The 72089-nt window shown below is 44.5% G+C and overlaps 1 protein-coding gene across 1 annotated transcript; it reads left to right on the top strand.

The window, feature by feature from the left end:
• The first annotated feature begins 47102 nt into the window (after positions 1 to 47102).
• Positions 47103 to 55115, top strand: LOC138677053 (uncharacterized). Its single transcript, XM_069766872.1, has 6 exons — positions 47103 to 47245; positions 47348 to 47554; positions 47651 to 47797; positions 47905 to 48021; positions 48261 to 48650; positions 53329 to 55115. Exons 1-6 carry the CDS (start codon positions 47191 to 47193, stop codon positions 53358 to 53360), a joined length of 948 nt encoding a protein of 315 aa, XP_069622973.1. The 5' UTR covers positions 47103 to 47190; the 3' UTR covers positions 53361 to 55115.
• Positions 55116 to 72089: the final 16974 nt, after the last annotated feature.

Below are 72089 nucleotides of genomic sequence, written 5' to 3'. Positions count from 1 at the left end.
TAAGTTTGTTTGCTCCACCATGAGACTGACGATTGACTCCGAGAAATAGACTTTGAAAAAGTCTATTTCCCTGAGGTTGGCAGTCTCAAATTGGATTCCTGATTGGGGAATGAAATCAGGAATCCGTGGAGCAAAATTTTCAGGGACGGGGGTCCAGGTGGGGGTACTAGTGCTAGGTTGGGCGTGACTAGCACTAGGTTGGGGGTTACTCACACTTGGTTGTGGGTCTTCTCCCCCGGCCTCCGACTCTTCTTCCCTGGGCTCCGGCTCTTCTTCCCTGGGCTGCGGACGATTTCTCGTCCTGCGACTTCGTGGTGGTGGCGAGTCCGTGTCACTGGAGGTGGAAGAGTGGGAGGAATAGAGAAAGGTAGGGTCCTCTCCCTCACTATCAGCTTCGGAGGCAATAAAAGAATATGCCTCCTCTGCCGAGTACAGCCTTTGTGACTGGGACGAGCAGGACATTGTGTGTGCGTGCGTGTAAAAAAACTAAGCTTTATTAGTGTGCGTGTGTGTATGTGTGAGTGTTTAGTGAAACTTTACTGCAGGAGGGGGCTTTCAGGAGTGGGGGGGCTGAGGAGATGCAGGAGCCGGCAGCAGCAGTAAGGGGAGCGATCAGCAGGGCACGGGAGCGATCAGCAGGGCGCGGGAGCGATCACGCGGGAGCGGTAAGTGGGGCGCGGGGGAGCTGTCAGGCGAAGGGGCCTGAGGAGACGCAGGAGCCGGCAGCAGCAGCGCGGGGGGGAGGGGGGGGTGATCAGGGTGATCACTGGGGCGGGTGATCACCGGGGGGGGGGCAGGAGGTGGTTGTCAGGTGCGGAGGAAATGTGGGGGCAGGGGAGATGTAGGAGCCTGCAGCAGGGAAGGGTGATCACTGGGCAGGGGGGTGATTTCCGGGGCGTGGGAGGGAGTGGCGGTCGGGAGGGGGGATCGGACGGCGGGGGGAGCGGGAGGCAGAGAGGGGGAGTACTGGAAGGCGGACAGGCGGCGATCAGCAGACCGGAAGGAGGACAGGCGACGATCAGCGGGGCACGGGGGAGCTGTCAGGCGAAGGGGCCTGAGGGGATGCAGGAGGCGGCAGCAGCAGTGGGGGGGGGTGATCAGAGTGATCACTGGGGCGGGTGATCACGGGGGGGGCAGAAGGTGGATGTCAGGAGCGGGGGGGAAGGAGGGGGCAGGGGAGATGTAGGAGCCTGCAGCAAGGAAGGGTGATCACTGGGCAGGGGGGTGATTTCTGGGGTGTGGGAGGGAGTGGAGGGGTTAACGGATGGCAGGGGGGGGATCGGACGGTTGGGGGAGCGGGAGGCAGAGGGGGGGAGTACCAGAAGGCGGACAGGTGGCGATCAGTGGATGGGAAGGCGGACAGGCGGCGATCAGTGGGGCACGGGGGAGCAGTCAAGCGAAGGGGCCTGAGGTAATGCAGGAGCCAGCAGCAGCAGGGGGTGATCAGGGGGCAGGGGGTGATCAGAGTGATCACTGGGGTGGGTGATCACGGGGGGGGGGTCAGAAGGTGGCTGTCAGGAGCGGGAGGGGGGGAAGGAGGGGGCAGGGGAGATGTAGGAGCCTGGGTGATCACTGGGCAGGGGGCTGATTTCTGGGGCGTGGGAGGGAGTGCAGGGGTTAACGGATGGCGGGGGGGGTATCGGATGGTGGGGGGAGAGGGAGGCAGAGGGGGGAGTACCGGAAGGCGGCAGCAGCGGCGATCAGGCAGCAGGGGGCGATCTAGCAGCGGCGGCGGCGGCGATCTGGCAGCGGGCGGCGGCGATCTGGCAGCGGGCGGCGGCGATCAGGCAGTGGCGGCGGCGGGTGCGGCACACAGGGACCTCACTCTCCAGCTTCCACGGAAGGGATGAAGCTGGAGAGTGATGTGAGACATGTTTCACTCCGCCCCTCCACCGCTGATTGGAGTGAAAGCGTCACATGGACGCTTTCTCCAATCAGAGCTGGAGGGGGGTGAAACAGAGGGCACAGGAGCGATCGTGGCCACGGGGGGGCAAAGCCACCCCCCCTGGGGTCAACTAGAGGTCCTCACGTACCTGCGGGTCGGGTGACATTTCATTGACCCCGGTCACCCGACCCGCAGGAACGCCATCAAACCATGACGCATACGCTGCGTCATGGGTCGGAATGGCACCGACTTTCATGACGCAGCGTATGCGTCAAAGGTCGGGAAGGGGTTAAAAAAGATTCAGAATTAAAATCTTCACGGGTTTGTTTTGTAGTGAAAATAGGGTCTAAAGTATCGCCGGCATCAAACCTTAACTGTACAAAGTCGCCAGGTTCAATGTCCCTGATGATTCTATCCAGTAATGCCTGAATGCCTTCATGAACAATATTCAAGCCCTCTTCAAATGATCGTACACGCTCTAAATTTACAAATCTAAAATGATCTGTATGTATATGACCGTTGAAATTGCGGAGGGCTCTTTCATGATGATGGATGTGTTGCAAAAATACTGTATGATCGGGGCTCCGCACATTACCAGCAGCGTCAGCGTCTGAGGCTTGTGAATTTTGTGTAGATGCATGTGCGGCATCTGCAGAGCTGACTGGGCTATGTGAGTGCTGTTCTGACTCTTGTGACGACGTCTGTGGTGTCTGTAGAGGCCCTGCAGTACACATGTCACCACGACGCCCCCTAGAGCATAGCGCCCGTCTAGCGCTGACCAACAATTTTAGAGCCCTCTTTATAACTCTAGCCCTATTATACCTGGGTAGTGTTAGTTTAGGCGGTTTATGCATGCCGTAGCCGACCATATCTAGTCATAATGGGGTCGCTGTAGTTGTTATCTCGCCATCCAGCAGCAGGCTCCGAAGTGCGTATAGTTCGGACTTATTAGCCTGTGTTGGGCTTTGTGTTGATAATAATTTTTCAAAAGTATCGCAAAAAAACATTATTTTGGGGAGCCAGCATTTGTAGCGTAAGTAGCGGACGAAGTGTTCCTGAAACACAAGCATTTCAACGGGGCCCCAGCTGCGGGATTCATGCGGCAGACAGGCACGCACATCCCGAATTACATTTATGCTACAACGCTGTATGGCCACCCCTCCTGGGAGTTTGAGGGCGATACCTGTACACATGACTTTGTACAGTTCTTTACAAGCGGTAAATTTTCAGATCATACATTTATTGCCCACAATGGTGGAAGATACGACTCATACTTTATTGTTAAGGAACTGATTTCTGAAAAGCTACAAGTACAGTTGATAACCCAAGGTGGCCGTCTCTTGTGTGTGTCGCTACCCGATTTGTCTATAAGGTTCATAGACTCTCTAAATTTTATCCCCATGAAACTCAGTAAATTACCACAGGCCATGGGCTTTTCAGGAGGCAAAGGGCATTTTCCACACTTTTTCAATACCAGAGAAAACCAAAACTATGTAGGCCCCATACCTGATGTAAAATATTATGGGGTGGAGTACATGTCACCTGGTGAGAAGGTAGAGTTCCTGGAGTGGTATGAGACACAGGTAAATACAACTTTTGACTTCAAGGCCGAGCTAAAATCTTATTGCAAACAAGATGTTGAAATTTTGAGACACGCCTGCGAGATCTATAGAGAGCGTATTATGCAGATGACGCAGAAAAATGTTAAAAAATACTGTAAGCGTCAAAAGCAAAGGATTGTAGTGAGCAGATGTGTTGATCCTTTTCAGCTCATCACCCTGGCCTCGGTGTGTATGACAATGTACCGGTTTAAATTTCTTCCAAAAAAGACAATCGCCATTTTACCTGGTGATAATTATCACAAGGCAAAAAAGCGCTACTCGACACCCGCTATACAGTGGCTCATGTATGTAGCCCACTCTGAGAACATCGACATACAGCACGCTTTGAGAGGCGGTGAAAAACAGGTCGGGAAGTATTTTCTAGATGGCTATGCCTATGTTAGCGGCCAGCACATAGCCTTTGAATTTCAGGGGTGTTTTTACCACGGCTGTCCCGTGTGCTATAATGAAAATGACACGAATAAGGTCACGAGTACGTCCTACGGCCAGTTATATTACACCTTTTTAGCTAAAAAGCGTTACTTACAGTGTTGCGGGTACACAGTAAGACTGATGTGGGAACATGAGTGGAATGAAATGGTTGAAAATGATTCTAACCTTCAAACATTTCTTCGTCAGATGGAATTCCCCGTTCCTTTAGACCCCCGTGATGCGCTTTATGGCGGTCGAACTAACGCCATTAAGCTCTATCACCATCTGGAAGAAGGGGAGACTTTACACTACTACGATTTCACCAGTCTGTACCCCTTTGTAAACAAAACTAAAACATACCCTGTAGGCCATCCAGACATCATCTACGACAATTTTGGATTCATTAAAAAATACTTTGGCATTGCTAGAGTCAAGGTCTACCCGCCGAGAGATTTATTTTTTCCAGTTCTACCGGTAAAACTCAACAAAAAATTAATGTTTCCCCTTTTCTACACATGCGCTGCAAATTCCCAGGCAGATATTTGTGCCCACAGTGATGAAGAACGGGCGCTGACAGGCACCTGGTGCACTATAGAGCTCGAGATGGCTATAGAAAAAGGGTATCGGATCGCTCACATCTATGAAATATGGCATTTTCCTAAAACCACTGATGATCTGTTTGCGCCTTACATTAAATTACATCTTAGGGATAAGCAGGAAGCCTCTGGTTATCCTAGCTGGTGCACTGATGACGCCAAGAAACGGCAGTACATTGACTCTTTTCTTGAAAAAGAAGGTGTCCAATTACGGCCTGAAAATATAGCTGTCAATCCTGCTAAGCGACAGATCGCCAAGCTTTTCTTAAATTCTTTATGGGGAAAGTTTGCTCAGAGATCTAATCTATCATGTACCAGCATTGTTAGGGATCCAGATGAGCTTTTTAAGTATTTGTTCCTGCCTTACTATGACATTTCGATGTTACATTTCCTTGATGATGACACCGCAACCATTAACTGGAAATATGCAAAAGGTCATCACACACTCAACAAAAACACAAACATTTTTATAGCGTGTTTTACAACAGCGTATGCTCGGTTAGAGCTCTATTCGCTGCTGGACCGGCTGCAGGAGAGGTGCCCTTATCACGACACAGACTCAGTTATTTTTGTACAGAGAGATGGTGAGTGGCAACCGCCTTTAGGCGATTACCTGGGGGAGCTGACCAGTGAAATACCCGATGGTACACACATCACAGAATTTGTATCCGCGGGCCCCAAAACTTACGGCTACAAACTCAACACCGGTAAAACTGTCTTAAAAGTTAAGGGGATAACACTAAATGTTGGTAAACTCTCAATCTATTAATTTCAACAGTCTGAAAGATCTAGTTCTGGACTACCCGCGCAATTCTGCCGCAGAAACTCAGAAACGTATTGTCGTACAGCAGGCGTCCATTGTGAGAAATAAAAAGTACTGGGATATTGAAACAAGGCCATTACGCAAAACACAAAAGTGCGTTTATACAAAGCGCCGACTATTAGACGATTTCACAACATTACCTTTTGGGTATTAGTCGAGTATTGTGATGGATACGCGTCTGCAACACCCGTTCTCGTGCATTCTAGCAGGACCGTCTAATTCTGGAAAGAGCTATTTTGTAAAACAGCTGCTATATAATATTGAAGCTAATTTTTCTCAGAAACCTGATAATATTGTATGGTTTTATTCGTGTTGGCAAAAACTATATGATGAAATCTCTCTCTCTTTTCCCCACGCCAGATTTGTGGAGGGTCTGCCGAATACATTCGTAGATGACGAATTATTCCCACCGGAGAAGGTGAATTTGGCGATTGTTGATGATCTCATGGAGAGTGCTAGTGAGAATTGTGAGATAGAAAAAGCCGTTACCAAGTATGTGCACCGCAGAAATCTCAGCATTTTCTACCTGGTGCAAAACATATTTTGTCAGGGTAAGAAAAGCCGTACGATAAATTTAAACACAAAGTACATGGTGCTTTTTAATAACCCCCGAGATAAATTACAAATTTTAACTCTAGCTCGTCAGATGTATCCCGGAAAAACACGTTTTTTCCTAGAAGCTTTTGAGGATGCCACGCGGGAGCCTTACGGGTATTTGCTTGTAGATTTGAGAGCTAATACTCCTGAGGATCTGCGTTTAAGGACTGGGTTGTTTCCACCCGCGTTGCCCGCTGTCTATGTTCAGAAGAAAAACACTTCTAAAAAGTGAATTTTACCCGGTATCAGACATTCTACGCTGTGGTCGTTGTGATGTAAAGATGTCTGAGAGGCTCCGGCGTAACTGGGCTCTCTTAAAAACCCTAGTGAAAGCAACCCCCGCTGTCAGAAAGTCTATTTTGCGCGATGCAAGCAATGATTTAATTACAGCCATAGGCGAGATTGCTTTAAATATCTTAAAAGGCAGGATTCCGCTGAAAGAGCGCCAAAAAGGTATATTAAAGAAGTGGCGTAAAGCTATAAGAACACTGAGCGACAGATCTCAGCCCATAAAGAAAAAGAAGCGACTACTAAAACAGACCGGCGGGTTTATCGGCCCTCTTTTAGCTTTTGCAATTCCAATAATAACAAGCCTGTTCGCCGGGAGATAATGGAGCATGCAGCGAAAATGTATCTAGTCCCCAAACAGGAGCTAGACAAACTAAGACCCGGTACTACAGATAATATACGCGACAGTGTTATTCGCCGCCTTGATGGTGAAATTAGCGACATTTTACAGCGTCGTGACATTCCCGATGATGTGAAAATTAAAATGTATAGCTCTGTGCTACAACGCTACTTGGTACATACGCGACACAGCTCAAAAGAAGTAACGGCTTTAAATCTCGTTAGCCCTCCTGATCCTGGTCAGCAGCAATTGCCAAATACCGACTCTGATAAAAATCATGAGATCGCTGAAATTGTCGGACATATAAACCAAAGATATAAAAAGAATGCTGAATTTTTACTAAACAGGCTGCTGCAGAATAAAAATGTCACAGCATGGAATAATAATGCTGAATTTATTTTCAAAGGATCCGTAATACCCGGGTCTAACTTACTGGATTTGGTACGTAGTACAACGCAGAGCCATGCCCTGAACAGTAGAAATTTACCGCCGGGCTGGGATTCATTTATGCAGGCTATGGCAGAGCTAAATGTGCCGTTGTCCAGTAACTCTTCTGTTTGTGTATATAAGGCAGCCACAAGGAGAAAATCTGCTACACTGTGAATAAACACAGCTTACAATGCCCCACAGATAACATCTACAGGTACAAATGTGTTATAAAACAAAGTTCTGCTTCACAAAGATCGCCAAACAGCATGAAGGGATAGCAAATACACCAACAATTGACCTAGGTGTTATAAACCGCTGACCCACAGCAGATTCTCTGTTTGTGAAAATAAACATTTAGTTAATGTTCACCATTTAGTACTAGTGTTCAGTAGAGACACATATAAACAGCTTTAAGTTCTGGACTATATGAATACACTGTGAATAAAACAAAGCTTACAGAATCAAACTCGGGGCTACGTATAAAATCTAATATAAAACAAATGAGAAAGGTGTTATAAACCACGTGTAAAATAAATACACGACTAGGCTATAATTATAAACATGTGTTATTCCACAAAATACGGGAATAATATCAAAACTACAACAAATTAAAGTATATCAAACGATATCAAAAGGGGAAGTCAGACAGCCTCAAGGACATCTGGCTGACAGGAGGAGGGGAGGGGTTACACATTTTGATACACTTTGATAGGGGCGGGGCACCTGTCAGATTGAGTTTGACGAAACCTGGCTATTATACACTACTAAGGTGTTCTCCTGGTTGCATTTCCTGAGCTTCAATCTTCAGGCTCTTGTTAAACAGTTTTTTAATGGAACAACTGCAGTGGGGCTAGTACTTGGGTTGGGGCCTACTAACAGTGTCTGCCGCTCCAAGGTGTTCTCCTGGTTGCCTTTCCTGAGCTTCAATCTTCAGGCTCTCGTTAAATAGTTTTTTAATGGAACAACTGCAGTGGGGCTACTACTTGGGTTGGGGCCTACTAACAGTGTCTGCCGCTCCAAGGTCTTCTCCTGGTTGCCTTTCCTGAGCTTCAATCTTCAGGCTCTTGTTAAATTGTTTTTTAATGGAACAACTGCAGTGGGGCTACTACTTGGGTTGGGGCCTACTAACAGTGTCTGCCACTCCATGGTGTTCTCCTGGTTGCCTTTCCTGAGCTTCAATCTTCAGGCTCTTGTTAAATTGTTTTTTAATGGAACAACTGCAGTGGGGCTAGTACTTTGGTTGGGGCCTACTAACAGTGTCTGCCGCTCCAAGGTGTTCTCCTGGTTGCCTTTCCTGAGCTTCAATCTTCAGGCTCTTGTTAAATTGTTTTTTAATGGAACAACTGCAGTGGGGCTAGTACTTGGTTTGGGGCCTACTACCAGTGTCTGCCGCTCCAAGGTGTTCTCCTGGTTGCCTTTCCTGAGCATCAATCTTCAGGCTCTCGTTAAATAGTTTTTTAATGGAACAATTGCAGTGGGGCTAGTACTTGGGTTGGGGTCTACTGTTGTGAATTCCGTTCTGGAGCTCCCTCCTGTGGTTGCTAATGGTATTTTTGTGAGTTCTGCCCTTGGGCTCCCTCTGGTGGTTTCGAGTGGAACTGCTGCTTCTTTAGGTAGCTGTAGCAGCTGCCTTCACTAATCGCCTTGCCTGGGTTTGTTATTTAAACCTGCTCTGGGCTTTAGTTCATGCCTGCTGTCAATGTTCTTGGTTGGACTTGTTCTCTCCTTGGATTTCTCATATGGCCAGTCCTTGTCTGCAAAAGATAAGTTTTTGCTAGTTTTTGTTTGTCCATTTGTTTGCTCGGATTAAGGGTGCCAGTTGGTTTACTAAAATCGACCTTCGAGGGGCGTATAATCTCGTGCGTATTAAACAAGGTGATGAATAGAAAACAGCATTCAATATGCCCGAAGGCCATTTTGAATATCTTGTGATGGTGTGGATTCCGTGGTGGACAGGTTGCAGCAAATTTGGACTCATGTGGTGGACAATTTGACGTTGTCTCAGGAAAAGGCTCAACGTTTTGCTAACTGTCATCGGTGTGTTGGTCCCCGGTTTCGTGTTGGTGATTTGGTCTGGTTGTCTTCTTGTCATGTTCCTATGAAGGTTTCTTCCCCTAAGTTCAAGCCTCGCTTTATTGGGCCTTATAAGATTTCTGAAATTATCAATCCAGTGTCTTTTCGTTTGGCCCTTCCAGCTTCCTTTTCCATTCATAATGTGTTCCATAGATCCTTGTTGTGGAGATATGTGGTACCTATGGTTCCCTCCGTTGATCCTCCTGCTCCGGTGTTGGTTGAGGGGGAATTGGAATATGTGGTGGAGAAGATTTTGGATTCTCGTTTTTCGAGGCGGAAGCTTCAGTATCTGGTCAAGTGGAAGGGTTATGGCCAGGAGGATAATTCTTGGGTTGTTGCTTCCGATGTTCATGCTGCCGATTTGGTTCATGCTTCCCATTTGGCTCGTCCTGATCGGCCTGGGAGCTCTGGTGAGGGTTTGTTGACCCCTCCTCAAGTGGGGGGGTACTGTTGTGAATTCCGTTCTGGAGCTCCCTCCTGTGGTTGCTAATGGTATTTTTGTGAGTTCTGCCCTTGGGCTCCCTCTGGTGGTTTCGAGTGGAACTGCTGCTTCTTTAGGTAGCTGTAGCAGCTGCCTTCACTAATCGCCTTGCCTGGGTTTGTTATTTAAACCTGCTCTGGGCTTTAGTTCATGCCTGCTGTCAATGTTCTTGGTTGGACTTGTTCTCTCCTTGGATTTCTCATATGGCCAGTCCTTGTCTGCAAAAGATAAGTTTTTGCTAGTTTTTGTTTGTCCATTTGTTTGCTCGGATTAAGGGTGCCAGTTGGTTTACTAAAATCGACCTTCGAGGGGCGTATAATCTCGTGCGTATTAAACAAGGTGATGAATGGAAAACAGCATTCAATACGCCCGAAGGCCATTTTGAATATCTTGTGATGCCATTCGGGCTCTCTAATGCTCCATCGGTATTTCAGTCCTTTATGCATGATATCTTCCGGAATTATCTGGATAAATTCATGATTGTGTATTTGGATGATATTTTGGTTTTCTCCGATGATTGGGAGTCTCATGTGAAGCAGGTTAGGATGGTATTTCAGGTCCTTCGTGCTAATGCGTTGTTTGTGAAGGGGTCTAAGTGCCTCTTTGGAGTTCAGAAGGTTACTTTTTTGGGTTTCATTTTTTCCCCTCGGCTATTGAAATGGACCCTGTTAATGTCCAGGCCATTCATGATTGGACTCAACCTACATCTGTAAAGAGCCTTCAGAAATTTTTGGGCTTTGCCAATTTTTATCGCCGCTTTATTGCTAATTTTTCTAGTGTGGTGAAGCCTCTGACCGATTTGACGAGGAAGGGCGCTGATGTGGTGAATTGGTCCTCTGCGGCTGTTGAGGCCTTTCAGGAGCTTAAACGTCATTTTACTTCTGCCCCTGTGTTGCGTCAGCCAGATGTTTCTCTCCTTTTTCAAGTTGAGGTTGATGCTTCTGAGATTGGGGCAGGGGCCGTTTTGTCTCAGAGAAATTCTGATGGCTCTTTGATGAAACCATGTGATTTCTTCTCCAGAAAGTTTTCGCCTGCTGAGCGTAATTATGATGTCGGCAATCGGGAGTTGTTGGCTATGAAGTGGGCATTTGAGGAGTGGCGACATTGGCTTGAGGGAGCCAAGCATCGCGTGGTGGTCTTGACTGATCACAAGAATCTGATTTACCTCGAGTCTGCTAAGCGGTTGAATCCTAGACAGGCTCGGTGGTCTTTGTTTTTCTCACGTTTTGATTTTGTGGTCTCGTATATTCCGGGATCTAAGAATGTGAAGGCTGATGCCCTTTCTAGGAGTTTTTTGCCTGATTCTCAGGGAGTTCTTGAGCCGGCTGGGATCCTCAAGGAGGGGGTGATTCTTTCTGCCATCTCCCCTGATTTGTGGCGGGTACTTCAGGAGTTTCAGGCTGATAAACCTGACCGCTGTCCTGTGGGGAAATTGTTTGTTCCTGATAGATGGACTAGTAGGGTAATTTCTGAGGTTCATTGTTCGGTGTTGGCTGGTCACCCTGGGATTTTCGGTACCAGAGATTTGGTGGCTAGGTCCTTTTGGTGGCCTTCCTTGTCGCGGGATGTGCGTTCGTTTGTGCAGTCCTGTGGGACCTGTGCTTGGGCTAAGCCTTGCTGTTCCCGTGCCAGCGGGTTGCTTTTGCCTTTGCCTATTCCTGAGAGGCCCTGGACGCATATTTCCATGGATTTTATTTCTGATCTTCCTGTTTCTCAGAAGATGTCTGTTATCTGGGTGGTTTGTGACCGGTTTTCTAAGATGGTCCATTTGGTGCCATTGCCTAAGTTGCCTTCCTCCTCTGATTTGGTTCCATTATTTTTTCAGCATGTGGTTCGTTTGCATGGTATTCCGGAGAATATTGTGTCTGACAGAGGTTCCCAGTTCGTTTCTAGGTTTTGCCGGTCCTTTTGTGCTAGAATGGGCATTGATTTGTCTTTTTCTTCAGCATTCCATCCTCAGACAAATGGCCAAACGGAGCGAACCAATCAGACCTTGGAAACCTATTTGAGATGCTTCGTGTCTGCTGATCAGGATGATTGGGTGACATTTTTGCCATTGGCCGAGTTTGCCCTTAATAATCGGGCTAGTTCTGCTACCTTGGTTTCGCCTTTCTTTTGTAACTTTGGTTTTCATCCTCGTTTTTCTTCAGGGCAGCTGGAGCCTTCTGACTGTCCTGGTGTGGATTCCGTGGTGGACAGGTTGCAGCAAATTTGGACTCATGTGGTGGACAATTTGACATTGTCTCAGGAAAAGGCTCAACGTTTTGCTAACCGTCATCGGTGTGTTGGTCCCCGGTTTCGTGTTGGTGATTTGGTCTGGTTGTCTTCTTGTCATGTTCCTATGAAGGTTTCTTCCCCTAAGTTCAAGCCTCGCTTTATTGGGCCTTATAAGATTTCTGAAATTATCAATCCAGTGTCTTTTCGTTTGGCCCTTCCAGCTTCCTTTTCCATTCATAATGTGTTCCATAAATCCTTGTTGCGGAGATATGTGGTACCTATGGTTCCCTCCGTTGATCCTCCTGCTCCGGTGTTGGTTGAGGGGGAATTGGAATATGTGGTGGAGAAGATTTTGGATTCTCGTTTTTCGAGGCGGAAGCTTCAGTATCTGGTCAAGTGGAAGGGTTATGGCCAGGAGGATAATTCTTGGGTTGTTGCTTCCGATGTTCATGCTGTCGATTTGGTTCGTGCTTCCCATTTGGCTCGTCCTGATCGGCCTGGGAGCTCTGGTGAGGGTTTGGTGACCCCTCCTCAAGGGGGGGGGGGGTACTGTTGTGAATTCCGTTCTGGAGCTCCCTCCTGTGGTTGCTAATGGTATTTTTGTGAGTTCTGCCCTTGGGCTCCCTCTGGTGGTTTCGAGTGGAACTGCTGCTTCTTTAGGTAGCTGTAGCAGCTGCCTTCACTAATCGCCTTGCCTGGGTTTGTTATTTAAACCTGCTCTGGGCTTTAGTTCATGCCTGCTGTCAATGTTCTTGGTTGGACTTGTTCTCTCCTTGGATTTCTCATATGGCCAGTCCTTGTCTGCAAAAGATAAGTTTTTGCTAGTTTTTGTTTGTCCATTTGTTTGCTCGGATTAAGGGTGCCAGTTGGTTTACTAAAATCGACCTTCGAGGGGCGTATAATCTCGTGCGTATTAAACAAGGTGATGAATGGAAAACAGCATTCAATACGCCCGAAGGCCATTTTGAATATCTTGTGATGCCATTTGGGCTCTCTAATGCTCCATCGGTATTTCAGTCCTTTATGCATGATATCTTCCGGAATTATCTGGATAAATTCATGATTGTGTATTTGGATGATATTTTGGTTTTCTCCGATGATTGGGAGTCTCATGTGAAGCAGGTTAGGATGGTATTTCAGGTCCTTCGTGCTAATGCGTTGTTTGTGAAGGGGTCTAAGTGCCTCTTTGGAGTTCAGAAGGTTTCTTTTTTGGGTTTCATTTTTTTCCCCTCGGCTATTGAAATGGACCCTGTTAATGTCCAGGCCATTCATGATTGGACTCAACCTACATCTGTAAAGAGCCTTCAGAAATTTTTGGGCTTTGCCAATTTTTATCGCCGCTTTATTGCTAATTTTTCTAGTGTGGTGAAGCCTCTGACCGATTTGACGAGGAAGGGCGCTGATGTGGTGAATTGGTCCTCTGCGGCTGTTGAGGCCTTTCAGGAGCTTAAACGTCATTTTACTTCTGCCCCTGTGTTGCGTCAGCCAGATGTTTCTCTCCCTTTTCAAGTTGAGGTTGATGCTTCTGAGATTGGGGCAGGGGCCGTTTTGTCTCAGAGAAATTCTGATGGCTCTTTGATGAAACCATGTGCTTTCTTCTCCAGAAAGTTTTCGCCTGCTGAGCGTAATTATGATGTCGGCAATCGGGAGTTGTTGGCTATGAAGTGGGCATTTGAGGAGTGGCGACATTGGCTTGAGGGAGCCAAGCATCGCGTGGTGGTCTTGACTGATCACAAGAATCTGATTTACCTCGAGTCTGCTAAGCGGTTGAATCCTAGACAGGCTCGGTGGTCTTTGTTTTTCTCACGTTTTGATTTTGTGGTCTCGTATATTCCGGGATCTAAGAATGTGAAGGCTGATGCCCTTTCTAGGAGTTTTTTGCCTGATTCTCCGGGAGTTCTTGAGCCGGTTGGGATCCTCAAGGAGGGGGTGATTCTTTCTGCCATCTCCCCTGATTTGTGGCGGGTACTTCAGGAGTTTCAGGCTGATAAACCTGACCGCTGTCCTGTGGGGAAATTGTTTGTTCCTGATAGATGGACTAGTAGGGTAATTTCTGAGGTTCATTGTTCGGTGTTGGCTGGTCACCCTGGAATTTTCGGTACCAGAGATTTGGTGGCTAGGTCCTTTTGGTGGCCTTCCTTGTCGCGGGATGTGCGTTCGTTTGTGCAGTCCTGTGGGACCTGTGCTCGGGCTAAGCCTTGCTGTTCCCGTGCCAGCGGGTTGCTTTTGCCTTTGCCTATTCCTGAGAGGCCCTGGACGCATATTTCCATGGATTTTATTTCTGATCTTCCTGTTTCTCAGAAGATGTCTGTTATCTGGGTGGTTTGTGACCGGTTTTCTAAGATGGTCCATTTGGTGCCATTGCCTAAGTTGCCTTCCTCCTCTGATTTGGTTCCATTATTTTTTCAGCATGTGGTTCGTTTGCATGGTATTCTGGAGAATATTGTGTCTGACAGAGGTTCCCAGTTCGTTTCTAGGTTTTGCCGGTCCTTTTGTGCTAGAATGGGCATTGATTTGTCTTTTTCTTCAGCATTCCATCCTCAGACAAATGGCCAAACGGAGCGAACCAATCAGACCTTGGAAACCTATTTGAGATGCTTCGTGTCTGCTGATCAGGATGATTGGGTGACATTTTTGCCATTGGCCGAGTTTGCCCTTAATAATCGGGCTAGTTCTGCTACCTTGGTTTCGCCTTTCTTTTGTAACTTTGGTTTTCATCCTCGTTTTTCTTCAGGGCAGCTGGAGCCTTCTGACTGTCCTGGTGTGGATTCCGTGGTGGACAGGTTGCAGCAAATTTGGACTCATGTGGTGGACAATTTGACATTGTCTCAGGAAAAGGCTCAACGTTTTGCTAACCGTCATCGGTGTGTTTGTCCCCGGTTTCGTGTTGGTGATTTGGTCTGGTTGTCTTCTTGTCATGTTCCTATGAAGGTTTCTTTCCCTAAATTCAAGCCTCGCTTTATTGGGCCTTATAAGATTTCTGAAATTATCAATCCAGTGTCTTTTCGTTTGGCCCTTCCAGCTTCCTTTTCCATTCATAATGTGTTCCATAGATCCTTGTTGCGGAGATATGTGGTACCTATGGTTCCCTCCGTTGATCCTCCTGCTCCGGTGTTGGTTGAGGGGGAATTGGAATATGTGGTGGAGAAGATTTTGGATTCTCATTTTTCGAGGCGGAAGCTTCAGTATCTGGTCAAGTGGAAGGGTTATGGCCAGGAGGATAATTCTTGGGTTGTTGCCTCCGATGTTCATGCTGCCGATTTGGTTCGTGCTTTCCATTTGGCTCGTCCTGATCGGCCTGGGAGCTCTGGTGAGGGTTCGGTGACCCCTCCTCAAGGGGGGTGGGGGTACTGTTGTGAATTCCGTTCTGGAGCTCCCTCCTGTGGTTGCTAATGGTATTTTTGTGAGTTCTGCCCTTGGGCTCCCTCTGGTGGTTTCGAGTGGAACTGCTGCTTCTTTAGGTAGCTGTAGCAGCTGCCTTCACTAATCGCCTTGCCTGGGTTTGTTATTTAAACCTGCTCTGGGCTTTAGTTCATGCCTGCTGTCAATGTTCTTGGTTGGACTTGTTCTCTCCTTGAATTTCTCATATGGCCAGTCCTTGTCTGCAAAAGATAAGTTTTTGCTAGTTTTTGTTTGTCCATTTGTTTGGACACTATTGCTTTGCATATATGTCTCTTTTTGTCCAGCTTGTCACTATGTCTTATTCAGGCTAGCTGGAAGCTCTGGGAAAGCAGATTTGCCCCTCCACACTGTGAGTCGGTGTGGAGTTCATTTTTGTAAACTCTGCGTGGATTTTGTAGTTTTTTATACTGACCGCACAGTATCCTTTTCTCTCTGTCTATCAAGTTTAGTATTGGCCTCCTTTGCTGAATTCTGATTTCATTTCTTTGTACGTCATTTCCCTCTCCTTTCACAGTCAATATTTGTGGGGGGCTGTCTTTCCTTTTGGGGGTTTCTCTGAGGCAAGATAGCTTTCTATTTCTTTCTTTAGGGGTAGTTATTTCTTAGGCTGTGAAGAGGTGTCTAGGGAGAGTCAGGAACATCCCATGGCTATTTCTAGTGTTGTTGTTAGGATTAGGGACAGCGGTCAGTAGTGATACCACCTTCTCAGAGCTCGTCCCATGTTGCGTTTTAGCCACCAGGTCATATCAGTGTGGCCTCTTAACCACCAGGTCATAACAGCCTACTACCAGTGTCTGCCGCTCCAAGGTGTTGTCCTGGTTGCCTTTCCTGAGCTTCAATCTTCAGGCTCTCGTTAAATAGTTTTTTAATGGAACAACTGCAGTGGGGCTGCTACTTGGGTTGGGGCCTACTAACAGTGTCTGCCACTCCAAGGTGTTCTCCTGGTTGCCTTTCCTGAGCTTCAATCTTCAGGCTCTTGTTAAATAGTTGTTAAATGGAACAACTGCATTTGGCCTACTAGTTGGGTTGGGGCCTACTAACGGTGTATGCTGCTCCGTGCTGTTCTCCTGGTTTACTGTCCTGAAATTCCATTTCCAGGCTCTCGTTAAGTAGTTGTTGAAACAACACTGCATTAGGCCTACAAGTTGGGTCTGGGTTCTACAAAGGGTGTCTTCCGCTCCAAGGTGTTCTTCAGGTTGCCTTTCCCTAGCTTCTATCTTCAGGCTCTCGCTAAATTGTTTTTAATATAACACTGCATTTGGCCTACTTGTTTTGTTGGCCCTACCAACGGTGTCTGCCGCTCTTTGATGTTCTCCTACACTAAACAAACCAGTGCCGCCTGTTTACTTCTGTTACCAATTTGGAACTGCATTTAGCCTACTTACTGATTTGGGCCTACTCACTGTGTCAGCCTCTCATTACAGTTGTACTCCACTGAACAAAGCAATGCCCCCTGGTTAGTCCTGTTACCAATTTTGAACTGCATTTAGCCCACTTTATTCTTTGGGCCTATATCTGTGTTTCCTCCTCATCCTGCCCATTGCCCAGCCAGTGATAGATGAGTCTGCTGGTACATTGACCCAGTATGCTACATTCCCCGTGCACGCTACACAGCAAGAATGTGACCCTGCTGAAAGTCAGGTTCCCCTTCCTGCATACCATACCACCTTACACGGGGACAAAGAGGAAGGTGCAGATGAAAGTGCAGGTTCCTTCATCAGGTGGGGGGGAATACTCGTTGGCGACGTCACTGGCACAGGGCCCCTCATAGTATGCAAAAAGTGTTGCTGCCGGTGAGAGGCGCCCCCACCGTGCAAACACACCGCCATACTTTGAGGGGCCCTGTGCCAGTGCCAATGCCAACGAGTGGGCCCCCCCTGCTTGCTCAGGATCACAGCACTTGCAGAGTTTAAATACTAACCTCTCCCTGCTCCACTGCCGTGAGGTGGTCCAGATTACCTGGGCCCACTAAATACTTGAACCAGCCCTACCCCCCACAACTTTAGCCAAATAACCCCCAATTTCCAATGCCTTACTATTATTATAAGGTAAATTAATATTGACAAGCTTCAGTAACAAGAATGGAGGTTTTTGCCATTAAAATGGGCACTGTACGTGTTTTCCTGGCCTCCACTCACTGCCGACTATGCTTCCCCATTAACTTGCATTGGGTTTCGTGTTTCGGTCGATCCCCGACTTTTCGCGATAATCGGACGATTTCACTCGACTCGACTTTTGAGATAGTCGGGTTTCGAGAAACCCGACTCGACCCTAAAAAACTAAAAGTCGCTCAACCCTACTGTTGGCAGCTTATATCGGGGAAAGTGCAGGAAGCCTGTTGCCTAGAGCTCACATCTGATTTTGTAGAGAAGAACTTGTGTGGAGGCTTTAGAATTTGGTGCCATGGTCAGGGGCCTAATGGCTAGTTTGCGGCTGTCCTGAAAGCTTATATAAGGGAGATAGGGCTGAATATGCGTGAATTTCCATTCATTCCATAGGTTCTTGAGACACAGATGATTGTGGTGAGCGCTGCACTCGAGCTCTCCCACAATCATATTACACAAGGGAAATGTGTTTACTGCAGGTGTGTAAGTGACCCTCTACAGCTGTCAGTAATAGAGGCGGGATAATAACATGATCACAGCTGTTACAAATTAAAAGAAAATTAGTTTATTACAGTAAGAGTTTGCTCACACAGCCATATAATATGGCCGAGAACTATCCGATGTTTTATCAGATAGCACTAGGCCCGATGTTATGCAACAAGGTGGCCTGGGGTGGTAGTCTCAGCCGAGACAACTAAGCCACAGTCAGTATACACCCCCGTACCTTGTACAGAGATAGGCAGCACAAACGCATTCCAGACACAGGTGCACTCCAACAGGGAAACAATTTAATAAAAGGAAATGAATAAAGTACGAACACTGGCTTCCTTCTGCCCTCTCCCTAGCTTTGTCCACGGCCATACCCACAACAGCCACGGCGACTGAAAGAGGCAGTAGTCCTTACGCTGGAATCTGGATGCTTTTAGTCCCTTTGGCGGGGCCCTTAAGTACTCCTGGGCCCTTGTTACTGTCCTTAAGTTCAGGGCAACAGATTCTATTCCCTCCTGGGGTCTGGCCATGCTCCGGCTGTTGCTAAGCTTCTGCCCTGGGCAAACATGTCCAGGATCTCTGAACTCAAGCAGGAGCTTCCAGCTCCCTTGAGGCTGCAAGTCCAGCCCAAAAAGTTAACCAGTTCCTTTCCCTAAGCTAACATACCTGGCAGCACATCAAAACAGGGCAAACACAGACACATTGCAAACATTACAGTAAAACATTAATACACATAATACAAGGGCATGGGATAAGAGAGCTTCACATAGGAGAGAGAGGGGAAGCAATGAGGTTCTTCGCCACCTCCTTACAGTTATACCATGGGGCAGAGCAGATCTGTAATTTTTTTTTCTCATTCTAATTCGGCATGAGAAAAGAAAAATCTCTGCAATGCCAACTGGTCACCTCCTGAAGGGCATCATCAAGAATGTTTGTGAAGTGACCAAATAAAGTACATTATCATCCTTCAGCTTGGTACAGCTGGACGTGGCTCTTCTTTAGCACATGATGTTCACGAAGGAGCACAAAAGCATTTTTTTTACTAAGCAGATATTCTATTTCTTGTTTAAATTGTTTTATTGAAAATGTTCCAATTATTATACAAAATGGAGTTAAACAACATGAAGGAAAAATATGGGGAAACTGGAAAATTAAGGAAAATGGGAGAAGGAACTATTGCAAAGCAATAACAATTATTCTATCTCTGATACATGTACCAAGAGATATAAAGATCAAGGGTAAGACAATGGAATTTTCATTTCTTTCACAATATCTCACCATTTTGATAGTTTCATTATCACATATGTAAGCTAGCTATGTTCCTGATCAGAACTGCCAAAAGGAATTTCAGGGCCCCATACTGGCAACATTTTCAGGTTCCTTTGAGGCTCCAGGCTCCACCCCAGTTGCGCCTCCACCCGTAGAACTTTCCACAGTCCCACCGCCCACCCTTGAAAAAACTCTTCTGCCCCCCACGTTCAAACCAATTACACTGTAACAGTTCCCATGGAACAATATCACATACATAACCATCAGCTTTTGTTTTGACCAACAGATTTTTTTAAGCCTGCCACCACGACAAGGTAGACTCTTTTGGCAGGGCCCTACTCTACTCTACTCTAACCTATTAAACATTTCTAAAAATATCCAATACTCTTTTTAGGTATATTTTTCATTATTTTTCTTTAAGGGAATGTGCTACATACATTTTTAAAACTAAATTGAAATCAGATTATGATAATCTTTTTTATAATCTGTATTTCTGATTGCAGATTATTGAATTCTGTTTCCTGTACATTTATGAAAGCTGCTCTCTTGTCTGTTTGGAGATAAGGACATTGGGCATATACATATATATATATATACTGTATATATCATAAGACATTATAGGGAACTCTATTTCCTTGGGAGAGTTTTCTATTTATGTTCTTCTGTTTTAGCGGCATGCAGATGTCATTTTGGAGGAAGGGGGAAGAGGTGAGCTGTGACACTACATACTGTGAATGGTGAATTCTGTTATCTCTCATTGTAATCCTGCCTGTTATGATAATGAGGTGACTGCTAATAAGGGATCTCTTCTGGACATGTTAGTCTATTAGAAAAGCAGTTTCTGTTTATTATTTTATGATATAAGGGGTGACAAACTTTAAAGTAAATTCTTGCTTAACTTTAAACTATGATTAAAAGGATTGGCAATTTTCTGGTCATTGTTGAGGAATGTGTTTGAGATGTAGAGCTCTTATTAATATGGCCTTTCTTGAATTTCGGCACCAAATATGAAATATGGGAAATTGAAATATAGGCTATGCTGAATTTCTGCACTAAGTGCCTTTTAATCATCTCACAAACACAATGCTTAACAATAACCAGAGAGTGGTCAACACCCAAAACATAATAGCTTCATAACACATTCCCACTAAATATTTTGCTAACTAAATCTATTTTTCATAAGAGTCATTTAGTTTAAATCCTTTGGTCAATTACATAATGTGAAAAATTGCAGTGCCAATAACAAAAGAGAAGACAACCAAAAAAAGATTGTGTTGTGGAGAAATGCTATATACTGTCTGTATGTTAAAGATTTCTTCCAGGCTTCCATAATATTTTTCAACAACAGGACCATTAACATGAGGCACACAGTTAGGACTAGCTTAACATTTCTATTACCTGTATGCCCATATTAATAGGTCATATACATCTCAGCTGCGACCGATTCCCTTTAAAGCATAAACACACATATAGTAATTCTTATCTATCTAATAGGATGACGACAGCTGTCCAGACCTGCATCCCACCACAAGTAAACAGTCCAGGAGTAATCCCTGGCCCAGAGTATGAAATCATCCTCAGTGGGTCACCACAAAGCAAGAGGCTACGCCCCTCCCTTTGCTCTAGGGGCATCTGCTCAACTAAGAGTGCTACTCAAACTGTTGGGGTGCAGCTGTGGGACCCTTTTTTCAGAGATGATGTCCTCCACCCAAGTCTCAAAAAGCTGAAAGGGTCTTCAGGAGAGGTGGGTAGTTGAGCTAGGCTATCAGACGGTCACCTCTGTAGCTGTAGTCATCCTTCCTATGGTTACATTCAGGGGTGGACAGGGGCGTACATGTTATAGTTGCAACTTGTGCAACTGAACACGGGCCATGAGGTAAGGGGACCCATTTCCAAATCCAAAGCAGATGATATTGTGCTTAATGATGAGTTAGTGGGCTGCAAAGGGCTCATATATTGTTCTTGCATATAGATCCTCTTCTGTCTGTGTCTGCCAGTAGCTCCAATGTATAATTAATTTCCTGCAATGAGAATCACATCACATTAGTAATTTCCAGGCAATCAAGCTCAATACAATCAATCCTATCACTACCATTATGGGCTTTAGCAAAGTTGACAATATATTGTTTAACCTAACTCTGATAAACCCCATCCAGAAAAAGGGATTCCATCCCTCCTTGGATATATCTCTAGCTTTTTTATTGCAGCTCCTTTACTTTATCCATGTTTCTCTATTGAATCATGTGCATCTTCAATCTAGGAGCAGCATTCCTCACCTATAACAGCAAAGGTGCCCCTTTCAATTGCTAACAGGTAGTCAAGAACCATTCTCTTCTGAAGGGCCACCATCCCTATTTGGTGACTTCAGAAGTAGAAGCTAATGGGGGCAAAACCAACAACCAAAACATTTGGTGAAATGACAAATAAGAGCTAATGTGGGTGGAGCCAACAACCACCACAATCCTTGACATCATATGACGCATCTAATGGGGGCAGAATCAACAATCTCAACACTCTAAGACAGGGGTGGGGAATCTTTTTTCTTTGAAGGGCGATTTGGATATTTATACCATCCTTGGGGGCCGTACAAAGTCCGCCCACAAAGTACATCCTGACTATGGCATTGGTATCAGGACGTAATCTTTCATTGCATGCCCTTCAGTGTTCAGTGGTGAACACTGCGTGTGTGCTAACAGAGCAAGAAGAAAATAATGAGCTTGTGGCAATCAAAATACAACTCCTTGCCAAAGAACGCGGTCCCTGAGAATCAGCTTGGAGCCTGATAAAAGGCCATCGAGGGCCGTAAATGGCCCTGGGGCCTGAGGTTCCCCACCCCTGCTCTAAGACATAACAAGCAACAGCTAATGTGGGCCGAGCCAACAACCACCACATTCCGTGACCTTACAAGTGTGGGCTGTTACTGCTGGCTTCCACTGAAGTGCATTGCCCAATATACTAGGCATCAAACAATATGAATCCTACCAATATGGGGGAATATTTGAATAGTTTCAGTACCTATGGTGCTAATATGTATATACATCGGTGTTGTACAAGAATTTCCCAATAATTATCTCCAGGTTACATGTGTTCGTTTTACAGGATATAACTATAATCTCCCAGATTTGCATGATTCTATAACAATTCATGGCCTAAAAGTCAAGAAGTCGTCATGTTCCAGTTATGGCTGCGGGGATTCTCTCAATTTTAACTAATCTATGGACCTGATGAGCAAGAAAGTCAGAAACCAATAAAATGTGATGGATAATCGGGAAGTCATTGTCATTTCTGTACTTGAAGATAAATCCTGTCACATCTCCCTTTACTATTGGAAGAAATGCTGTAAAACTTGGACATCACCTAATCTGAGGGGTTCACTCTTTGTTTTGGAGGTGCTTGTATTATATAGTATACAGACTGCTTAATGAATAAAAATTAAATGAGAAATAGATGATAGAAGAGAATGAAGGACACAACAAGAGATGACATAGAGACGACTTACCTCTCTCTCCGCTGTCTGCAACTGTCACATGGAATGTTGGCTCTGCGGCTCCTTACACAATGTGTGTGATGTCATAATGCAAGGGGGCGGAGCCAGAAACCACAACATTCCGTGACATCATCAACAGGAGCAGCAGTTGTTATATAAAGGGACCAGGCCACACAAGCAATTCATTACCATATAAATGAAATGAACTCTAATTATCCACCTTGACCTCTTAAAACTTTTATACAATGTCATTATTGCTATAAAATGTAATTCCGGAGTAGTTTCTACTGATTTGAACAGTGATAAATCGACAATAATAACCCATTTATCCCAGTATTACACAAGATTAGATTATATGGATGGTTGGATGGGGAGGTGGACATACTACTGTAGGATAAATGGCCAGTGAATAGGAGAGGACACTATAACCAATGTTACTATAATTTCCGGGGTTGGACAATTAATTTTCCCAAGGGGCTACATGACAGACAGTGACTGATGTGGAGGGGGGAACCAATAGGCTGAAATTAATTCTGAAATATATATACAGTGGGGCAAAAAAGTATTTAGTCAGTCAGCAATAGTGCAAGTTCCACCACTTAAAAAGATGAGAGGCGTCTGTAATTTACATCATAGGTAGACCTCAACTATGGGAGACAAACTGAGAAAAAAAAATCCAGAAAATCACATTGTCTGTTTTTTTAACATTTTATTTGCATATTATGGTGGAAAATAAGTATTTGGTCAGAAACAAACAATCAAGATTTCTGGCTCTCACAGACCTGTAACTTCTTCTTTAAGAGTCTCCTCTTTCCTCCACTCATTACCTGTAGTAATGGCACCTGTTTAAACTTGTTATCAGTATAAAAAGACACCTGTGCACACCCTCAAACAGTCTGACTCCAAACTCCACTATGGTGAAGACCAAAGAGCTGTCAAAGGACACTAGAAACACAATTGTAGCCCTGCACCAGGCTGGGAAGACTGAATCTGCAATAGCCAACCAGCTTGGAGTGAAGAAATCAACAGTGGGAGCAATAATTAGAAAATGGAAGACATACAAGACCACTGATAATCTCCATCGATCTGGGGCTCCACGCAAAATCCCACCCCGTGCGGTCAGAATGATCACAAGAACGGTGAGAAAAAATCCCAGAACCACGTGGGGGGACCTAGTGAATGAACTGCAGAGAGCTGGGACCAATGTAACAAGGCCTACCATAAGTAACACACTACGCCACCATGGACTCAGATCCTGCAGTGCCAGACGTGTCCCACTGCTTAAGCCAGTACATGTCCGGGCCCTTCTGAAGTTTGCTAGAGAGCATTTGGATGATCCAGAGGAGTTTTGGGAGAATGTCCTATGGTCTGATGAAACCAAACTGGAACTGTTTGGTAGAAACACAACTTGTCGTGTTTGGAGGAAAAAGAATACTGAGTTGCATCCATCAAACACCATACCTACTGTAAAGCATGGTGGTGGAAACATCATGCTTTGGGGCTGTTTCTCTGCAAAGGGGCCAGGACGACTGATCCGGGTACATGAAAGAATGAATGGGGCCATGTATCGTGAGATTTTGAGTGCAAACCTCCTTCCATCAGCAAGGGCATTAAAGATGAAACGTGGCTGGGTCTTTCAACATGACAATGATCCAAAGCACACCGCCAGGGCAACGAAGGAGTGGCTTCGTAAGAAGCATTTCAAGGTCCTGGAGTGGCCTAGCCAGTCTCCAGATCTCAACCCTATAGAAAACCTTTGGAGGGAGTTGAAAGTCCGTGTTGCCAAGCGAAAAGCCAAAAACATCACTGCTCTAGAGGAGATCTGCATGGAGGAATGGGCCAACATACCAACAACAGTGTGTGGCAACCTTGTGAAGACTTACAGAAAACGTTTGACCTCTGTCATTGCCAACAAAGGATATATTACAAAGTATTGAGATGAAATTTTGTTTCTGACCAAATACTTATTTTCCACCATAATATGCAAATAAAATGTTAAAAAAACAGACAATGTGATTTTCTGGATTTTTTTTTCTCAGTTTGTCTCCCATAGTTGAGGTCTACCTATGATGTAAATTACAGACGCCTCTCATCTTTTTAAGTGGTGGAACTTGCACTATTGCTGACTGACTAAATACTTTTTTGCCCCACTGTATATATTCCACTGGCATAAGACACAAGGTTCTTTGGGGATTCTAGCAGCCTGTTTGGGTGACAACAACTACCTGTTGTCGAGAAGTAAAAATTAGAATAAAAATAGTTAAAGTTCAAAACGGCACTCAGACACCAGTCGTTATGCCACTAGTATTAAAGCGAGTCCGCAAGAAAAAATTACGTATGTCCTCACATAGAAGTATTCCAAGGGCCAGTATACAGGAAAATACCGCTCTCGGAACCACTCTGTGGGAAAGTATATTTTGACATTAATTCTGCTCAATATTAATATTTACATGATAATTACAGTTATTATTTTATATTAAGAATTATTGCATAACTTAATATTGAGCAGAATTATGCATGCTGACACCCCCTTCATACCATATGAGCCCATGAACAGCATGCGGGTCCAATAATCTGTCACATACCACCCTGTGCTGCTGTTAAGTAGTCCAGTACTACAGTGTGTTGATTAGTGACTATGATAAGTTGGTTTTGGACAGCGACAGTAGTATTAAGTATATCCAATATATCCCCAAATTTAGTCATCTAGATAGTCTGTGGCCCTAAGCAATTTATCCCACATTTGTGTAATCATAGGGTAAATGAAAATAGAACTGACAATTTTATTGGCTATACCCATCTGTACTACTAATCTTTCATGATATTGTACAAACTTATTATTCAAGGATATTGGAGAATTTAGGCTGTCCCATGCGGTTACTAATATTATTAAATGGAAATACGAAAAACTAAAACATTATGTCCCCTTATTTGCTACTAGTCTGCTTGACCAGCTTGCAGTGCGATACGTGGATCCACGTCGGCCTTCCTTCCAGCTTTACTGACATAGGAGTAATGAGGAGGACTTGGTAGGGACCGTCATACAAGGGTTCTAGTCCATGTTTTCTGACATAGCTTTTCACGACCATAAAACCACAAGGCTTCAAATTGTGACAAGTGTCGGTTTCTGCTGAATCTGGAAGGGAAGAAGAAACTAAAATATGGGTGTTAGCAACATTTTTACTAAGCTGAATAACATATTGAACAGCACAGTCAGTTTCTTCTGATAACTACTGAGGCTTGAAATTTGAAACTGAGAACCTAGCACCAAACAATATCTCATATGGGGACAGGCTATGTTTTGCAATAGGGGTAGTACGAATGTGTAAGAGCCCTGGCCATGGAGCCATAGTCTCCTGCATCATTTTGGTCAATTGTCCCTTCAGTGTGCCATTCAGCCTCCCAACTTTCCCACTAGATTGTGGATGATATGGAGTATGGAGGGCTACAGTGGATCCAAGCATTGTCAGAACCTCCTGATACACATGAGAAGAAAAGTCCGGGCCTTGGTCACTTTCATCAACTTCTGGAACACCATATCTGCATATAACTTCCATCACCAGTTTCTTTGCTGTGGTTTTTGCAGTCATATTGGTAACGGGGAATGCTTCTGGCCAACTGGAGAACATGTCGACAACCACCAGACAATATTCATACCTTCCAGACTTAGGAAACGTGATGTGGTCCACCTGGAGCCTTTGGAAAGGATAGTCGGGCTTAGCAAGGTGCTTCAGGGGTACACGTTGAAGTTGACCGGGATTGCAGGTCTGACAGATATTACATGCACGGTTGAGTGCTGTCAGGACTGTAGAAATACCTGGAGCCCAGTAGAATTTTTGTGCAAGGGCCTGTTTTTTTTCCTCGATGTGTGGGCCCATGTGCCCACGTGGCAATAGCAGGGTACATCCGCTTAGGGAAACACACAAGTTGGTCGTTTTTCCAGAGACCATTGTCCATACATGCTCCATCAGCTTCCACTGTTTCACTTCTTCCTTTGGAAACATTCTCTGCATCGTCATTAAGCGGTCTCGCGGGGTCCGGCAGAAAACCTCAGTCTGGCATAGATCATCAGGTTCCTGTAGAGCCAGTGTTTCTTGTAACTGTTTACGCTGAGAGCGTGTGGTCACCATAGCTGGGTAGGAGAGCAGCAGCTTTTGCTTGCATATCTGCAAAGGTGTTACCAACAGTCTGTGGACTGTTCCATAGTATCATGCTCCTTAACTTTGATAATGGCCACCTGGGTTGGTCATTTGATTGAGTCCATGAGGGTTTTAACAGCTTCAGCATACTTCACTGGAGTCCCGGCAGTAGTAACAAACCCTCGATTGGCCCATAGGGCTCCGAAATCATGAGCAATACCAAATGCATACTGTGAGTCCGTGTATATATTAGCCCGCCTGTCTTTGGCCAGAACACATGCAGTAGACAGAGCCTGAAGTTCTGCTTCTTGTGCTGACAGTGAGGGAGGGAGTGCAGCTCCGTGCACTACAGTGTCTTCCGTAGTAACAGTGTATCCGGTGTGGAATCTGCCAAAATCATCAGCATATCTTGAACCGTCTTTCAGGGCATTGTAGAGAGGTTGCATTATGCGGGATGCGTCCGGTATTCACTGACAACAATAAGTACATAGTCCAAGAAAACGCTGGAGTGCAGTCTCATCTTTTGGGAAAGGAAGGGAGCAGACTGCTATTTTTCTTTCTTCTGTGAAGTGTCTGGCACCCTGAAGGAGACAGTGACCCAAAAATATCACTTGACCAAGGCAGAACCGAAGTTTCGAGGCCGAAACCCGACAGTTCAGATCTGCCAGATACTTGAGGAGGCTAACAGTGGCAACAATGGCTTCCTGCTCTGTCCATACACACAAGAAAAGATAATTCACAAACTGAAGCAGGCATAGGGGTAATTTAACTGCCAGGGTAAAAGACATTGGCCCATATTTTTTGCAAACTGATTGGGACTGTTTTGGGCCCCTTGTGGCATAACTGTCCACGTCAATTGTCATCCCTGATAAGTGAATGCAAACAGAAACTGGCAATCTGGGTGTAAAGGAATGCTGAAGAAGGCATTGGCGAGGTCGATAACTGTGAACCAAGCAGCATCCTGAGATATCTGGGACAAGAGAGTATGTGGATTAGGCACCACCGGAGTTTCTAGAACAGTAGCTGCATTAACTGCACGTAGATCTAGTACCAGCCGATACACAGGGGGTTGGCCGGGTGGGGTCTTTTTCTTAATGGGAAACAAGGGCGTGTTATATGGTGAAACACAGGGTACCAGGGCACCATTATTGAGTAACGTTTGTATTTGACCCTTGAGGCCCCACTCCTGATCATGTTTCAAAGGGTACTGATGGACTTTGGGAAAAGGGGCACAAGGTTTGAGAAACACTTTTACTGGTTCTACAGGCATTATTGGGGGTGAATCTGGGCCTATCAGGGCCATCATAACCATGGAAAGGACGTGTAAAATACAGATCTCATTATGTTCATCTGCATAGGGGTTATATAACGTAAATACCATCTGACCATCATCTTGGAATTATATTCTGGAGCGGAACTGTGATAATAAATCTGCCCCCAGTAAATTTACCGGACATGAGGGAGAGATTTCAAACTGAGCAGTAACTTCAGGGAAAGGTCCCAAGGTTTTGTGAGAGTATATTTATTGGGTCTGCCATCTACTCTAATTAAAACAAGCTCTTGATCTGAGAATTGACATGGCGAGGCTTGGGAGGGCGATTCCCAGACATAGGGTTAAAATGGATATTGGAGTATGGGACTGGATTTGTGTAAGGTGGGAGGAGTGCAGGAGCTGGAGTCTGGGCCACTGATAAGGAACCAGCTGCGTCCTTGCAGCTGTGGGGGGGGGAAGCTGAGATTGGAGCAGAAATCGCTGCAGCTACTGATTTAACCCTTGATCTCACTGTTGATGCAGAGCAGGTTAAGTTCTTCTGAAAACTTTTGTACTACTTTTTTTTTTCAATGCATCGTCTAGAATGGAAGTCTCAGTATCGGGTCTCATTGACATTATTGCCTCTTTCAATTCAGATTTAAGGCCGGACATCAAAGCTACTGCAAAAAGGTGTGAATGGGCTTTATTATACAGTGAAAACCCCAAATCTTTAAGTACTACCATAAGACGCCCATAGAACTTTTCGGGAGTCTCCCCCTTGTCCTGTGTGACATCTGTGAGGGAGGTAGCTTGGTCCGCTAGTCTATCTTGTGCCCAAACCTTTAAAGCATTACAGAAATCAACATCACTCTCATAGGTTCCCCGTTCACATTATACATTATGCCACCCTCAATAATTGGAATATACCCCTCTCCGGCCTTCACATGGAGTAAGTGTAACAGATCTCTCCGGGGAGTGGAATAAATCTCTCGATTCGCTGCTATTTGTCTTTAGAAGGCCATGGGGGATATTTCTGAATCGGGTAACTAAAGTAGGAGGGGGTGGATACTCATAACCACTAGCAATACTAGGCATAGCAGGGACTGGTGCTGGCGGTGGCTGATAATAAGTGCCGTCAGCGTTTAGCAAGGGAAAGGTGGGGGCTACAACTCCGGGTCTTCTTGCTTCACAATTGTAACAGACCTGTCTCCACTGAGAATTAGTAACTCTGCATACATCACAAATCCACCCGGCAGGATCATAGGGTGGGGGCGCACTGAGTTTTGGCAACCCAGGATATATTGGAGCTTTGGGGTTAAGGGGCACAGAGCTTACAGTCGGGAGAAGAGGCTTGATTTCCTGGGGAGGGACCTTATCATCTAGCAGGGAGACCCCCTGTTCCAGATCATCATTTTTAATTGTTTGTCTTTCTAACACATTACCCTCAATCACTTTCTCAGTTCCTTCTTGCACCACAAACATCCAGTTTTTTGTCACAGTAATAGACAACTTTCCTTTTTCAACGTAACAAAAACAAATCAGAATTCACGTCTCCTGTTAATCCTTAATTAGCTATATATCAACCATTCAACTTGAAGCAGATGAATCTTTTACCAATCTTTCAATTACACTGATAACCAAACGATCGCTTACAAGTTTCCTTCTAAAACTAGGCGCCATTTTTTACTTTAAACTTACAATATTTCTTTCTAATTCAATACAATATTGTTGTTTTAAACAAAACACAGATCTCCCAGCACATACTACACAAGGATAAAAAATTCAGAGAGGACGCAGCATTGTGCCGCCTCCATACCAGAGACACAGAACAGATAAGAACATCGCAGTATTCCTCAGCACAGGAAGGAAAAAACAATAACACAGCTGTTTGACTCCCCACTCCCATCGGGTATCTTAAAAATCTACACACAGTAACGGAATACAGCAGTTCTCAGACTTAATTAATTTCTACAAAAACCTTCATCATACAATTCATATGAAACTCCAGACCACCTTAGAAAAACCAATGATTGAGAATATTTTCCTCATCTTTGGGCTAACAATATCAGATTCATCACACAAATTCAAAGTCTTCTCTTACTTCCATGGAAACATGATTCTCCTTTAGAGCTAAATATCCTTACTTTACTTGTGCACAATACCGAGCGGCCTTACGCTTTGTTTCACAGGTCTCTCTGTCCCCCACTGGGACAACCCAAAAACGCGGTACTCAGCGAAAGGAGGAGGGCGTCTTAAACTTCCCTCCGGACACCTCTGGATATATTGTGACGGGGTGTACGGCAGAGCAAGAAGGGACAACAGGCCGAGGGATGATTCAACAGATTTATTATCACGAACGCTGGAACAACACATGCAGGTATATCTACAGAGTCCACAATTAGTCCAACAGAACAGGTTCGGGGGCACCTCCAGATAATCCTTGTGCCAGCTAACAAAGCAATAGTCCACACGAGTCCAAGGGATCCCAAAACAATCCCACGAGCGACGAGATATTGTCCTCAGCTCAAGTCTCGCCCCATTCGCTTCCGTAGTCACAGATGGACATGGGGTCTTGCCTCAGCTAAGAATCCCCACTCCTTCTCCTTCAAGGATCAACTCACATCTGATCTCAAAATAAGAATGGATTGTCTGAGCTCCTGGGATCCGCCCATGAAGGGGGGTAGGGGTCACACCTCCTATTCAATGGTTGGGTCCACCAGAAAATTCTAGACTGGTGGGCTCCGCTTAATCTATGTAGTATGTACATTTGACTAGCCACCTGCTGTGAGGAAGAATGGCTATTCCTCCACTAGTGATGTTGACAAAGCTTAATTACATTATAGCTTAGGGCTGCAAGTATTGGGGGAAGGAGACATATTGTTACAGGTGAACTCCCAGCACAAGAAAATACATAAATTACAGCTAATAGAAACCAGAGAACAGTTACATACATCAAATGGCATATTATTCAAATACAGGACAGGGCAAAAGTACATATCATGACAATCCCTTCCCCTCCCAATTTGTGTACGTACCAGGGACCTCTACAGGTCGCTGGTTAAGTACACACAGGCAGAGCGTAACTTACATGTGGCTTCATGCAGCCACGAATTGGCATCGTAGCTCTCCCACATCATTGCCCAGGAGAACATCTGCAGGCAGACCACCCATCACCCCAACCACACATCGCCTGACCCCAAAACCAAAGTTCAGATCCACAGTGGCTGTGGGAATAGTCCTCCATTGTCCACCAGCCAGTTCAATGACAATCCCAGGTCCTTGATGGATTGCCTCAGGCCGAACCACTCGGGGATCAGCCAGTGTGAGGAAAGCCCCTGAGTCACAAAATCCAATAAGTCTCTGTCCATCCAGCATGACCTCCTGCAAGTGCTTACCTCGATGAGCAGAAGTCGTCATAGCTGCAGGTCGCACACCATAAACTCCTAGTGGTGCAACATGGGTGGGTGAGGCACAAGGCCAGTCCTCACGAAGTGGTGACACGTTGTCCTCCATGGCACTTGGCTGTACATAATTAATAATACGACTGGGTACAGGATCAATCCTCATTTGAACAGCTGGGCAGGAGGCTTGCAGATGCCCCGGCTGTCCACATCGAAAGCATCTGTGCTGGGTCTCACTACATCCAAGGCGTCCTCTTGGGCGAGGGGTAAGGGAACCTGGAGGCCGGCCCCCACCTGAAGGTGCTGTAGGGTTTTGAGGACGACTCCTCCATGGGCTGGCTGGGCATGAGGCCTGCAGATGCCCACAACCATAACACTTGCGCTCTGCTACTTCCTCTCCTCGTCGTATTCCAGAAAACGCAGTAGAAGCAACTTGAGGTACATTTACACGGGTATCAGCATGAGGTGGTGGCTTAGAGGAATGGGGAACAATGGGGACAGAAGAACAGGGGGCCACCGATGTTGTGGAGCTGGTAGGCCTCTCTCCATCCTCCAACAGAACCCTCCACTGAGGCTTGATGGTGAGAGCCTCATCAGCTAGAGCTGCAGCTTCCTCCACAGTGGCTGGTCTCCTTTCACGCACCCATTCCCGAATCTCAGCAGGGCACTTGAAGTAAAACTGCTCTTTTAGGATAACCTGGAGGAATGTCTCCCAGGTTAAGGCCTCCTCTGCCTCCAGCCAGCGATGACATATTTGTTTGAGTCTGTGGGTATACATCTTGAAAGACACTTCCTCATCACAGGCTAAAGTACGGAACTGAGTCCTGTAAGTGTCTGGGGTAACAGCATAATGTTCTAGAATAGTCCGTTTAATCTCCGCATACTCACAGTTCCCCCGAGGGTTCATAGCTCTATAGGCTGCGGCAGCTCCACCCTCTAAGAGCCCCACCAGATGTCGGACTCGCTCCCTTTCCGGGACTTCCATTAATCGACACTGATGCTCAAAGTCCTGGAAGAAGCCCTCAATGTTGCCTGCAGCCTCATTAAAGGGCTTGAAGTCTTTGCGGGACACTCTGGGGAGTTCCCTCATGGTGGGTGCTGGGGTTAGAGTCTGTCTGGAGCTTCTAGCTGCTTCCAAAGCGATCTGCCTCTCCAGCAATGCCATCTTCTGAGCTCTGTCCTTGGCTCTGTGAATGGCCTCCCTCTCCCTCTCCTCGGCTCTGTGAATGGCCTCCCTCTTCCTCTCTTGAGCTCGGTGAATGGCCTCTTTCTTATAATCTATGGTGGCCTCTTCTCCCAGCAATGCCAACTCCTCCTCGTACCACACAACCCACTGACTTTTTTGGGTATTTACCTCCGGCTGCAGTCTTTCCTCCATTTGCTGTGAGGGTCCTTCCTCAGCGTCATCTTGCAGGCGAACTCCTTCCAAAGCCTCAATAAGCTGCTCCTTGGAGAGTCCCTTAAAACGGACTCCTACTTCACGGGCCTTTGATTGTAGGCTCCCCAAAGTCCAGTTCTTGTACTCTGCGGTGTTGGTTCCCGATGTTGGGCCATTGTCCTCCATTCCTTCTGCTCTGATCCCACTGCTTGCCACCAGTTTGTGACGGGGTGTACGGCAGAGCAAGAAGGGACAAGAGGCCGAGGGATGATTCAACAGATTTATTATCAAGAACGCTGGAACAACACATGCAGGTATATCTACAGAGTCCACAATTAGTCCAACAGAACAGGTTCGGGGGCACCTCCAGATAATCCTTGTGCCAGCTAACAAAGCAATAGTCCACACGAGTCCAAGGGATCCCAAAACAATCCCACGAGCGACGAGATATGTCCTCAGCTCAAGTCTCGCCCCATTCGCTTCCGCAGTCACAGATGGACATGGGGTCTTGCCTCAGCTAAGAATCCCCACTCCTTCTCCTTCAAGGATCAACTCACATCTGATCTCAAAATAAGAATGGATTGTCTGAGCTCCTGGGATCCGCCCATGAAGGGGGGTAGGGGGTCACACCTTCTATTCAATGGTTGGGTCCACCAGAAGATTCTAGACTGGTGGGCTCCACTTAATCTATGTAGTATGTACATTTGACTAGCCACCTGCTGTGAGGAAGAATGGCTATTCCTCCACTAGTGATGTTGACAAAGCTTAATTACATTATAGCTTAGGGCTGCAAGTATTGGGGGAAGGAGACATATTGTTACAGGTGAACTCCCAGCACAAGAAAATACATAAATTACAGCTAATAGAAACCAGAGAACAGTTACATACATCAAATGGCATATTATTCAAATACAGGACAGGGCAAAAGTACATATCATGACATATATATACTGTATACTTCTATATATTCCTTAGTTACGTATCCTACCCAATCTTCGATCACCTCACCGCGCCTGATTCTAACAATGATCAGGAATTCAGGATATTTTGACTATAAAGAAAATTACATCACTGGTCAATCCGGGGTGTCCGTGCCTTATGAGGTACGGTTCGAGCACTGGGCTCCCAACGGAACTACACCTCTATATGATTCCACCCAAAAATCACCCCACCATCGGGGACAAACCTCAGATCCTCTTTGCAGCAGAAACACAGGAAAACCACACCAAATGGTCAGTCTGGACAGTATAGCTGCCAACTTACCGTGGTTGTTGTGGGGGATGATCAGTCCCAATTTTCCAGTGTCCACTCCGAGGGTCCTTTGGTTGTCCTCCGGGGGGCAGAGGCATTCCTGTTTGGGGCCCCACGTTACGGGCGCCAAGCTGTTGAGGGAGGATCTAAAGTGATCCTTCACGGTTGACTCAGTGATTTTCAGATTAATCTACAGGGCGTTGCCGGCAACTGAAAATGACCAGACGGAGACTCGTGCCTCTGTATGGGGGATCAAGCAGATCTCTGGGCCCCCATTCATTGTGTATGAGTTTTCATAGTCATAGAAATTATACTTTAACCAATCAGCATAAGAACACGCTCACAGTTCTTAACCTATAAGAATACAGGAAAAACGTAACCCATGAGGATACAGGAAAAATGGAAACTACAGATATGGTCGTCTCTTTTTGGCATAAAAAAGATATTAACAGATGCCTCAGTCTTGTATAGCGATACACCCACGAGAGTCTCTTATCTGGCTCGAGTTAGAACACTCAAGGTCTTTATACCAATTATAAATCATAGCCTAGTTGAATAACAAAATGTTATCTTCGTGAGAAACAGGACAGAGTTACTTCATAGCAGCTGTAACCTTCTACCTAAGTAAATAACAGAATGTATCTTTAATCAACAAGAAAATGGAGTCAAAGCACAAAATGGAGAATCCTAGCACAAAATGGAGAATCTTTCATAATTTGTTCCTTCACATGTTGATGCTGAGCTCGGTATTTTGTTATACTGATCTATCATTGCCAGACCTAGGATTTGCCTTCGACTACCCGCTTGTATAATCCCTTTGCCTTTGACGTATTCTGACTTTAATTACCAGACCCTGGACTTTGCCCCTGACTATGTGTTTGTCTTATCCCTCGGTCTTTGACATACCCTCCTGGCTTTTGACCTTGAACCTCTTGACCACTCTGCCTCACGGCTAGTCCATGAGTAGTGACTAGCGTCATAGGATGAAAGAGAGTTAAGTGATGATGAGTTCTATCATTATTGGGGTTTCTGTTTTCTTGTATAATGGGTTTACCATCTAGGCCTACAACTTCAATTAATCCTGTGGCCTTCAGAGTAGAGACTTCAGATTTCTGCAGGACCCTGTAGGCTGCTACAGTGTCCACCAGACACTCTATTGTGGTAAAGAGCATACCAGAGAGGGTAAAGTGAACAAAGGCATCACACCCCTAGTTTCAGAGATGAGTGGTAGAACTGGAAGCCCTTCATGTCAATTGCTCCTTTCCTGCAGTTTTTTATTTGGGGCCTTACACTTGCTTCTAGAAGTGGCCCAGTTCATCGCAATTATAGCACTTCACCTTAACGAGGTCCACCCTTCCAGGGAACACCCTTTTTTGCCTGATCTTTCCCATTGTTTGTTTATAGGCATTTTAATTATTACCTTCTGGAATTTCTTTTCCTCCACTTCTTGAACATTCCTTTGAAATGAACTAGCCAAACTCAGTGCTGGGACTGACTTCTCATGCCAATCAGCATGATCAAAAATGAATGAGTCTCCATATTTAATCCAGGCACCAAGATGGCAATCAACATTTTTCCCATTCCTTGGTCCTTCAGGCTCGTTACTGTCTCCTCAACTGCCGACCTAAATCTCTCAATGTAATCCTTAACTGTTTACTTCGCCTTTTGATGAATATTTGTCACCCTTACCCAGGACTGGGGAGCAAAAACCTCTCCCATTTTGCTTTGGATACTCCAATGCTTTTTGAGAGGAGTTTTCTTGCTGATTTGGGTTAGATGGCAGAATAAGTCTTGTGCAGATGGCAGAAGCATCAATCTGTCCAGCTATTGTTTTAATTTTCTGCAACAAGTCTCTCCATGTGGGGTTGTAACTGAATAATGTTATACAGCTCATTTGCAAACGCATATGGATTGCTCTGTGGTTTGGTGATCGATGAGAGAAATCCCTTCACTTTTTCAGGTGTCCACGGAACATGTTGGGTGATTCTCCTAACTATCTGACCATTTATACAAGGCATAGATTGTTCTTTGACCGGATAGGCAGAGGCCTGAGGTGACAATCAAGGATGTGACCGATAGGATACCAAAGCTCTTCAGCTCCAAGGACGTCCACCCATTTCTTCTGATACATGTTGGCACCAATGACACGGCAAGGAAGGACCTACCGACAATCTGCAAGGACTTTGAAGAGTTGGGGAAGAAAGTAAAGGAACTGGATGCACAGGCAGTTTTTTCTTCTATCCTTCCAGTAGATGGGCATGGCACCAGGAGATGGAACAGGATCCTTGATGCAAACAACTGGCTAAGACGATGGTGCAGACAACAAGGATTTGGATTCCTGGACCACGGTGTGAATTACTGGTATGATGGACTCCTCGCCAGAGACGGACTACACCTCAACAAACCTGGGAAACACACATTCGCCAGAAGACTCGCTACACTCATCAGGAGGGCGTTAAACTAGAAGAAGAGGGGACGGGAAGAAAAACATTAGACTCGAACAAAGACGACCCAGGAAAACATACTCAGAAGGGAGGTAAGAACATTTCTAAAACAATCCACAGTGAGGAGATTGGAACAAAGCAAAATCCTCTAAACTGCATGCTCGCAAACGCCAGAAGCCTGACAAACAAGATGGAAGAACTAGAAGCAGAAATATCTACAGGTAACTTTGACATAGTGGGAATAACCGAGACATGGTTAGATGAAAGCTATGACTGGGCAGTTAACTTACAGGGTTACAGTCTGTTTAGAAAGGATCGTAAAATTCGGAGAGGAGGAGGGGTTTGTCTCTATGTAAAGTCTTGTCTAAAGTCCACTTTAAGGGAGGATATTAGCGAAGGGAATGAGGATGTCGAGTCCATATGGGTTGAAATTCATGGAGGGAAAAATGGTAACAAAATTCTCATTGGGGTCTGTTACAAACCCCCAAATATAACAGAAAGCATGGAAAGTCTACTTCTAAAGCAGATAGATGAAGCTGCAACCCATAATGAGGTCCTGGTTATGGGGGACTTTAACTACCCGGATATTAACTGGGAAACAGAAACCTGTGAAACCCATAAAGGCAACAGGTTTCTGCTAATAACCAAGAAAAATTATCTTTCACAATTGGTGCAGAATCCAACCAGAGGAGCAGCACTTTTAGACCTAATACTATCTAATAGACCTGACAGAATAACAAATCTGCAGGTGGTTGGGCATTTAGGAAATAGCGACCACAATATTGTGCAGTTTCACCTGTCTTTCACTAGGGGGACTTGTCAGGGAGTCACAAAAACATTGAACTTTAGGAAGGCAAAGTTTGAACAGCTTAGAGATGCCCTTAATCTGGTAGACTGGGACAATATCCTCAGAAATGAGAATACAGATAATAAATGGGAAATGTTTAAGAACATCCTAAATAGGCAGTGTAAGCGGTTTATACCTTGTGGGAATAAAAGGACTAGAAATAGGAAAAACCCAATGTGGCTAAACAAAGAAGTAAGACAGGCAATTAACAGTAAAAAGAAAGCATTTGCACTACTAAAGCAGGATGGCACCATTGAAGCTCTAAAAAACTATAGGGAGAAAAATACTTTATCTAAAAAACTAATTAAAGCTGCCAAAAAGGAAACAGAGAAGCACATTGCTAAGGAGAGTAAAACTAATCCCAAACTGTTCTTCAACTATATCAATAGTAAAAGAATAAAAACTGAAAATGTAGGCCCCTTAAAAAATAGTGAGGAAAGAATGGTTGTAGATGACGAGGAAAAAGCTAACATATTAAACACCTTCTTCTCCACGGTATTCACGGTGGAAAATGAAATGCTAGGTGAAATCCCAAGAAATAATGAAAACCCTATATTAAGAGTCACCAATCTAACCCAAGAAGAGGTGCGAAACCGGCTAAATAAGATTAAAATAGATAAATCTCCGGGTCCGGATGGCATACACCCACGAGTACTAAGAGAACTAAGTAATGTAATAGATAAACCATTATTTCTTATTTTTAGTGACTCTATAGCGACAGGGTCTGTTCCGCAGGACTGGCGCATAGCAAATGTGGTGCCAATATTCAAAAAGGGCTCTAAAAGTGAACCTGGAAATTATAGGCCAGTAAGTCTAACCTCTATTGTTGGTAAAATATTTGAAGGGTTTCTGAGGGATGTTATTCTGGATTATCTCAATGAGAATAACTGTTTAACTCCATATCAGCATGGGTTTATGAGAAATCGCTCCTGTCAAACCAATCTAATCAGTTTTTATGAAGAGGTAAGCTATAGACTGGACCACGGTGAGTCATTGGACGTGGTATATCTCGATTTTTCCAAAGCGTTTGATACCGTGCCGCACAAGAGGTTGGTACACAAAATGAGAATGCTTGGTCTGGGGGAAAATGTGTGTAAATGGGTTAGTAACTGGCTTAGTGATAGAAAGCAGAGGGTGGTTATAAATGGTATAGTCTCTAACTGGGTCGCTGTGACCAGTGGGGTACCGCAGGGGTCAGTATTGGGACCTGTTCTCTTCAACATATTCATTAATGATCTGGTAGAAGGTTTACACAGTAAAATATCGATATTTGCAGATGATACAAAACTATGTAAAGCAGTTAATACAAGAGAAGATAGTATTCTGCTACAGATGGATCTGGATAAGTTGGAAACTTGGGCTGAAAGGTGGCAGATGAGGTTTAACAATGATAAATGTAAGGTTATACACATGGGAAGAGGGAATCAATATCACCATTACACACTGAACGGGAAACCACTGGGTAAATCTGACAGGGAGAAGGACTTGGGGATCCTAGTTAATGATAAACTTACCTGGAGCAGCCAGTGCCAGGCAGCAGCTGCCAAGGCAAACAGGATCATGGGGTGCATTAAAAGAGGTCTGGATACACATGATGAGAGCATTATACTGCCTCTGTACAAATCCCTAGTTAGACCGCACATGGAGTACTGTGTCCAGTTTTGGGCACCGGTGCTCAGGAAGGATATAATGGAACTAGAGAGAGTACAAAGGAGGGCAACAAAATTAATAAAGGGGATGGGAGAACTACAATACCCAGATAGATTAGCGAAATTAGGATTATTTAGTCTAGAAAAAAGACGACTGAGGGGCGATCTAATAACCATGTATAAGTATATAAGGGGACAATACAAATATCTCGCTGAGGATCTGTTTATACCAAGGAAGGTGACGGGCACAAGGGGGCATTCTTTGCGTCTGGAGGAGAGAAGGTTTTTCCACCAACATAGAAGAGGATTCTTTACTGTTAGGGCAGTGAGAATCTGGAATTGCTTGCCTGAGGAGGTGGTGATGGCGAACTCAGTCGAGGGGTTCAAGAGAGGCCTGGATGTCTTCCTGGAGCAGAACAATATTGTATCATACAATTATTAGGTTCTGTAGAAGGACGTAGATCTGGGTATTTATTATGATGGAATATAGGCTGAACTGGATGGACAAATGTCTTTTTTCGGCCTTACTAACTATGTTACTATGTTACAATTATATGTCATCCTGCCTAGCTCTTTTTGTTTGATTTTTGCAGGTGACCAGAAGTTATTCTTCCACTCCACAATAAACTCTCCTTCCCCCAGGAATATATATCTCTCCCCATGTACCTGGGGTAGGATGGGATGAGTAAAATTCAGGGACTGCAGCCTTCATTTTTTTTTACAAGCTGGGCAAAAAAGTGCCTAGAGGTCACATGGGATTTTGTAGAGAAGAACTTGTGTGGAGGCTTTAGAATTTGGTGCCATGGTCAGGGGCCTAATGGCTAGTTTGCGGCTGTCCTGAAAGCTTATATAACGGAGATAGGGCTGAATATGTGTAAATTTCCATTCGTTCCATAGGTTCTTGAGACACAGATGATTGTGGTGAGCACTGCACTCGAGCTCTCCCACAATCATAATACACAAGGGAAATGTGTTTACTGCAGGCGTGTAAGTGACCCTCTACAGCTGTCAGTAATAGAGGCGGGACCTGTTTTGGATAATAACATGATCACAGCTGTTACAAATTAAAAGAAAATTAGTTTATTACAGTAAGAGTTTGCTCACGCAACCATATAATATGGCCGAGAACTATCCGATGTTTTATGAGATAGCACTAGGCCCGATGTTATGCAACAAGGTGGCCTGGGGTGGTAGTCTCAGCCGAGACAACTAAGCCACAGTCAGTATACACCCCCGTACCTTGTACAGAGATAGGCAGCACAAACGCATTCCAGACACAGGTGCACTCCAACAGGGAAACAATTTAATAAAAGGAAATGAATAAAGTACGAACACTGGCTTCCTTCTGCCCTCTCCCTAGCTTTGTCCACGGCCATACCCACAACAGCCACGGCGACTGAAAGAGGCAGTGGTCCTTACGCTGGAATCTGGATGCTTTTAGTCCCTTTGGCGGGGCCCTTAAGTACTCCTGGGCCCTTGTTACTGTCTTTAAGTTCAGGGCAACAGATTCTATTCCCTCCTGGGGGTCTGGCCATGCTCCGGCTGTTGCTAAGCTTCTGCCCTGGGCAAACATGTCCAGGATCTCTGAACTCAAGCAGGAACTTCCAGCTCCCTTGAGGCTGCAAGTCCAGCCCAAAAAGTTAACCAGTTCCTTTCCCTAAGCTAACATACCTGGCAGCACATCAAAACAGGGCAAACACAGACACATTGCAAACATTACAGTAAAACATTAATACACATAATACAAGGGCATGGGATAAGAGAGCATCACATAGGAGAGAGAGGGGAAGCAATGAGGTTCTTCGCCACCTTCTTATAGTTATACCATGGGGCAGAGCAGATCTGTAATTTTTTTTTCTCATTCTAATTCGGCATGAGAAAAGAAAAATCTCTGCAATGCCAACTGGTCACCTCCTGAAGGGCATCATCAAGAATGTTTGTGAAGTGACCAAATAAAGTACATTATCATCCTTCAGCTTGGTACAGCTGGACGTGGCTCTTCTTTAGCACAAGATGTTCACGAAGGAGCACAAAAGCATTTTTTTTACTAAGCAGATATTCTATTTCTTGTTTAAATTGTTTTATTGAAAATTTTCTAATTATTTTACAAAATGGAGTTAAACAACATGAAGGAAAAATATGGGGAAACTGGAAAATTAAGGAAAATGGGAGAAGGAACTATTGCAAAGCAATAACAATTATTCTATCTCTGATACATGTACCAAGAGATATTAAGATCAAGGATAAGACAATGGAATTTTCATTAGTAGTGTATAATAGCCATGTTTCGTCAAACTCAATCTGACAGGTGCCCCGCCCCTATCAAAGTGTATCAAAATGTGTAACCCCTCCCCTCCCCTTGTCTGACGGCTGGTATCCAGCTGTCCCTCCTTGTTTGATTTCCCCTTTTGATATAGTTTAATATAGTTTAATTTGTTGTAGTTTTGATATTATTCCCGTATTTTGTGGAATAACACATGTTTATAATTATAGCCTAGTCGTGTATTTATTTTACACGTGGTTTATAACACCTTTTTCATTTGTTTTATAATAGATTTTATACGTAGCCCCGAGTTTGATTCTGTAAGCTTTTGTTTTATTCACAGTGTATCCATATAGTGAATAGGGCTGATGTTTCTGTATGCAATCCTACATCCTGTTATGTGAAAAGTATTCTCAAACACTAACTAAATGGTGAACATTACCTAAATTAGGTTAACTGTGGGTCAGAGGCTTATAGCACCTAGGTCAAGCAATTGTTGTTGTATTTGCGTACCCCATAAATGTTTATTCTCACAAACAGAAAAGTTATTGTGTCCTGAAGATGGCATCTGAGGTTATTTGTTTTTTGTATTAGCTTTCTCAGAAAACAGCTGTGTTATCTGAGGGTCAGATATTTTTGTACAAACTCATGCTGTTTGGTGATCTTTGTGAAGCAGAACTTTGTTTTATAACACATTTGTACTTGTATTGTACCTGAATTGATATTTGCTTTCTCTTTTTTGTGTCCTGAAGATGGCATCTGCAAAGTTATTTGTTATCTACTGAGGCCATTGCAAGTTGTGTTTATTCACATTGTAGCAGGTTTTATCCTTGTGGCTGCCTTATATACACAGAAGAGATATGCACCAATGTCACAACACAAGTTATAATATGACCCAATGTTACAACACAAGTAAGAAGCGGCGTGTTTTATACGAATAAAAACCAAAGACACGATATTGTAAAAAAAATTTAAAAGATTTATTTCTCACGATAAAACAACAGCTCAAATTTTAAGTTAGCTAACAGCATGATGCTGACAAATGCATCTTTGCTGTATCTGATAACGACACGATGAACAAATAACGGCGCCTGAAAATCTTGATGTCACAAAATCTGATACGGCTCGATCATTATTCTGCATGTCAGACGTAAAATTTTGTAAAATCTTCTTAAATGGAAAGCCTCGCGCTATATGGTATAATACATATATGCAATAATGACCGCATACACTGCTATACAAATCTTGAATTTGTGCGCTCTGATAACAATAAGAATAACAATTCTTGTTCAGGAATGTCACAAAAGCGCGTGGAAAGATAATATTATCCGCACGGAAGCCGTAACTGTCAAAAAATATGCCCGTCTTATCGTCGCAGAGTACGATTAATATCCAGTGGCGACCAGCTTGATTTGCCGGGTCTGTATTCACAATATATGCCGCGGGTCTCTGAGTCACTCTTTCTTCCGGAAGCAAATCACACGGAAACACACCGGCGAATATGCGGTCTGTATAATTATCGGACCGCGCTACAACTGTAAGCTGCAGACTGTCCATCGTTGCTTAATTAAAATCGTACAAGATCTCTCGCCTGTTATTAATTTCCAGAATGGTGTGGTTGACTGCAAAGACAATCATATTTATCGTGTGGGGTGTCGCTATCGCAAAGCGGACTTCAGCACGCAGATTACCTGTTTTAATGAGCGAGAAATGGCCTCCAGGCTCTTGATCAGGCGATAAATCAAAAGCAAATAGCGTGAAGCCAGCCATAAATTCTTCACGATCTATCGCCATGGCACAATCAGCCTTTTGCTTGCCCGATATATGGGCAAGCGCCATATATTCTCTGATGGCTAAATCAGCATTAAAATTAGGATTATAAGGCCTCGCGGGTATCTGCTGACCATCCAGATATAATGCCGCGTGATTGACGTGGTAGTGGTGAAAGTCCAGTGGGTTTTTTGTATAAGAACCGCTGAAGCCCTCATTATCTACAAACCCCAATATAACAGTTTTTGGTATCTGTCCTAGGAAGAGGTTCTCGTGGTTCGTGATTCGTGTCCCTGCGGCGATGCTGTACACTTTCAGGCATGTTCGGTCAACAGCGTACTTGGCTGTTGCTGCTAGGAGGGCCTGGCTGTGGCCGATTCGGACAGCCGGTGATACCTGCACTCTTTTCACATAGAGAGCCGCCTGCGAGATTTGTACCTTCAGCGGCTCGGCTTCTGCGGACATGAGGCAGAAAGTATCCTTATTTCTTGACAGTTTAACCTTAAGGTCAAGGCCGTTCAATATTAACTTTGGCTGGTTAAATATATCCCCAAATATGGGTCCCAAAAGGTCGATGGGTTTTGAGCGAGAGGCGGCACTGGCTCTTTTGATAAATCCCGCATTTGCGCCATCCAGGCGCCTGTCATTATGATGCCCCGCAGTGTCTTTATAGAACAAACCGGCTGTAAATTGCGATGCCAGCGTCTGTGAACTGTAATTTAAAAGGGTCTCTATGTAGGCTCTATAGCTGTAGAGATTGTCCGATTGTGAGATAAGTCGGTCTCCCAGAGTAATATCGACCTGGTTAAAAAGAGTGGCTAGAGGGTAGTTTATGAGCGCCACACGCGCACCATCGGCGATGGCCGTATTATCATGCTTCACGATGCGACAGCTTATGTACAGTAGCGTGTTGTTCAGATCATAATAATAATCACCACTACCAGATATGTAAAACTCCAACGGTCCATTGTCTGACAGAGCAGCAACAGGCTGTACTTCTACAAATAGAGATTTCTCGATACTTGTTTGAGTCGGTGGTACGGCAAAAATATCCAGTTCAGATTTTGCGCACTCTACAGAAGCGTCATGCAGGAAAGCCATGGTAACTGATTAGAAGATGTCGTCCGCAGAGCGTCTTACTCGTTTCTGACGGGGGCGTCTCTTGGATGTAGTTTTATTCATGAGCATCGGCGGTAAAGGAGGGCAAACGCGGCGCTTTCTTTTTTGGGCTTTTTTAGCGACATAGATTATCCCAGAGCCGTCTTGATGGGTTGGCGTATTTATCCTTTTCATAAGGGCAGTCGATGCGGATGTCACGGCATCTGCAGCGATGTTCCGGGCAGCAGTCCGAACGTGTGGTTTTACTAATTCTAAGCCTTTTCTGAAAAGCGGCACGGCGCGACGAAATAAACCTTTAAATAGTCCTGCCAGTCCAGAGCCATACATGTACTCGCTCCCGCGGAATCCCTCTAGACCGTGCCCCGACTGTGCAGTATAGTAGCGGGCATAAACAGCAGGATCTCCATACACCCTTTGAGACAGCATTTTATCGTGTCAATGCTGGCGAGGTCTAAAATGTAATCGCACTATACACTTGCCGTATCTGAATTTAACCGGCGTTCCCTGGTCCGACATGACTGTAATGTTTATGGAGTCAAAGTGTTGCTTGCACAGCGGTATGTAATCGGGCCGTGAGTAGCGCACCGTGACAATATCATTATCATCGCCGCTAACTTCTACGGTTCGTAGCAGTTGAACGTAACTGTCACCTACAAGTTGATGCTGAATTATATCAGTGTATACAAAAAGCGAATAAAAACCAGCCTTTGAATCGGGGTAAAAGCGGCGATTCCACGGCATTAAAGCAACGGGGGAGTCATCGACGGTCTGCAGGCCGAAAATAAATTTTAACTTAGTACCCAGAGTAAACTGTATAGGGGATGGGTCGGTCAGGATCACCTCGCGGCGTAGCTCATCATACCGTATTCTGTAGGCAGGCGTAGATAAATACAGCGCTTCTATTCGGGCATTGACCGCGCCAACTAGCTTAGGAATGGACGAGTAAAATCCTGATTTTATGTGATACTGTACTAAAGGTTCGCCGTGTTTAGCCGCGTAGAAGCTCCCTTCAAAAGCATCAAACGTGTTCCACGTATGGGGGTACTGTATTTCCGTTAACGCCACCTCATAATCTGCCGAAAGATGAACGGCCCGCGCTAACTTGGTATTGTACTCCGATATTGTGTTTTCAGGGTAGATTTTAATTGACGAATTACTGGGTAATGTCACGAAAAATGAGCCCGCTTCCATGGTTATATATCTGTCAACTCTGAGGCCGGGATCCAACTATTGAATTTTTCGGGGTAGCCCAGCCATTTGACAAAGCAATGACTCACACCCCTGACACGTTTTTTTCTCAAAATCTTTTCTACTCTGTAGACACGATCCTCATCCATAGGTATTTTTTGCAGCTCTTCCTTATAAAATGACCCCTCTACAGGCTCTCCGGCTAAATCACTGATTTTATAAAGGGGTTTATGAAATTTATTGGAGACGCCGGTGATTAAAAAAATCTCATCGCTGTACGTCTTCTCATAGCCCTTACAGAAGGTCGATTTATAGCGCGATATTCTCACATGAGAGCCGACCGTTAAAGACGGTTTAATCGGTTTATTAGTAATAGTAGAACTGTAAATATTGCGCCAGATTTGCATCACGTTTCTCTCTGACACAGACGCGGGACTACAGCGGATCGTTGAGTGGTACGTATGGTTGTAGCTATGCAGCAAATCCGGTAAAATATCAATATACCTAAAGGTATTATGATGCGTAAGATAGCGCCACATACGGGTTTTTAATGTGCGATTAAAACGCTCGACCATAGCGGCTTTTACATCATTGTTTGTAAAAAAGTGATGAATATTGTACGTATTACATAGCTGTTTGAGTGATGAATTTATAAATTCTTTGCCGCGATCCGTCTGCAGTTTCTTCGGTATGCGCTTATCATTTTGAAATATTAATTCGAACGATCTGGCGACACTAGCGCCTGTCTTGTTTGTCAAGGCTACGCACCATGCGTATCTCGATAGAACATCAATCACCGTCAGGATGTATTTGACATTATCATTTTCCCTTGAATAGTCAATTAAACTTACGAGATCCGCCTGCCACTGCGCATCAATGGCCGAGACGTAAATTTTATTTGTCAAAAAGCGTTTTCTAGCAGGCTTGTGTAGCGTGTAGGTGTCTTGCTTATTTAACCAGGCAATAACATCAGATTTCTTTATACCGCGTGCTCTTGCAGATCTAAATAATTTGTCAATACCCGAGAATGAGCCGGGTGCGCGGCATGTAAAATATTGTTTTTCTAATATGGCATCATACGATTTAGACGTCATGATTGATTAAAATGATTGTGGTTCGTTAATCAACAGCCTGCTTCTTTCAGAAATTCAGCTGTATAAAAATTCCTGTTTTAATCCGGATATATCATGCCTGAGTTAATGCATGCATTAATTGCATGTATGGTTGTGTTCTGGGTGTTAACAGCAGGCGTGTGGTGGGGGCGTAACTGGGTGTGTTTCTGGGTGTTAACAGGTGAGCTGGTTTCTGACACTCAGGATAAATACAGGTGGCTGGCCCGCTAAAGTACATCAGACAACCACCAGAAGTCCGACCAGACTAAAAAAAGCAAGCTATTCTAAATGTAAGTATATAAGACAGTTGTGTTATTATTCGCAAATGCTTAATTATATTTAACTATGCATCTCTAAAACCATAATTAAGGGTGTTATTTGTCTAATAAGTTAGTTTTATACTGGAGGATAGCTGCATATTTAGTATCGTTGTATAATATAGTTTTACTGCATAAAACATATTCTGTGGTACATAATTAATATAGAAAGACTTATCCGCGGGCAACTATTATAACATAATTTATGTAATACAGTAGTTAATAACTGTCAATACGCCCTAACTAGCGCCTGCAGCGTTTACTTACTACATGTGTGTTGTTTAACATAGACATATTTATAGTCATATTTATACAGTAGCGGTATATTTAGTGGGGCTGTGTAATATAGTTTTACCGCATAAATCATATTTGTGGCGCATAATTAATATAGAAAGACTTAGCCGTATTACCCATGATTTGCTTAGTATAAGAATATTTATACACGGGGAGCAGTTTATTTGTTGGGGTATATAATTGAGTTTGACGAGTAGTGGTGTGTGGATAATATAGATTGCGCATAAAATTTACACAGATAATTTATTTTAGATGGAATCCCAACATTTTTCGGCTTTTTCCAGTCAAGTTGCGGATTCGGTAATAGGTATGTTTCAAGATTTATATACATGTATCTGTTAGTGTCCCATTCTAACTAAGGGCTGTTTTTATATATTATCTTTATATTGTTTATTCTTTCTTGTTTAAGATGAATTAATCAGGACCATCCCCGATAATCTAGATGAATTTACCAGGAACACCCCCGATGCTGTAGATGAATTTATCAGCAACTATAGCGATGATTTTTTAAACGGCTTCAGCGTGCCTACTCTGGAGTGTGATACACCTGGAGCTGAGTATAGTAACACTAATGCATGTGTCGCTGCTGTGTGGGATTTGACTCAAGGCATCATAGGTGCGTTGTGTGACTGCTGTGTATGTATGTGTGTGTGTGTGTGTATATAGCTTTTAAGTATTTAGACGTGTAAATATATATATTAATTCTTTACAGATGTCGACATGTTTCCAGAACCAACCACCACGGAACACAATCAGCCGCCTGTTGAGGAACTGATGTACCAGACCCCCACGCCGAGAAACAGCCCTGATTCTAGAGCACCTAAAAAACAGCTCGGACCGGCGGGCAAAAAAGGGAGAGGTGAGAATCGTATGAAAAGTTTTTTTTTTTTTTTTTTTTTTTTTTTTGCACAACCGCTCTGCGAAAATCCACCACGCCTCTACTAAGGCCTGTATCTTTATTTATAGCTTGTAAACTGAAGCCTAGAAGAATTTTCACAAAAGAGAATATACCGGAGCTAATGGAGAGCATCGCAGAAGCTGCAGAAGACGCCACGGCAATCATTCACCACACATCGCTATCCCGTAAGTGTATATTTTGGTATACAGGCACAGTCTCTGTACAGTCAATGATGCACGTGCTTCATCATTGAGATCCATGGCCCCCACATATCTGACACATGTATAATCTATCCTGCAGCTAAGCGCAGCGGCCTGCGTCGGTCTCACACATATCTGGCACACGTATAATCTTTCCTGCAGCTATGCGCAGCGGCCTGCGACGGTCTCGCACATATCTGACACATGTATAATCTTTCCTACAGCTAAGCGCAAAGTCATGAGAAAAACACCTCCAGCACCTCTACAGCCGCTACAGATCACCGAGAATGGCGCAGCACAAGCGTGGCCGGCGATACAGACGGCTAATGGTTCTGTTAGAGCATATCCGCTATCACCGATCTGCGTGGTGCAGGACGCAGGAAACCCTGTACCGTCGGACCATCGTGAAATACCCCATTCAAGTACCGGTCAGCCATCGACAATCCGTGTGAATGACCCCGCGCCACTATATCCAGAAGTGCTCGAGGCACCCCGAAAACATAAGCGGAAAACAAAACATGTTACAGAGTCACCAACCGCATCCTGCGCCGTGGGTGCAACAGCCACGATGAGTCGTGAAGAGTATGATCGCGAGATTGATCAGCTCGCTGATGGTAAGCAACCATCCATAGAACCGCTCATTATACGTATGTCCCACACTATGCAACCGTCAGCGCCATGTGTAACGGGTCCTGCTAATGCCTCTGGGGCCGGACCCTCAGGACCCTCTAATTTGGGTGACATATCTCATGTCTGTGTATCTAACTCTGTTAATGTTAAGAAACGGTCAAAGAGGTCGCGGCCGGATGATGTTAAGGGGTGTAAAGAGCTTAAGGTGTGTAAAAAGCCACGGATTCATGCGCCAGCTATAGATCTGCAGCATGAATCCCGCAGCTGGGACCCCGTTGAAATGCTTGTATTTCAGGAACACATCGGCCGCTACTTACGCTACAAACGCTGGGTCCCCAAAATAATGTTTTTTTGCGATACTTTTGAAAAATTATTATTAACACAAAACCCAACACAGGCTAATAAGTCCGAACTATACGCACTTCGGAGCCTGCTGCTGGATGGCGAGATAACAACTACAGCGACCCCATTATGACTAGATATGGTCGGCTACGGCATGCATAAACCGCCTAAACTAACACTACCCAGGTATAATAGGGCTAGAGTTATAAAAAGGGCTCTAAAATTGTTGGTCAGCGCTAGACGGGCGCTATGCTCTAGGAGGCGCCGTGGTGCCATGTGTCCTGCAATGCCTCTACAGTCACCACAGATGTCGTCACAAGAGTCAGAACAGCACTCACATAGTCCAGGCAGCTCTGCAGATGCCGCACAGGCATCTACACAAAATTCACAATCCGCAGACGCTGACGCTGCTGGTAATGTGCGGCGCCCCGATCATACAGTATTTTTGCAACACATCCATCATCATGAAAGGGCCCTCCGCAATTTCAACGGTCATATACATACAGATCATTTTAGATTTGTAAATTTGGAGCGTGTACGGTCATTTGAAGAGGGCTTGAATATTGTTCATGAAGGCATTCAGGCATTACTGGATAGAATCATCAGGGACATTGAACCTGGCGACTTTGTACAGTTAAGGTTTGATGCCGGTGATACTTTAGACCCTATTTTCACTACAAAACAAACCCGTGAAGATTTTAATTCCGAATCTTTTTTAAATGCTGTTGCCCGCGCACTTCAAAGTAACAGTGAATGCATATCATCCAATTCGCTAAAGCTAGTCGTCACCATCATTAAAAACCGACGCGGTGGTGTAAAAAGGCGCTTGAAATCTATAGCGAGCAGTCAGATCATTAAACAAAAGAGACAATGGCTGTATGATTTTAACAATTACAAGTCAAATCTGTGTTTGGCTGTCAGTGTGTGCGCCCTGATGGACGACACGGATGTCAGTGATGGTGTTTTACTGAACCGCTCTAAAAACATACACGCAGCACTGGGCATCCCTGATGATCAATTAGTGAGTTTTAGCGACATCCCTGCATTTGAAAAATATTTGGGGGTCACCATTAAAGTACTGTACTATAGTCAGGGCGATTGGCGTTACTTTGAGAGCGGTAATACAGCTATTGGCAAAACCGTATTCATATTGTTCCATGATAATCACTACTACGGTATCAAAAATATGAAGGGTTTTATCGGCGCTAAGTACTTTTGTGAGCTCTGCAATTCAGTGTTTCACCACAAAAACAACCACTCCTGTCAGTATTTTTGTAAAGCATGTCAGAGAGAGAATTGCATAGAAAGCGGTGCCGACCAACAGCCCAGATGTCCTGTTTGCAGAGTTTATTGCCGCTCGAGCGTGTGCCTAGATTATCACAAACAATTTGGATTAGGCGACCCAGCATTCTGCAGACTTAAAACATTTTGTGATAAATGCAACCTTTTTGTCCCCAGAAATAGTGAAACAGAGCATAAATGTAATGGTTTGCGCTGTCCTGTATGTCGCAGACATATAAATAAATTCGATGCCCATCTTTGTTACATGCGGAAGTATGTAGCACAGGATGAGTCAGATTGCTATATCTTTTATGATTTTGAATGTATGCAGGAGACAGGCACGCACATCCCGAATTACATTTATGCTACAACGCTGTATGGCCACCCCTCCTGGGAGTTTGAGGGCGATACCTGTACACATGACTTTGTACAGTTCTTTACAAGCGGTAAATTTTCAGATCATACATTTATTGCCCACAATGGTGGAAGATATGATGCATACTTTATTGTTAAGGAACTGATTTCTGAAAAACTACAAGTACAGTTGATAACCCAAGGTGGCCGCCTCTTGTGTGTGTCGCTACCCGATTTGTCTATAAGGTTCATAGACTCTCTAAATTTTATCCCCATGAAACTCAGTAAATTACCACAGGCCATGGGCTTTTCAGGAGGCAAAGGGCATTTTCCACACTTTTTCAATACCAGAGAAAACCAAAACTATGTAGGTCCCATACCTGATGTAAAATATTATGGGGTGGAGTACATGTCACCTGGTGAGAAGGTAGAGTTCCTGGAGTGGTATGAGACACAGGTAAATACAACTTTTGACTTCAAGGCCGAGCTAAAATCTTATTGCAAACAAGATGTTGAAATTTTGAGACACGCCTGCGAGATCTATAGAGAGCGTATTATGCAGATGACGCAGAAAAATGTTAAAAAATACTGTAAGCGTCAAAAGCAAAAGATTGTAGTGCGCAGATGTGTTGATCCTTTTCAGCTCATCACCCTGGCCTCGGTGTGTATGACAATGTACCGGTTTAAATTTCTACCAAAAAAGACAATCGCCATTTTACCGGGTGATAATTATCACAAGGCAAAAAAGCGCTACTCGACACCCGCTATACAGTGGCTCATGTATGTAGCCCACTCTGAGAACATCGACATACAGCACGCTTTGAGAGGCGGTGAAAAACAGGTCGGGAAGTATTTTCTAGATGGCTATGCCTATGTTAGCGGCCAGCACATAGCCTTTGAATTTCAGGGGTGTTTTTACCACGGTTGTCCCGTGTGCTATAATGAAAATGACACAAATAAGGTCACAAGCACGTCCTACGGCCAGTTATATTACACCTTTTTAGCTAAAAAGCGTTACTTACAGTGTTGCGGGTACACAGTAAGACTGATGTGGGAACATGAGTGGAATGAAATGGTTGAAAATGATTCTAACCTTCAAACATTTCTTCGTCAGATGGAATTCCCCGCTCCTTTAGACCCCCGTGATGCGCTTTATGGCGGGCGAACTAACGCCATTAAGCTCTATCACCATCTGGAAGAAGGGGAGACTTTACACTACTACGATTTCACCAGTCTGTACCCCTTTGTAAACAAAACTAAAACATACCCTGTAGGCCACCCAGACATCATCTACGACAATTTTGGATTCATTAAAAAATACTTTGGCATTGCTAGAGTCAAGGTCTACCCGCCGAGAGATTTATTTTTTCCAGTTCTACCGGTAAAACTCAACAAAAAATTAATGTTTCCCCTTTGCTACACATGCGCTGCAGATTCCCAGGCAGATATTTGTGCCCACAGTGATGAAGAACGGGCGCTGACAGGCACCTGGTGCACTATAGAGCTCGAGATGGCGATAGAAAAAGGGTATCGGATCGCTCACATCTATGAAATATGGCATTTTCCTAAAACCACTGATGATCTGTTTGCGCCTTACATTAAATTACATCTTAGGGATAAGCAGGAAGCCTCTGGTTATCCTAGCTGGTGCACTGATGACGCCAAGAAACGGCAGTACATTGACTCTTTTCTTGAAAAAGAAGGTGTCCAATTACGGCCTGAAAATATAGCTGTCAATCCTGCTAAGCGCCAGATCTCCAAGCTTTTCTTAAATTCTTTATGGGGAAAGTTTGCTCAGAGATCTAATCTATCATGTACCAGCATTGTTAGGGATCCAGATGAGCTTTTTAAGTATTTGTTCCTGCCTTACTATGACATTTCGATGTTACATTTCCTTGATGATGACACCGCAACCATTAACTGGAAATATGCAAAAGGCCACCACACACTCAACAAAAACACAAACATTTTTATAGCGTGTTTTACAACAGCGTATGCTCGGTTAGAGCTCTATTCGCTGCTGGACCGGCTGCAGGAGAGGTGCCTTTATCACGACACAGACTCAGTTATTTTTGTACAGAGAGATGGTGAGTGGCAACCGCCTTTAGGCGATTACCTGGGGGAGCTGACCAGTGAAATACCCGATGGTACACACATCACAGAATTTGTATCCGCGGGCCCCAAAACTTACGGCTACAAACTCAACACCGGTAAAACTGTCTTAAAAGTTAAGGGGATAACACTAAATGTTGGTAACTCTCAATCTATTAATTTCAACAGTCTGAAAGATCTAGTTCTGGACTACCCGCGCAATTCTGCCGCAGAAACTCAGAAACGTATTGTCGTACAGCAGGCGTCCATTGTGAGAAATAAAAAGTACTGGGATATTGAAACAAGGCCATTACGCAAAACACAAAAGTGCGTTTATACAAAGCGGCGACTATTAGACGATTTCACAACATTACCTTTTGGGTATTAGTCGAGTATTGTGATGGATACGCGTCTGCAACACCCGTTCTCGTGCATTCTAGCAGGCCCGTCTAATTCTGGAAAGAGCTATTTTGTAAAACAGCTGCTATATAATATTGAAGCTAATTTTTCTCAGAAACCTGATAATATTGTATGGTTTTATTCGTGTTGGCAAAAACTATATGATGAAATCTCTCTCTCTTTTCCCCACGCCAGATTTGTGGAGGGTCTGCCGAATACATTCGTAGATGACGAATTATTCCCACCGGAGAAGGTGAATTTGGCGATTGTTGATGATCTCATGGAGAGTGCTAGTGAGAATTGTGAGATAGAAAAAGCCTTTACCAAGTATGTGCACCACAGAAATCTCAGCATTTTCTACCTGGTGCAAAACATATTTTGTCAGGGCAAGAAAAGCCGTACGATAAATTTAAACACAAAGTACATGGTGCTTTTTAACAACCCCCGAGATAAATTACAAATTTTAACTCTAGCTCGTCAGATGTATCCCGGAAAAACACGTTTTTTCCTAGAAGCTTTTGAGGATGCCACGCGGGAGCCTTACGGGTATTTGCTTGTAGATTTGAGAGCTAATACTCCTGAGGATCTGCGTTTAAGGACTGGGTTGTTTCCACCCGCGCTGCCCGCTGTCTATGTTCAGAAGAAAAAAACTTCTAAAAAGTGAATTTTACCAGGTATCAGACATTCTACGCTGTGGTCGTTGTGATGTAAAGATGTCTGAGAGGCTCCGGCGTAACTGGGCTCTCTTAAAAACCCTAGTGAAAGCAACCCCCGCTGTCAGAAAGTCTATTTTGCGCGATGCAAGCAATGATTTAATTACAGCCATAGGCGAGATTGCTTTAAATATCTTAAAAGGCAGGATTCCGCTGAAAGAGCGCCAAAAAGGTATATTAAAGAAGTGGCGTAAAGCTATAAGAACCCTGAGCGACAGGTCTCAGCCCATAAAGAAAAAGAAGCGCCTACTAAAACAGGCCGGCGGGTTTATCGGTCCTCTTTTAGCTTTTGCAATCCCAATAATAACAAGCCTGATCGCCGGAAGATAATGGAGCATACAACGAAAATGTATCTAGTCCCCAAACAGGAGCTAGACAAACTAAGACCCGGTACTACAGATAACATACGCGACAGTGTTATTCGGCGCCTTGATGGTGAGATTAGCGACATTTTACAGCGTCGTGACATTCCCGATGATGTGAAAATTAAAATGTATAGCGCTGTGCTACAACGCTACTTGGTACATACGAGGCACAGCTCAAAAGAAGTAACGGCTTTAAATCTCGTTAGCCCTCCTGATCCTGGTCAGCAGCAATTGCCAAATACCGACTCTGATAAAAATCATGAGATCGCTGAAATTGTCGGACATATAAACCAAAGATATAAAAAGAATGCTGAATTTTTACTAAACAGGCTGCTGCAGAATAAAAATGTCACAGCATGGAATAATAATGCTGAATTTATTTTCAAAGGATCCGTAATACCAGGGTCTAACTTACTGGATTTGGTACGTAGTACAACGCAGAGTCATGCTCTGAACAGTAGAAATTTACCACCGGGTTGGGATTCATTTATGCAGGCTATGGCCGAACTAAATATGCCGTCTACAGTTGTGGGTAACCCCGCTACTAGGAAGCTTTTAGATGAATTAAAAATTACCAACAGTGAGACACGCTCTGTATCTACACCGCTGAAGTTAGCGGCGGTTCCCCGTACAATTCAATCTTTACATTCCCCGTCATTAGGTACCACACGTGGAACTCTGCTACCTAAAAAAAGGTCTCTACCGATGCTGCAAACCATGTGGCTCACGATGTAAAGAATGTACTGGATAAATGCTGTACACGCCTTGTAACGCTATATTAATTATTTTGTAAGAAGTGTAATTGTTCATTGTACTATTTTAATGTTTTTACTTTTTATATTCTGTATGAATTTTTATAGTAATGAAATGTCTTTGAGATGCTGTTTTATTGTGAGAAATAAATCTTTTAAATTTTTTTTTACAATATCGTGTCTTTGGTTTTTATTCGTATAAAACACGCCGCTTCTTACTTGTGTTGTAACATTGGGTCATATTATAACTTGTGTTGTGACATTGGTGCATATCTCTTCTGTGTATATAAGGCAGCCACAAGGATAAAACCTGCTACAATGTGAATAAACACAACTTGCAATGGCCTCAGTAGATAACAAATAACTTTGCAGATGCCATCTTCAGGACACAAAAAAAGAGAAAGCAAATATCAATTCAGGTACAATACAAGTACAAATGTGTTATAAAACAAAGTTCTGCTTCACAAAGATCACCAAACAGCATGAGTTTGTACAAAAATATCTGACCCTCAGATAACACAGCTGTTTTCTGAGAAAGCTAATACAAAAAACAAATAACCTCAGATGCCATCTTCAGGACACAATAACTTTTCTGTTTGTGAGAATAAACATTTATGGGGTACGCAAATACAACAACAATTGCTTGACCTAGGTGCTATAAGCCTCTGACCCACAGTTAACCTAATTTAGGTAATGTTCACCATTTAGTTAGTGTTTGAGAATACTTTTCACATAACAGGATGTAGGATTGCATACAGAAACATCAGCCCTATTCACTATATGGATACACTGTGAATAAAACAAAAGCTTACAGAATCAAACTCGGGGCTACGTATAAAATCTATTATAAAACAAATGAAAAAGGTGTTATAAACCACGTGTAAAATAAATACACGACTAGGCTATAATTATAAACATGTGTTATTCCACAAAATACGGGAATAATATCAAAACTACAACAAATTAAACTATATTAAACTATATCAAAAGGGGAAATCAAACAAGGAGGGACAGCTGGATACCAGCCGTCAGACAAGGGGAGGGGAGGGGTTACACATTTTGATACACTTTGATAGGGGCGGGGCACCTGTCAGATTGAGTTTGACGAAACATGGCTATTATACACTACTTTCATTTCTTTCACAATATCTCACCATTTTGATAGTTTCATTATCACATATGTAAGCTAGCTATGTTCCTGATCAGAACTGCCAAAAGGAATTTCAGGGCCCCATACTGGCAACATTTTCAGGTTCCTTTGAGGCTCCAGGCTCCACCCCAGTTACGCCTCCACCCGTGGAACTTTCCACAGTCCCACCGCCCACCCTTGGAAAAACTCTTCTGCCTCCCCCCGTTCAAACCAATTACACTGTAACAGTTCCCATGGAACAACATCACATACATTATCATCAGCTTTTGTTTTGACCAACAGATTTTTTTAAGCCTGCCACCACGACAAGGTAGACTCTTTTGGCAGGGCCCTACTCTACTCTACTCTAACCTATTAAACATTTCTTAAAATATCCAATACTCTTTTTAGGTATATTTTTCATTATTTTTCTTTAAGGGAATGTGCTACATACATTTTTAAAACTAAATTGAAATCAGATTATGATAATCTTTTTTATAATCTGTATTTCTGATTGCAGATTATTGAATTCTGTTTCCTGTACATTTATGAAAGCTGCTCTCTTGTCTGTTTGGAGATAAGGACATTGGGCATATACATATATATATATATACTGTATATATCATAAGACATTATAGGGAACTCTATTTCCTTGGGAGAGTTTTCTATTTATGTTCTTCTGTTTTAGCGGCATGCAGATGTCATTTTGGAGGAAGGGGGAAGAGGTGAGCTGTGACACTACATACTGTGAATGGTGAATTCTGTTATCTCTCATTGTAATCCTGCCTGTTATGATAATGAGGTGACTGCTAATAAGTGATCTCTTCTGGACATGTAAGTCTATTAGAAAAGCAGTTTCTGTTTATTATTTTATGATATAAGGGGTGACAAACTTTAAAGTAAATTATTGCTTAACTTTAAACTATGATTTAAAGGATTGGCAATTTTCTGGTTATTGTTGAGGATTGTGTTTGAGATGTAGAGCTCTTATTAATATGGCCTTTCTTGATTTTCGGCACCAAATATGAAATATGGGAAATTGAAATATAGGCTATGCTGAATTTCTGCACTAAGTGCCTTTTAATCATCTCACAAACACAATGCTTAACAATAACCAGAGAGTGGTCAATGCCCAAAACATAAAAGCTTCATAACACATTCCCACTAAATATTTTGCTAACTAAATCTATTTTTCATAAGAGTCATTTAGTTTAAATCCTTTGGTCAATTACATAATGTGAAAAATTGCAGTGCCAATAACAAAAGAGAAGACAACCCAAAAAAAGATTGTGTTGTGGAGAAATGCTATATACTGTCTGTATGTTAAAGATTTCTTCCAGGCTTCCATAATATTTTTCAACAACAGGACCATTAACATGAGGCACACAGTTAGGACTAGCTTAACATTTCTATTACCTGTATGCCCATATTAATAGGTCATATACATCTCAACTGCGACCGATTCCCTTTAAAGCATAAACACACATATAGTAATTCTTATCTATCTAATAGGATGACGACAGCTGTCCAGACCTGCATCCCACCACAAGTAAACAGTCCAGGAGTAATCCCTGGCCCAGAGTATGAAATCATCCTCAGTGGGTCACCACAAATCAAGAGGCTACGCCCCTCCCTTTGCTCTAGGAGCACCTACTCAACTAAGAGTGCTGCTCAAACTGTTGGGGTGCAGCTGTGGGACCCTTTTTTCAGAGATGATGTCCTCCACCCAAGTCTCAAAAAGCTGAAAGGGTCTTCAGGAGAGGTGGGTAGTTGAGCTAGGCTATCAGACGGTCACCTCTGTAGCTGTAGTCATCCTTCCTATGGTTACATTCAGGGGTGGACAGGGGCGTACATGTTATTGTTGCAACTTGTGCAACTGAACACGGGCCATGAGGTAAGGGGACCCATTTCCACATCCAAAGCAGATGATATTGTGCTTAATGATGAGTTAGTGGGCTGCAAAGGGCTCATATATTGTTCTTGCATATAGATCCTCTTCTGTCTGTGTCTGCCAGTAGCTCCAATGTATAATTAATTTCCTGCAATGAGAATCACAACACATTAGTAATTTCCAGGCAATCAAGCTTAACACAATCAATCCTATCACTACCATTATGGGCTTTAGCAAAGTTGACAATATATTGTTTAACCTAACTCTGATAAATTCCATCCAGAAAAAGGGATTCCATCCCTCCTTGGATATATCTCTAGCTTTTTTGTTGCAGCTCCTTTACTTTATCCATGTTTCTCTATTGAATCATGTGCATCTTCAATCTAGGAGCAGCATTCCTCACCTATAACAGCAAAGGTGCCCCTTTCAATTGATAACAGGTAGTCAAGAACCATTCTCTTCTGAAGGGCCACCATCCCAATTTGGTGACTTCAGAAGTAGAAGCTAATGGGGGCAAAACCAACAACCAAAACATTTGGTGAAATGACAAATAAGAGCTAATGTGGGTGGAGCCAACAACCACCACAATCCTTGACATCATATGACGCATCTAATGGGGGCAGAATCAACAATCCCAACACTCTAAGACAGGGGTGGGGAATCTTTTTTCTGCGAAGGGCGATTTGGATATTTATACCATCCTTGGGGGCCGTACAAAATCCGCCCACAAAGTACATCCTGACTATGGCATTGGTATCAGGACGTAATCTTTCATTGCATGCCCTTCAGTGTTCAGTGGTGAACACTGCTTGTGTGCTAACAGAGCAAGAAGAAAATAATGAGCTGGTGGCAATCAAATTACAGCTCCTTGCCCAAGAACGCGGTCCCTGAGAATCAGCTTGGAGCCTGATAAAAGGCCATCGAGGGCCGTAAATGGCCCTGGGGCCTGAGGTTCCCCACCCCTGCTCTAAGACATAACAAGCAACAGCTAATGTGGGCCGAGCCAACAACCACCACATTCCGTGACCTTACAAGTGTGGGCTGTTACTGCTGGCTTCCACTGAAGTGCATTGCCCAATATACTAGGCATCAAACAATATGAATCCTACCAATATGGGGGAATATTTGAATAGTTTCAGTACCTATGGTGCTAATATGTATATACATCGGTGTTGTACAAGAATTTCCCAATAATTATCTCCAGGTTACATGTGTTCGTTTTACAGGATATAACTATAATCTCCCAGATTTGCATGATTCTATAACAATTCATGGCCTAAAAGTCAAGAAGTCGTCATGTTCCAGTTATGGCTGCGGGGATTCTCTCAATTTTAACTAATCTATGGACCTGATGAGCAAGAAAGTCAGAAACCAATAAAATGTGATGGATAATCGGGAAGTCATTGTCATTTCTGTACTTGAAGATAAATCCTGTCACATCTCCCTTTACTATTGGAAGAAAAGCTGTAAAACTTGGACATCACCTAATCTGAGGGGTTCACTCTTTGTTTTGGAGGTGCTTGTATTATATAGTATACAGACTACTTAATGAATAAAAATTAAATGAGAAATAGATGATAGAAGAGAATGAAGGACACAACAAGAGATGACATAGAGACGACTTACCTCTCTCTCCGCTGTCTGCAACTGTCACATGGAATGTTGGCTCTGCGGCTCCTTACACAATGTGTGTGATGTCATAATGCAAGGGGGCGGAGCCAGAAACCACAACATTCCGTGACATCATCAACAGGAGCAGCAGTTGTTATATAAAGGGACCAGGCCACACAAGCAATTCATTACCATATAAATGAAATGAACTCTAATTATCCACCTTGACCTCTTAAAACTTTTATACAATGTCATTATTGCTATAAAATGTAATTCCGGAGTAGTTTCTACTGATTTGAACAGTGATAAATCGACAATAATAACCCATTTATCCCAGTATTACACAAGATTAGATTATATGGATGGTTGGATGGGGAGGTGGACATACTACTGTAGGATAAATGGCCAGTGAATAGGAGAGGACACTATAACCAATGTTACTATAAATTCCGGGGTTGGACAATTAATTTTCCCAAGGGGCTACATGACAGACAGTGACTGATGTGAAGGGGGGAACCAATAGGCTGAAATTAATTCTGAAATATATATATATTCCACTGGCATAAGACACAAGGTTCTTTGGGGATTCTAGCTGCCTGTTTGGGTGACAACAAGGCTTGAAATTTGAAACTGAGAACCTAGCACCAAACAATATCTCATATGGGGACAGGCTATGTTTTGCAATAGGGGTAGTACGAATGTGTAAGAGCCCTGGCCATGGAGCCGTAGTCTCCTGCATCATTTTGGTCAATTGTCCCTTCAGTGTGCCATCCAGCCTCCCAACTTTCCCACTAGATTGTGGATGATATGGAGTATGGAGGGCTACAGTGGATCCAAGCATTGTCAGAACCTCCTGATACACATGAGAAGAAAAGTCCGGGCCTTGGTCACTTTCATCAACTTCTGGAACACCATATCTGCATATAACTTCCATCACCAGTTTCTTTGCTGTGGTTTTTGCAGTCATATTGGTAACGGGGAATGCTTCTGGCCAACTGGAGAACATAGTAACATAGTAACATAGTAACATAGTTAGTAAGGCCGAAAAAAGACATTTGTCCATCCAGTTCAGCCTATATTCCATCATAATAAATACCCAGATCTACGTCCTTCTACAGAACCTAATAATTGTATGATAAAATATTGTTCTGCTCCAGGAAGACATCCAGGCCTCTCTTGAACCCCTCGACTGAGTTCGCCATCACCACCTCCTCAGGCAAGCAATTCCAGATTCTCACTGCCCTAACAGTAAAGAATCCTCTTCTATGTTGGTGGAAAAACCTTCTCTCCTCCAGACGCAAAGAATGCCCCCTTGTGCCCGTCACCTTCCTTGGTATAAACAGATCCTCAGCGAGATATTTGTATTGTCCCCTTATATACTTATACATGGTTATTAGATCGCCCCTCAGTCGTCTTTTTTCTAGACTAAATAATCCTAATTTCGCTAATCTATCTGGGTATTGTAGTTCTCCCATCCCCTTTATTAATTTTGTTGCCCTCCTTTGTACTCTCTCTAGTTCCATTATATCCTTCCTGAGCACCGGTGCCCAAAACTGGACACAGTACTCCATGTGCGGTCTAACTAGGGATTTGTACAGAGGCAGTATAATGCTCTCATCATGTGTATCCAGACCTCTTTTAATGCACCCCATGATCCTGTTTGCCTTGGCAGCTGCTGCCTGGCACTGGCTGCTCCAGGTAAGTTTATCATTAACTAGGATCCCCAAGTCCTTCTCCCTGTCAGATTTACCCAGTGGTTTCCCGTTCAGTGTGTAATGGTGATATTGATTCCCTCTTCCCATGTGTATAACCTTACATTTATCATTGTTAAACCTCATCTGCCACCTTTCAGCCCAAGTTTCCAACTTATCCAGATCCATCTGTAGCAGAATACTATCTTCTCTTGTATTAACTGCTTTACATAGTTTTGTATCATCTGCAAATATCGATATTTTACTGTGTAAACCTTTTACCAGATCATTAATGAATATGTTGAAGAGAACAGGTCCCAATACTGACCCCTGCGGTACCCCACTGGTCACAGCGACCCAGTTAGAGACTATACCATTTATAACCACCCTCTGCTTTCTATCACTAAGCCAGTTACTAACCCATTTACACACATGTTCCCCCAGACCAAGCATTCTCATTTTGTGTACCAACCTCTTGTGCGGCACGGTATCAAACGCTTTGGAAAAATCGAGATATACCACGTCCAATGACTCACCATGGTCCAGCCTATAGCTTACCTCTTCATAAAAACTGATTAGATTGGTTTGACAGGAGCGATTTCTCATAAACCCATGCTGATATGGAGTTAAACAGTTATTCTCATTGAGATAATCCAGAATAACATCCCTCAGAAACCCTTCAAATATTTTACCAACAATAGAGGTTAGACATGTCGACAACCACCAGACAATATTCATACCTTCCAGACTTAGGCAACGTGATGTGGTCCACCTGGAGCCTATGGAAAGGATAGTCGGGCTTAGCAAGGTGCTTCAGGGGTACACGTTGAAGATTCATCGCAACCTTCAACTGTCATTGGCATTCTGTCCGAAAAATTCTTACCAAGCATTGGCCAGTTTTGATGACCGATCCAGTGTTACAAAAAGAGATCTCACCAGCTCCTCTGATGACAGCTAGACGTAGCAAAAATCTAAAAGATCATTTGGTTAGGAGCCATTACACGGTTAAACCTAAAAATCCATTTGGGGCTGGGAAACAAAGATGGGGATGTTTTCCATGTGGCGATTGCCTTGCATGCAACAGGGGCAATATAGTGAGAGGGAATTCCTTCTCTTCGGTTGATGAGGCTCGATCCTTTGCGGTCACCAGCTATATATCATGCAGTACGACCTATGTCATATATCACGCAGTCTGCCCTTGCCATAAGGTCTATATCGGATTAACATCAAGAGAGCTGCGTATCAGGACCAGAGAGCATGTGAGAGATATTGTTGCGGCAGGAGAGGTGGATGACCTTTCAGTTTTGAAGACTATACTGAAACACTTCAGAGTTTTTCATAACTCTGATCCAAGAGGTTTCAAAGTCATTGGTATTGATAGGCTTCATTGTGGCATTAGGGGAGGCAACACCAAACAAACCTTAGCCCAAATGGAATCCAAGTGGATTGTTGAGTTAGGAACCATGTCTCCAGACGGATTAAATGAAAAAATCAGTTTTGTACCATTTTTGTAATCCCTGTTTTTTAAGAACGTGTGTTTTTGTGTGTTTTTAATTTTCTTCTTTTTCATATGTTTTGTCAGCATTAATATAATCTTTTGCGAGATTTCGGCAACTCTTGTTCCTATTTCTACCTAAAAGAAGATCTACCCCCAACCTCTCTACCTCCTGCGGTTATGTTCCGGATCAAGCCCTGTGACAATAATCATAATAATAATCATCGTGTATAGAAACAGTATGGACATTTTTGAAAAACTCTACATGCTCATGTGAACATCTTAAGGATTTGATGATGTTCTGAATGGAAGATCTGGATGTCCCTCTGTCAAGGATGGAATCCCTTGTTTATTGTATATTTTTCATACTTTTTATGTGTTTTTTATATTTCAAATGTCACATTTTTTCTATCAGCACCTTACTGGCCACGCCTGTATATAATCCGGGAGGGACGTTTGTGTTTAATAACATGGCGTACCCACCCGTTGGTCAATATGGACGGTGCTGATGCACGAAATTAATATTTCAAATACAAGTGTTCACTTAGTGTATGCCCTTGCCTATACCCTCACTATTGATATAATAATTTTTGTTCGTATTATACTATATAATGTATATTGCACTTTTATGTGCTCTCTACATGATAATATTTTTGTTTTTTGTTTTTTGTTATTTTTTATTTTTTTATTATTTTTTTCTATATTTTACTAGTATTATATCAAGTATATTGCACTTGTGTGTGTCAGTTGGATAGTGGGGCACCTCTGTACCAGGGAATTAGTCAGTACTTCTTATTTCCCATATATGCCCCTTTTTGGGTTGTTACATGAAGTAATGTATTGCACCTGGTATGCATTTTTTCCTAATAGCTTGATACACGTTTAAACATCTACTTATGTGTTAGGGCTAGCGGAACGCACCAAATAATAAGACAGATAGTGTATGGTGCGTTCGCAGCCCGGGGTCCACCGTGCAGAGATGGAACCTGCTGCTAAGTAATGACGGACTATATGGCGGTACTGATAAGTATACACACATGGGTTAAACTTCACCCAGCGTGAAGGAAGCGATCCTGTTGCGTCACAGGATCGCGGTACCGCACATAGAAGGCGAGCAAGTAGTCAGCGAACTCAACCCCAACTAGGATTGAAGTCCGATTAGACCCTTGCTGGCACAACACCGCAACTGGGTGTGTAAGGAAGCTGAATAACAATATGCATGCGGTGCCGCACTGACGAACGCCACTAACCACCCAGGCTTGGGTAAGGAAAGCACAGAGGAAGTGCACGGCACAGTACTGGCGGTCACAGCAACTGGACGCTGTAACGTGTGATTAGTTCTGTAGGATAAGTCGGGCGCTAGATAGCAACCATTCACCTTCCGCGAACAGACATTCAATAGGGAAGGGGTATCCAAGGACGACTTGCACTCACAACAAACACACGTAAGCAAATGTACACTAGCGCATGGCCGTGCGGTCATGCGCAGTTTATATAGTTGCAGCACAGGAAGTGGCCACGGAAACTTTGCCCTTCCAAGACCTGCCAAAAGGACCAATGGAATGTGCTGCAGAGCCTGAGCACATGACCCTCGATCTCCAACGGGAGATCTTGCCCTGGGCATGCTCAGTGTGTGCAGACAAGGACTTAGTCCCAGAGAAGTCCGCTCGCTGCTGACCAGCACTGGGTTTAATGGCAGAAGCTGAAGAAGCATCAGTAACTCTCTGTACAGAGTGAGACTGAGCAAAACGCTGGGACCGACATCCCTGCTGAGCAGACTCCACTGCGGCTGGATAAGAATGGGAGACCGCAGCGGAGATGGCTCGAGATTCCCCCTGTGCAGAAGCGGGAACTCGAGACCTAACATTAGCCCCCCTCCTAGGGCCCCCCCTCCTTGGGCCTCGCTACGCTCGAAGGCAGCAATGAGCTGTGGGGCCCGAATGTTTTCAGCAGGCTCCCATGACCTGATGAGAGCATTATACTGCCTCTGTACAAATCCCTAGTTAGACTGCACATGGAGTACTGTGTCCAGTTTTGGGCACCGGTGCTCAGGAAGGATATAATGGAACTAGAGAGAGTACAAAGGAGGGCAACAAAATTAATAAAGGGGATGGGAGAACTACAATACCCAGATAGATTAGCGAAATTAGGATTATTTAGTCTAGAAAAAAGACGACTGAGGGGCGATCTAATAACCATGTATAAGTATATAAGGGGACAATACAAATATCTCGCTGAGGATCTGTTTATACCAAGGAAGGTGACGGGCACAAGGGGGCATTCTTTGCGTCTGGAGGAGAGAAGGTTTTTCCACCAACATAGAAGAGGATTCTTTACTGTTAGGGCAGTGAGAATCTGGAATTGCTTGCCTGAGGAGGTGGTGATGGCGAACTCAGTCGAGGGGTTCAAGAGAGGCCTGGATGTCTTCCTGGAGCAGAACTATATTGTATCATACAATTATTAGGTTCTGTAGAAGGACGTAGATCTGGGGATTTATTATGATGGAATATAGGCTGAACTGGATGGACAAATGTCTTTTTTTGGCCTTACTAACTATGTTACTATGTTACTATGACCTGTCCTCTGGGCCATAACCCTTCCAATCCACCAGATAGAACTTTTTGCCACGTACCACCTTGCACCCCAAAATAGCGTTCACCTCGTATTCGTCCGTAGACGAACCCGATGTTCCGGCAGATCACTCGGAAAACCGGGACATGTATACGGGTTTCAAGAGGGACACATGAAAGGTGTCGGTGATACCCAAGCGTGGAGGAAGAGCCAAATGGTAGACCACAGGATTAAACTGTTCGAGAACCTTGAAGGGACCCAAGTAGCGAGGAGCAAACTTAGTGAACTCAACTCGCAGCCTGATGTTACGGGCGGAGAGCCACACCAAGTCGCCAGGAGCAAAGGTCGGAGCGGGGCCTCATTCTCTCCTTGGAGGCCCGAATGGCATCCTGCGTGCGGTCCCAAATGTCCCGTGCCTCCACAGCCCGGTCTGCCACCCTGGAGTCAGCAGAAGACACAGGCATGGGCACAGGAACACGCGGATGCTGGCCGTAATTTAGGAGGAATGGAGTCTGACCGGTGGAGTTGGCTACGGCATTGTTAAGTGCAAACTCTGCCCACGGTAGCAAGGATGCCCAGTCATCCTGCCTGGCAGAAACAAAATGTCGTAAATATGTGACCAAGGTCTGGTTGGCCCTCTCTACCAACCCATTCGTCTCGGGATGATATGCTGAAGAGAGATTCAACTCAATACTGAGTAGACGACAAAGCTCTCTCCAGAATCGAGACGCAAACTGGGGACCCCGGTCACTAACAATTTTGTCTGGCATACCGTGTAGGCGAAAGATATGGTTGACGAACAAGACAGCCAACGCCCGTGCAGAAGGTAGCCGTGGAAGAGGCACCAAGTGCACCATTTTGGAAAAATGGTCGGTGATCACCCAGATAATGGTGCAGTTACGAGACTTGGGTAAGCCCACCACAAAGTCCATCCCGACCATCTCCCAGGCCCTGTCCGCCATCGGCAGAGGAAAAAGCAAACCAGCTGGCCGTTGCCGAGGAGTCTTGTTCTTGGTGCAAGAGACACACGCCCGAACATACTCTGCGACATCACGAGCCATATGCGGCCACCAGTACGTCCTCGCCAGTAACTCAGATGTCCTTTTGGTACCAAAATGTCCACCCACCCTGGACGAGTGTGCCCAAGAGAGAACCTCCGGTCGCAAATTGGATGGAACAAAAGTCTTGCCCGGGGGCACAGACTCTAGCGAAACCGGGGCCACAGTTCTCAAGCTCTCGGTGGGGACAATAAGCCGAGGCTCCTCATCCTCCTCCGCAGATGACACAACGGAGCGAGAGAGAGCGTCGGCCCGAATGTTCTTCTCCCCAGAAAGGAAATGGAGGGTGAAATGAAACCGGGAGAAGAATAAGGACCATCTGGCCTGGCAAGAATTCAACCGCTGGGCTGTCTGCAGGTACACCAAATTTTTATGGTCTGTGAAGACTTGGAAGGGAAAACGTGCTCCCTCCAAGAGATGTCTCCACTCCGAGAAAGCCAACTTCATGGCTAGCAACTCCCTGTCCCCGATGGAATAATTCCTCTCTGCTGGTGAGAAGGTCTTGGAGAAAAAGAAGCAAGGATGCTTCCGACCTTGAGCATCCTTTTGGAAGAGGACTGCTCCAGCACCAACAGAAGAGGCATCCACCTCCATGATAAATGGCTTATCAACATCGGGGCGATGTAGGATGGGAGCGCTAGCGAAGTGTGACTTTATAGAGTTAAAGGCCTTGGAGACCTCCTCAGACCACAATTTGGGATTCGCCCCCTTCTTGGTGAGGGCAACCAAGGGAGCTACCAAAGTTGAGAAGTGCGGAATTAACTGGCGATAATAATTAATGAACCCCATAAAGCGCTGCACCGCTTTAAGAGAATGGGGTTCCTGCCAGTCCATCACAGCCTGTAGTTTGGCAGGATCCATAGCCAATGCCTGGGCAGAGATGATGTAGCCTAGGAAAGGTAAGGACTCCTGCTCAAACATACACTTCTCCAACTTGGCATAGAGGGAGTTTGCCCGTAGGAGGTCGAAGACTTTGCAAACATCTCTCCGGTGGGAGTCAATATCTGGAGAGTAGATGAGAATATCATCCAGATAGACTACGACCGAGGTGGAAAGCATATCCCGGAAGATATCGTTCACAAAGTCTTGGAAAACGGCTCGGGCATTACAGAGCCCGAAGGGCATCACCAGATATTCATAGTGCCCATCCCTGGTGTTAAAAGCCGTCTTCCATTCGTCCCCCTCACGGATGCGAATCAGGTTGTAAGCACCCCGCAGATCTAGTTTAGTAAATACCCTTGCTCCCCGAAGCCTATCGAAGAGCTCAGATATCAAGGGCAAAGGATACTTATTTTTAACGGTGATGGCGTTAAGACCCCTGTAGTCTATGCATGGACGTAGTTCCCCATTCTTCTTCTGCATGAAGAAGAACCCTGCCCCAGCAGGTGACACTGACTTCCTAATGAATCCTCTTGCCAGATTTTCCTGGATGTACTGTGACATGGCCTCCGTCTCCGGGAGAGATAGCGGATAGACTCGACCCCGGGGAGGCTCAGCACCAGGCAAGAGATCAATAGGACAGTCATAGGGGCGATGGGGCGGAAGGATCTCCGCCGCCTTTTTGGAGAACACGTCTGCATAAGACCAATACTGGTCTGGGGAGAGAGGAAAGATCTGCGGGTACCTCTGTAGTAGCAACCTGAACGCACTCCCTCTGACACCTACCCCCACAAGATTCGCCCCATCCCAGGATTCTGCCAGAGGACCACTCGATATGAGGAGAGTGGTACCGTAGCCAAGGTATTCCCAACAGGACCTCATCAATTCCCTCTGGAATGACGAGCAGAAATATAATCTCCTGATGAGATGGCGACATGGACAGAGTAAAAGGGATGGTCTGGTGTGTTATCTGTGAGGGCAGTGTCGATCCATTCACCACTCGTACCGTTACTGGTTGAGCTAGCATAACCAGGGGTATTGCGTGACGTTGGGCGAAGGCAGAAGACATAAAATTGCCCTCCGCCCCAGAATCCACGCAGAGCTCTACCGAGTGGGAGAATGAGCCTATAGTAATTGTCCCCTTAAAGGACAATTTAGAGGCAAACGTCGCCGTGTCTAGTGTACCTCCACCTACTACCACTAGACGCTGACGTTTCCTCGACCGCTGAGAACATCTGGTGGCTAGATGTCCTGACTGCTGGCAAACATGACAGACCTTGAGTGCACAAGCGGTCCGAGACTTTGATCCCGCTTGTGACACTTCCCTGGCCTCATGTGACTCAGGAACCAGGACCGGAGATTCCAGAGGTTTGACGAAGGTAGGAGCCAGCCGAAACCTCTGCCTACACTGGGCTCGCTCTAACCTCCGCTCGTTAAAACGGAGGTCAATTCGAGTGGAGACAGTTATTAACTCCTCCAGTGTGGCAGGAATCTCCCTAGTGGCCAGAGCGTCCTTAACATGGTCAGCCAGGCCCCTCCAAAATATGGGGATAAGAGCTTTATCCGACCAATCCAGCTCAGAAGCTAAAGTGCGGAATTGGACGGCAAAATGACTGACCAAGGACTCACCCTGAGTCAATGCCAGCAGTTGGAGCGCAGTATCATGGGTGACTTGAGGTCCTAAAAAGACCTGTTTCAGAGTGCTCAGAAACAGCGGAGCACTCTGCACCACATGATCACCACGCTCCCACAGCGGCGTAGCCCATTCCAACGCCCTGTCCGACAAGAGAGACACTATAAATCCCACCTTAGCCCGCTCTGTGGGAAAACGTGCAGCCAGGAGCTCGAGGTGAATAGAGCACTGACTCATAAATCCCCTACAAAACTTGCTATCACCAGAAAATTTTTCTGGCAGCGGGAGGCGAGAAAATGTCGGACAGGGGTGGCAATGGACAGGGTTGCTGCAGCCACGCTAGCAGACTGTACAGCAACTGCGGTAACATCCACAGCTGAGGTTGCGCTCTCAAGAGCCGCCAACCTACCCTCCAGCTGCTGGATATACCGCAAGGATTGCTGTTTGTCCGTCATTACTAGCCAGACCCTGGCGCTAGTGTAATGTTAGGGCTAGCGGAACGCACCAAATAATAAGACAGATAGTGTATGGTGCGTTCGCAGCCCGGGGTCCACCGTGCAGAGATGGAACCTGCTGCTAAGTAATGACGGACTATATGGCGGTACTCATAAGTATACACACGTGGGTTAAACTTCACCCAGCGTGAAGGAAGCGATCCTGTTGCGTCACAGGATCGCGGTACCGCACATAGAAGGCGAGCAAGTAGTCAGCGAACTCAACCCCAACTAGGATTGAAGTCTGATTAGACCCTTGCTGGCACAGCACCGCAACTGGGTGTGTAAGGAAGCTGAATAACAATATTAGGGCACAAGAGTGCATGCGGTGCCGCACTGACGAACGCCACTAACCACCCAGGCTTGGGTAAGGAAAGCACAGAGGAAGTGCACGGCGCCGTACTGGCGGTCACAGCAACTGGACGCTGTAATGTGTGATTAGTGCTGTAGGATAAGTCGGGCGCTAGATAGCAACCATACACCTTCTGCGAACAGACATTCAATAGGGAAGGGGTATCCAAGGACGACTTGCACTCACAACAAACACACGTAAGCAAATGTACACTAGCGCATGGCCGTGCGGTCATGTGCAGTTTATATAGTTGCAGCACAGGAAGTGGCCACGGAAACTTTGCCCTTCCAAGACCTGCCAAAAGGACCAATGGAATGTGCTGCAGAGCCTGAGCACATGACCCTCGATCTCCAATGGGAGATCTTGCCCTGGGCATGCTCAGTGTGTGCAGACAAGGACTTAGTCCCAGAGAAGTCCGCTCGCTGCTGACCAGCACTGGGTTTAATGGCAGAAGCTGAAGAAGCAGCAGAAACTCTCTGTACAGAGTGAGACTGAGCAAGACGCTGGGACCGACGTCCCTGATGAGCAGACTCCACTGCGGCTGGATAAGAATGGGAGACCGCAGCGGAGATGGCTCGAGATTCCCCCTGTGCAGAAGCGGGAACTCGAGACCTAACATTATGTCAACCAACTTTTCTTCCCCTTAGATTAGGTAACACCATCTTTTAAGACCACACATATATGCGCAAAGCGCATCTTGTTAATTACTATCATGATCTTGGGAAAGATGACGGGTTTTGGTGGACTTCATACAAATGGCGCCGATATACGCACGCGCACTTGTTTATTTTAATTCTTATGTAGTATCGTATGTAAGAGATAGCTCCTTATGGGCTCCTTTAAAATGGCGCTGATATGCACATGCGTGTTTGCGCACCTCGTCCCTTGTTAATTTGGTAATACCATCCTCTAAGATTACATATATATGTGAAAAGCGCACTTGGTTAATCACTATCATGGCGTGCTCTGGTGAACTTTATGTAAATGGCGCTGATACACGCACGTGCACTTACTCGTTCTTCATGTAGTATCGTATGGGAGATAGCGCTCAGGTGCGCAAGCGCAGTTGATTGTTTTAGGACAAGGAAAGATGGTAGCTTCTTAGGGGCTTCTTTAAAGTGGCGCCGATGTGCGCATGCGTGTTCACGCACCTTGTCCCTTGCATTAATTAAGGTCTCCTACAATTTCCGGCGCGCGTTTAATGACGTCTATGAGGTATTTCCTCTAACGTGCGCTGGATTGGAGTACCGAACTTGATGCACCTGGCGTCTTGGTGGAGCGTCCTCACATGCGACATATGATTGGCCAACCGGAACATGCAGGGGGTATTTAAGGAGGTAAGGTGGGGGCATAGTACACACTCCCCTTGAGAAAGCACGTGATTGGCGAAACGCGCGTCGGGGCATTCCTGCAGCGATATTTATCATGGGTAAGCATTAAATTTATTTACTACTACTCCATAGGTGTCCAGTGCAATTGAGCTCTCACTATCCGGGTTTATATACATGAGATTAGGACCTTAAAGGATATTTATATGAGTCTTTTTTGCTTGAACAAATGTACAATTGATATGGTACTAGTATGCTCTCCATAAGACACTTTGGTACATTTTTGCTGCTTAAATATGGAATTTTGTCTGAGTCTTTTTGATATCCTCATATGGTATTTTTGTATTGTTTTAAAATGGTATTTCAATAAACTTTATTGATTTTATTATATCTTCGTGTGCCATAGTGGTCTGTGAGTGCTTTTATGCACTCATATTTTGGCAGGACTGTAGAAATACCTGGAGCCCAGTAGAATTTTTGTACCAGGGCAAGGGCCTGGTTTTTTTCCTCGATGTGTGGGCCCATGTGCCCACGTGGCAATAGCAGGGTACATCCACTTAGGGAAACACACAAGTTGGTCCTTTTTCCAGAGACCATTGTCCATACATGCTCCATCAGCTTCCACTGTTTCACTTCTTCTTTTGGAAACATTCTCTGCATCGTCATTAAGCGGTCTCGCGGGGTCCGGCAGAAAACCTCAGTCTGGCATAGATCATCAGGTTCCTGTAGAGTCAGTATTCCTTGTAACTGTTTACGCTGAGAGCGTGTGGTCACCATAGCTGGTATGGGCGGTTCGACGGGTAGGAGAGCGGCAGCTTTTGCTTGCATATCCACAAAGGTGTTACCAACAGTCTGTGGACTGTTCCATAGTACCATGCTCCTTAACTTTGATAATGGCCACCTGGGTAGGTAATTTGATTGAGTCCATGAGGGTTTTAACAGCTTCAGCATTCTTCACTGGAGTCCCGGCAGTAGTAACAAACCCTCGATTGGC

This window comes from Ranitomeya imitator, chromosome 4 (genome assembly GCF_032444005.1).
Source record: "Ranitomeya imitator isolate aRanImi1 chromosome 4, aRanImi1.pri, whole genome shotgun sequence".
NCBI classification, from domain to species: Eukaryota; Metazoa; Chordata; class Amphibia; order Anura; family Dendrobatidae; genus Ranitomeya; species Ranitomeya imitator.
This window is presented reverse-complemented; position numbering and strand designations above follow the sequence as displayed.

Coding starts and splice junctions, on each gene's coding strand:
- LOC138677053 (XM_069766872.1), top strand. CDS start 47,191: ATGGAATCCCAACATTTTTCGGCTTTTTCCAGTCAAGTTGCGGATTCG. Junction 47,798..47,904: donor GGCGGGCAAAAAAGGGAGAG/GTGAGAATCGTA, acceptor CTTTATTTATAG/CTTGTAAACTGAAGCCTAGA. Junction 48,022..48,260: donor TCACCACACATCGCTATCCC/GTAAGTGTATAT, acceptor TCTTTCCTACAG/CTAAGCGCAAAGTCATGAGA.